At 33.4% G+C, this 72,089-nt stretch overlaps 3 protein-coding genes and 1 pseudogene across 3 annotated transcripts; 1 reads left to right on the forward strand and 3 right to left on the reverse strand.

Moving 5' to 3' along the window:
• The first annotated feature begins 18,623 nt into the window (after nucleotides 1–18,623).
• On the forward strand, nucleotides 18,624–20,597 carry LOC128225156 (uncharacterized). The gene is made up of 3 exons (XM_052935204.1): nucleotides 18,624–19,216; nucleotides 19,882–20,080; nucleotides 20,532–20,597. The coding sequence occupies exons 1-3, from the start codon at nucleotides 18,624–18,626 to the stop codon at nucleotides 20,595–20,597; spliced, it is 858 nt and encodes a 285-aa protein (XP_052791164.1).
• A 1,603-nt stretch (nucleotides 20,598–22,200) lies between these two features.
• Nucleotides 22,201–23,942, reverse strand: LOC128225164 (uncharacterized; annotated as a pseudogene).
• Nucleotides 23,943–35,631: 11,689 nt separating this feature from the next.
• LOC128243035 (perlucin-like protein) lies at nucleotides 35,632–40,806 on the reverse strand. Its single transcript, XM_052960544.1, has 5 exons — nucleotides 40,744–40,806; nucleotides 39,024–39,118; nucleotides 38,672–38,762; nucleotides 36,876–37,095; nucleotides 35,632–35,749 (listed from the first exon to the last, which is right to left on the reverse strand). Exons 1-5 carry the CDS (start codon nucleotides 40,784–40,786, stop codon nucleotides 35,716–35,718), a joined length of 483 nt encoding a protein of 160 aa, XP_052816504.1. The 5' UTR covers nucleotides 40,787–40,806; the 3' UTR covers nucleotides 35,632–35,715.
• An 8,433-nt stretch (nucleotides 40,807–49,239) lies between these two features.
• Nucleotides 49,240–55,874, reverse strand: LOC128225173 (proprotein convertase subtilisin/kexin type 5-like). Its single transcript, XM_052935228.1, has 7 exons — nucleotides 55,772–55,874; nucleotides 55,560–55,688; nucleotides 54,476–54,604; nucleotides 51,693–52,391; nucleotides 50,759–50,906; nucleotides 50,219–50,346; nucleotides 49,240–49,910 (listed from the first exon to the last, which is right to left on the reverse strand). Exons 1-7 carry the CDS (start codon nucleotides 55,872–55,874, stop codon nucleotides 49,240–49,242), a joined length of 2,007 nt encoding a protein of 668 aa, XP_052791188.1.
• Nucleotides 55,875–72,089: the final 16,215 nt, after the last annotated feature.

Raw genomic sequence — 72,089 nt, forward strand, 5'->3', positions numbered from 1 at the left:
TGTGTTAACCCAAAACTGCCAAAGAAAGTTTCGTGATAATAGATATACATTAAAATATGTAAAAGTAGGGGCACGAATAATACTCTAGTTAAAATAACTCTTACAACTGTTTAATATTTAAGATAAACTGTGTTCTTGGTTCTCAAACACGCATTGTTTTTTCAATAATTTAGATTTAAATAGCATTTGCCATTACCATACCGTATATTCAAAGATAAATCCCCAAATCCACTGGTATCTTGCGTTACCCTAAAACATTCATAACAAATATTAAAAACAATAAAATACATAGAAGTTCAACTGATTCGGAAGAAAAATACCCTTAACCCTATGAATGTCTCAGATTTTCATGCAGATTGGCTTCAGGAAGTACCCTTCGTTAACTAATTTCGTTTACCGATTTGCTTGCTTGTAAGCTATGGTACATGTAGTTTCATTTCAGTTGTGAATGTAATTGAAAGCAGCAAATTGAACATTATAATGAATTATTATTTTGTTATGGAACATCTTACACTGCCATCAGGGTTGTACTTGTTAACGTTTTAAATGGGAAGATAATTGTCCAATGCCTGTTGGGCAAGATACATGGTCATTGAAATAATTATTTCTCATGGACTAATCGTTATTAAACCTGCATTCTCACAAATTGATGGTCATGTCAATTTCTTTTATTTTTTGTCTTTGAATTAGCCACTTTTGCGTTATTGTTTGGAAATGAGTAATTTCAGATTACTCACAAAATATCAGATCGCAATTTATAATATTTAATTTCGAAAAATCATGTTTTATGAAATATCTAATGCGAATTAAAGGCATTGATGTCCAAATCGGCCGATTCTGGGACAACCTTTTTAAGAGTGTCAAAACTGACAATCTATGAGAGTGCAGCATAAACAAACACATTCCTAATGGACTTGTAGTAGACCTACATATTCCTGGTTGGCTGGTCATTGACCGATTTATTCCTTTTGGACTTATCGTTGACCGGCAATTCCCTCGTGGACAGGTCGTTCATCGACATATTCCTCTTTGACTTGTCTTAAGATATATTCTTCATGGGCCGGCCGACATATGTTATCATTGAATGGTCAGTTTTTGTGACACAACGTCAGGTAATAGGAAGTGTATCAAAAATGTTGTAAAATGCTAACTATTTGCGTTTTACCAAATTATTGAGGTTATTATCAATCAAGTTGTTTATAGATGAATTATCTCATACCACATTGAAAAATCGACATTTTCAAATAATTTATGTAAAGTATCAATCTACCGAAGACGTCGCTAAGATTAAACGTATTTTCTTTCCGTAAAATAAAAGATCAGTTGTCTTTGACAGCAGCAGACTATTGGGAATTTGACAGAGACATGAATATATCTGAGCAACAGAACGTCTTTGTGTCTGTTTTGGTTATTCAGAGCTATACCAGAGCATACATTTGGCGATTTTGGGAATCGGATCTAGAACGGAAGCGCTACGGTTTTAAATCCAGTAGAATGTTGTAACATCGTCAGGACATCGGCAAAACACATTGCATCGACCTTTGACGATACATTTATTGTTAGGCGCTCAAACAGGTCTGCCGCTGCGTTTCTGGAACCTAAGCTGCGCAAGTTTTTGCAACTATAAGGCTATTCTGGATACAAGGTTCATTCAACACTCGATCATATCACAACATGTATATATCTGAAATGACAAAAAATTACTGCATTAGGAACATCACAAAATTTGCAATAGTTTTAATGTGTATAGGAACGGCTACAGTAAAAGACCGAACTACTTGGTATTATTGTAGTACCAAACATACCAGTTTTACTTAATCTGCCATTCTGTAATTAATTACTGTCTGAAATCTCAGAGTTTCCACGATTACCAACTATATATTTGTTTTCCTTTAGGTGCATACGTTTGGTATTGAAAAAAAAAATAACGCCAACAAAGAAATCATATTATTTCTTTTATATTATAGTTTTATACCACAAGGATAATGGTCGAACAAATTGTAATTATTTTGTACGAACTTCAAGGGCCTTTATTATTCGCCTTTTCAAACATTACAGTCTCAAAAAAGATACCTAGCTTTACATTTTGAGAAGATAAAGCACTTTCTTTCAGGTGGACAAGTACAAATAAAAGGTGAAACGGACTCCCCCTTAATCAAAATATTTCTAACTATTGTCTCGATTTCAATGTCCGGTGGACATTAACTTTACACTTGATTACCCGAACAAGGCTTTTATCAATTACATTTGCCCTAATAGGCAATTATTTTATGTGTGGTTTCCAATCTCATATCAATAAAATTGCAACATAATGTTTAAGGACGAATATTTTTATAGCTATGCCTCATGCAAATTAACTCAGTGCAAGAAAATGGCTATTATTATTTAATGTATGATTACTTTCAAATGAAACCACTGGGACAAATATATTTCATATAACTATTCATGTACTTGAAGTACAATTACACTATTCTTATAAGGATTTCTTAACACTTCGCCAGCTCAAAGGAAAATTGATTTGTCTCTGCCTAGTTCCTAACAACTATAAACTAACAATAACATACCATGAAAACATATTTTGAAGTACCGTTTGATGATAAACGGGCATACTAAAAATGAATCGGCTTTAAATACAATACATTAATTGTAGTTCAAAATACACCTGCAGCTAATTGTATAAAAGTTGGTTAAATTTAACCGCTGGTTTAAGTTGTCCAGCGGTTAACTTTAACCAAGTTGGCCATTTTATCCAAACCGTTTATCCATTTGTATAAACGCAGAAAATGCAGTGGCTAAGTTAACCAACATGGACAACTTTAACCTTACCAAAACTTCCTAAAAATGCACACAATGCACTGATAAACATGGTTCCGGTCAGTGCGTGTTTACCGCATTTTTCTGTTTGCATCGTTGACTTTTGGGGCAAATACAATCTCATTAAAATCAGATCCCCAATACACGCTTCACGACGTTACGCTATGTGGATCTGAGGACTTCGCGTAAGGGGTCACCTTAGATTGACCTCTCCACTAGCCAATGAAATTGCTCGTTACGTCGAAGGCAGACACGAAGCTGACGTTTTCTTCAAACGTCATGGCCGAATTAAGCTGTGAGTATATGGCATTTTTACAAAAAAATAGCAAATTTGTATGCTCATAATGGTGTCGTTTTGATGAAACTTTCAGGGTTTATTCCGAAACTATTTTTCTCTCTGTATACCAAATGCCATTAAAAGGACACTATTTTAAGATGCTGCAATAGCCGTTTATTTACGAGGTAAACACCGGCATCCGTCGCTTGTAGATGTAAACCGATTGCTACTGGATTAAGTTTATAATAAATATTCCTTTCCATCCTGTATTTTCTTACGTGTCATTGATTACTGAAGTATTCCCGTAATTAACACTACCAAAAAACAAAATGGCGTCTTAGAAAATTGAACTTGTTTGTTAGTAAAACAATTCCAGTATGATCATAATATTACGAACTTTTGACCTATTATAAACGATGCGGATACATAAGCTTGAGTAAAATATTAAATATGAATAGTTTAATACCATAATATTATACTTGCTGTTTGTCCAGTTGACTGACACTTTCATTTTCACCAAAAATATTACATTATTTATTCATTTCGTATGTACAAATGTTATGACTCTGCTGCAGCATTAGATACTCTATAAGGCCTGCTTGGAAATAATTATTGGAATGAACAGTTTGATAAGAACACCGGATTATGAAACGTTAATACAAAATCGTAAATTATGTGGGTAAGAACCAGCCGCCCGGTTAGCTCAGTTGTGTAGAGCGTCGTGCTAGCGTTCCGGCGGTCGTGGGTTCGAGCCTCACCCCGGCATACTTAACCTCGCAGGTTACTTTAATATTGTAAGTTATTGTAGATCATCATAGTTGATGTGTGAACCAGGCCCTGGCGGAGACCACGTGTTTATTTCGCCAATATATTGTAATAATAATGTAAATTATAATAATTTATGACAGTCATAGATGAAAACTATTGAATAAATGAGATGAAATTGATTAATAACCATGTAATTTTTTTTTACAGTTTAAATATGAGCCTTTGAGTTCTCTTCCCCAACCGGATATCCTACAATACAGATATCATAAAGGATTTGAAACCAGATGACCCCCATCCAGGATACAAGCAGAGTTTATTGATATGTACTAGCAGTTGTAGATTAATTTAAAAATTCCTCAGATTGAAGCTTGTACACTGTTATTTCATAGAGTTTGAAACAAATATGATCTGAGCTATCTTCCTTGGTTGAGTTAACATTTGAATATTTTTATAATGTTTAGATTATTTAAACAGTTGTTGTGATCACATGACTAAAACGTGATCACAGAATGAGAGGGCGCTGCAAGCAGTGCCCTGATTGGCTGGCTAGAGAAAAACTGTGGGTTACAACATACAGAACCAGACAGAACAGACGTATATCTTAGCAGTAACTGTATCAGGTATCATGGGTGGTAAGTGCTGCTTAACCTGTGTGTAACTGTTCATTGTATTTGTACTTTAATAAATGCAATACAGTACTCTCCAAGTGTATTTAATCTTTCCCATGGATGAATGTTACTGATGTACTTGTCCACAATAATACATTCTTAAAAAATAGACCTACACTATTATTAAAACAAATAATTATAATTTCACTGCTTATTTAAAGAATACATTTTTTATGTACATGTTCTTGTTTGCAGAATAAGTTACTAACTAATGTTACATTGACATGAAGTGAAATGAATGTGTGTGTTTTTTGACAACTTATTGCTTTTAGTTGAACAATTCAGGAAGTCCAGCTGTCTGAAAGTCTGAGAAGAAGGTGTTCCTGTATTAACCATATCCATATGGTAATCCTTAGACATAAACAGAACAGGTGAATACATATTCAATTAAAATTTTCATCAATTTTTTTTATTTTATTTAAGGAATAGAAAATAGGTAGATATAATACTACTTGAAGTTAATGATTAAAGCATCTTTGGATTCCATGTGTTTGAAATATTTGTGTAAAGATAAAAAAAAACTTTTTTGTAAAAATTTGAATGATATTACATTTCAAGGCAGGAAATATACTTGTAAAGTATTATTCTTTCACTCTGTCAAAGAGGGAAATCAGTGAAGAAATTTAAAGTAAATCATATTAGATGACTTAACATTTTTTATTACTTAGAATCCAAAACACAACATTGTTGTAGCTAAGCATTTATCAAGAATTTATTTATTCAACTATTCTTTCAATTCATTATTAAGGTACACTATGGAAGTGCAAGACAACTGGGACTCTGGCTGCATCATAACAGCAACCAGTATGTAAACCAATATGTTAAGAAAAAAGAAAACAGGAGTCAAAATATTTGATGTTCACATTAAACATGATCAGCTATGATGAATTTGATAATTTATACAGATCAGTGACATTCACTTCATTAGCTATATATACTGCACTTGAATACAGTTTGTCACCAATCATTAACTATTTTATTTGTTAATTGTTGTATTAAATGTGTCTCTTTATGTTATGTTTATGTTATGGTTAAAGTTTATTAGTTTGAATTTACTAAAATAAAATGTCTTAATGTGACAGACACACCATTTAGCAGCTTAGTGTTTGAGATGATATTTTGTCAACTGACCCAGGTTCTGTTCAAACCTACTGATTCACTTCATTAAATCAATAACTACTGAATGCTGATTTACCTTAATAAACGAATACCAGAGTTGAAAAGTACTGCCATCCCAATGGACAAAATATAGTTTTGAACACTAAGGCTACATATATCGGGTATCTATTTTATTCAATAAACTGCTTCCAGAATACGATGATCTCATTTATTTTTCCTGTATATTTGAAGTATAATTAATCAAATCACCGAGTTAGATACAGATGTTTGAGAATAATTAAGTCACTTCAACCTCCCTCTATTTTTGCTGAAAGAGAATCTATGTTTTCTTTACAGATTGTCCATTACATGTATAAACTATAAAAGAAATCGAAATATGATAGAAATTGCTCTGAAGTGAAATATAATGCCTCAATTAATTTAGTACAAAAAGTTTAGGTGGTGAAAGCATCTAAACACCCAACTGTTGACTGCTTTTAACCAGTTTATCAGATGTGTACAAAAGAAGGTTGTTGTTTTTTTGTAACAAAAGAAGGTTGTTGTTTTTTGTAAAAAGCTTTTCCGACTGCTATGTGCGCTCAGTATTTTATCAATATCGCGAGAATACTCCGCTTGAATGATGTGATTACTGAATTATAGTGAATATGATGATGAAGTAGATTTTAAAATCTTCCATTTTATCAGTCGAAACACTTCCCAAATATCAAAACCTGATGTCGGGTTGGCAAAGGCGAAACCAATTATGTCCAATGTAATTATTAATATTTAGAATGATAATCATAAACAATAACACCCTAATTCACATTTCTAAGTATAACTTAAATGAAATACCCCACAAAATATTCATATTATTCACCTGATTCAGTCTTTACTCTTAAATCAAAATATTTTTGGGCATTCTCTGAAAAATAGAAGAATTTTTTACTCCAATGCAGAGGGTCCCAGCCTCTTGGGTTTTTCATATTATCTTAAAACCTGTTTGATGATACATCCTTCTCCTAATAAAAGATAATATAAAAAAAATCTTATTATTTATTAAATGAACCTCACTCTTCTAAGTTCCAAAATAGTGCAGGGGTTTCCCTTAGTCCACCTAAATGGATGTCAATTAGTCTTTTGACGATTTTTTTAATATGGCAGACTCGTGAACCCGACTGAGCCTTACACAATTAAATACAAGTCAAGTTAAAACTTACCTGGCTTACAGTAACATTTACTGTGCAACATGATTAGCATAGATGATAGTTTACACATGCTATACTTAGGTGTTTACATATAACATTAACAATGTATCAATATGAACACTTGTAAGCATAGATATGTGCAAATAATGACTAACTTTCAGCATTTAATTGGTCAATCACCGTGATTAATGTTTAAGAACGAAGTTCAGGTCCAGGAATCTAGACAATGATGTTGCTTGTGCTCGCGAATTTGTATTACATTGTCAAATTCAAAACATCACATCTGGTTTGTAGTGGTGTATCATCTATAGGTCTAATGAATAATGTTATTCATCCATTTACACGATATGCTCTCGTTTAAAAGCATTATATAACTATCTTTAATCCAGTTAAGTTTATATTGTCGTTTTCCGATTCAATTGAACTGTCATCCTTGACCTTGTTATTTATTTCACGCTTCGTTAATTTATCAAAGGCTAACAGTCACTGATTTTCGGAAAGAAATTGTTAAAGCGGGCAGGGAGATCCCGGGTCAGCATCGTCACCAACGACGCCATTTAAAGTTTCAACCAAACCTGATACGTTACGAACGTTATCATTGGTCATGATTTAGTGCATCTGCTTATGCATATTCAAGTTATAAAGGTTAACTTGAGGTGACAGATCGTACATAGCGTAATGAAATGAAGTGAACGTCACGATATGATTTTAATGAGATTGGGGCAAATATCACGACTTCACGAAAAGGTCTTTGATTTTCAGTGAAAAAATAACGAACAAAGCCATTACCGCTTTAAACACCACATTAGTGTTAACATGTACCAATTATTTTAATATACACCAATATATAGGGCTTATGGGATACCTTTGAAAATGAAATATGACAAAGGAAAAGCGAATATATCATGGTATCTGTTTAATAAAATTGCACTTACCTGTTTCAAGTGCGTATATCCTCTTTATAGAATTATTTGCATCGGCAGAGTTAATGATAAACTTCATTAATCTGCCCAACATATTAAAATGGTAAATATTCAACCAAATACCTGAAAAAAACTGTCAACAAGGTACATAGCTCCTTCTGTCAATGATAGTTTGATAAATATTATACATACAACATCTCAATGGATTAGCTCATTCCGGAAATAGAGGTGTTGAACTTTTACTTTGCACAGTAGGGTTGATATCGCAGCAACTAATAATGCATGAACATGCAAACATCATTGATATAATCTTCTTCAATATACCTTAATAAGTTTAAAGTGAATACCAGCTACCAATACATTGTATTTGCTAACCCGAAATAAAAAGTATCACTTTGATTAAAATGCAATGGCATCGTCCATTCAACTGTATTTTTTTCTGATGATGCCATCTAAGGAATGTATAGTCAGTTTCAACTTTGTCCTTAAAAAAATCAAATTAGTTTTGTATGGGGCCAATTCTATTGATAATTATTTAATATAATTTCCATGTTTTTTTCTATGTTGACATTAAAACTTTTAATTTTATATGTTATTCAAAATGGTAACTTTGACTGTAATAGTATGTGGGTATTATTATTTCATTTTAAACTCAGTAGTATTATAGTTGTCTTTTGGTATCAGTACAAATTATCAGTTATATTATATTTAACCCTCTCAGCATAATATCATATCACACTTAACTTATTCATTATATGGCCTTAGATAAACCATTATGTAATTCCATTATTACTATATAATATGTAAATCAATTCAAAGTCAATGAGTAACAACATACACATGTATTTAAGATTACATTAATCTTTATTCTTTAATGTTATTGTTGAAGTGACATGCAAATTTATTAAAATAACAACAAGTCAACAAAACTACACACAATCTGGTAGTAATATATTTTATTTTATCATATTTATTATAAGAAAACTCTGTTTTTCAACCAACCATTCATCATTAAGGCAAAATGTTCTTTATTAAAACTATTTTTACAGTAAATGCAGTCAATTTAAAAAAAAAAATGTCAAATGCTATTGTTTATATTCCAATCGAGCATTTAACTGCCATTGAATAGTTTACAGAGAAACTATTAATAGTGAAATTTAAATTTAAAATGACTATTTTGGTACATTCCAATTATATACAATAAACGAACTAAACATTGTTTCAACATGATAAGTCGTATGTATTATTTCTTTAATATTACACTGTTGGTACCACTCATTATTGTGCTAATTTAAATGCAAGAAAAATATAACATAACAAATCTAATGAAAATATAATAATTAACAATAAACATTTATAATTTATTCCTGTCAATACAAGATAGGACGTTGACAATTAAGCCCTCTTGGAGCAGCAATTTTAAATGTCTCCTTTTCCTCTCATGAACTTCTAAGTTCTATTTTGAGGTACTTCCTAAAACATGAGTCTGTCAGATGAACTTGTTCCTCCAGTGGCTGCAATCTGAAGAATACAAAAATGAATATTTTAAATCATAATAATCATGTATGTGTGTTTAGGCATTTGAACATATATATAAAGGTAGATGAATGATATTGTTGCCAATGAAGGGAATGCCTCTTTAAAACATCATGAAAACTTACCTATATAAATTACAAGAAATGGACTGTCAAAACATGTATTATATGCAACAGAATGCAATTTGGTCTCTATAATACTTCAATGTTCAAATACTCCAATGTTCAACTTCAAAATTATTCAATAAGCAATAAAGCAGAAGTATGGAAATCCATGCTTTACATTTGAATGTTCCTGAACAGCTCCATTAAAAATGATCCCAATTCCCTTAAGGGGAGAATTCAAGACAAAGTATTTTATATCAGGCAGTCAGACAGACAAACATACAGATATTCAACATCCTACCCATAACATGTGGTAGGGTAGTCGTTCTTAATAATTCCTATAGATTATTGCTCTCTCTTTATTACTTGATATATTTGTTCATTGTCATTAATTAAAGTTGAATTATGAAGTAGCCAAATATTATATATAAATATATATGTTTGCTTTTATTCAAATGACTGTCATGAGTATACTGCTATATGTTTTTGAATATGTTTTCAATTTCACAATATAATTTTGTTAACAAACTTACCTGATAATAATATGTATTATCCCACTGCTATTGGTGTATTAGATCTGGTGTCGGATCCATTCCCTAGCAGACTTCTGTAGATCTTAACAACACTAGTTCTTTCGACTTTGGCTGGTAAAATCACTCAACTGAAACATAAATATATTATATACAATATGTGATAAATCATATATCTATCTTTTTTATCAATGGCATGTTATTCGGAGGTTACAGTAAGGACTCAAATCACAAGTATGCTTACATTTACTCCTTTAAGTTACACACACACACACATTTTATGTGTTTTCAATATAATAACATACTACTAAACAGTAGCAATAATCATCCTGGGTGCCTCGACCAGGTTGTATTAAGAGAAAGTTGAAATAGACTTTAGAATGGGTAAGATTCCTTGAAAATGACGTCATTGCTGTCAACTTTTCTCAATGTTTACACACGGTTTATTTTGATTGTAAATATGTGCAAATGAAACAAAATATGTTTAAAGCGAGGGTATTTCTAAACACAGTAAGGGCGAGACCTGCAAGCAATTGTTGGACTCGACCCAGAGTCGTAACTTGTGTAAGATTTTGAAATAATATGCACACAATAACCAGGTAAATATCGTTCTCAAAATGCAGCTTGTTGTCACTGTTTTTGTTTAATGGTTCCGTGGAAAAGTTTCATGCATAAATTAGGTCACAAATAAGAAATGGACTTTTTCTTACCTCTAAATTCATGACTATCATGGATATCGATGTTATACAATTGTTGTCTATTTAGGCAGGGTCGTCGAAAGTAGTTTGGAATCGAGCTTTTAGATATGTCTGGTCCGCCATCTTTGTTTTGGATAAGTCAGTTAACCATACTCCCAGACGTCGGTTAAATTTTGTCCAAAAGTTAGCCAAATCACGCGCTGGTTAGGATAACTTAATTTTTATACAGTCGGTTTTCTGATAACTTGACCAAACCAGGGAGATAACCAAAAGATAACCGCTCGTTAGGACTTATCCACGTTTATACAATGGCTGCAGATATATAGTGCTTTATGAATATGTTGTGTTAACTTTCAATATATATGTATCATAATTCACTCTTGTTCGTGTGTTTGCTTATTGGATGCCATGGACTTAGAAAAAATATACACATTATGATGACATCAATCTTTCCACTTAAAGACTATTATATGGCTTTACGATATAAACTTTCGTCACTGTATCATCCCGTTGCAAAATCATTATACAATGAGAACTACAGGGACAAACAGCTTTGTAATTCAGCTAAACCATTGCTTACACTGTTAGACAGTACAGTGAGTTTGAAAGGTTGATAAAGAATGTTAAAAACTGCACTGTTTACAAACTGAACTTGTAGTCCCTCTACTTTGTACATATATGTTTCATACCAATCAAATGATCATTATGACCGCCTGCCATTGCTAAGTTAACAATAAAAGTGAAAAATGCACCACATATTTGCAGGAAATAACTTTTAACGCGAGGAAAAACTAATCTTCCGACGGACATAACCAGTTTCAATTCTGTAAATATTAAACTCGTAGACGTAACATTGTGAAAAGGATGGTAGGAGTAACTGAAACACAACTTGTCATTAGAAACTATGAATAAATCAGGAGAATCTCATAAATGTTGGGTTACAATGCATTCGTAGGACAGTATCGCATCAATCCATTCCATGTGTCAATACATGTTTTTTAAGCATTTTTGCACACACGGATTGTCGAGAAATGACTATATTGCGTGTTCCAACAGTTTGTTTAGAGGGACAAATGATCGATAATTATGGTTAAAAGCAACTATTACTGCGTTTATATATCTATCATTTGCCCAACTGGTAAATATGCTTCTGGCGTAATACTTGAGTGCGTCTTTACGGTAAATGAGTGTACTCTTTTTTACTATAAAGCCAAATGTTGTGTTTTAAAGTGCACTGAACATAATAATGCTGCTACTACAACTTATATAATACAATAGTCATATCTATATAGTCTATGTCAAGCGAGTGTCATAAAACGTTTCATCTGCACGTGACCATGATAGTTTAATTCTAACCACAAAATAAGAATCAAGTTTGTGTTAAAAAGAATAATATTCGAAGCATCGACTGAAGTTGATTGGTATTCGATTTTAACTTAGAGCAGTTTGGGAAAAAACACTTTAGTTGATTCGATTATGATTATTAAAGAAAAAGGCAAAACTTAACACAAAATATGTCAATCAGAAACATTCATGGTATATAGATGATGACAAATCTTTTTTCAAATAGTTCGCCGATAAATGATGGTGTCTTTCATTTCAAAAGTTACTTCTCTTGAAATTGTTTTTATTGTCAAATATGTATTGTAAAGTCATGGTTTTAATCAATACGCCGATATATATCGTTGTTTTTTTCATATCAAAAGTTACTTCTCTTGTTATTGTTTTATTTGTAAATATTGATTGTAAAACCATGGTAAATTCGGTGTACTATGGATATAAAACAAGTTGATATTAAGTTTACAAGTAATAACAAGCTTAAGCAGACAATCCTTTGAACAAAAGAAGCAAAATTACTGATGGTTTCCTATGTAGTTCCTTATGAATTGAAATATAATGTTATAAAATGAAATGTATAGCTTTGAATAAATGAGTATGTTTTTTTCTCTAACGATAATAAAAACGTGATATAGTGGTATCACTCATTGTTTAATCGACAAAACAAGCTAATGTATAGGGTTTCTTTAGACTTTTCACATTTAAAGGAACAATTGTGACCTTTAAACACAGGAAGAAAATACTGTTAAATAACAATCATATATCAGATACAACTTATTCAAATTTATTCGTCGCATATTCTATTAGAAAAACAATTCACAATGTGAGTTTTATCATGTCGCGCACGTTCTGTGAAATAATGATTTATAGTGTGACATTAAATAGCGAATTACAATTTACTTTATATCCTTGGGGAAATCATTTGTGAAAAAATGCGTTTCATCTGGTTTTAACAGTTGAATGGTGATTTGCACTTATATCAGTATGTGGCTAAACTAGTCTAGCTCTCTACGAAGTGAAAAATCATTAATATAATTTACCTTTGTTAATTATCGCTACCGATTAAGAATACGTCCTTAACCTTGATTACGAAAACCATAATTTGAAAAAATTGATGTTAAATGTTTTGTTTTCCACACGTGTGTAACTGCAGCTGAAACAAGTTATTATTATTATTATTTTTATTATTTTATACGAAACTTATATAGCGCCCTTTTCATATACACGTTCAAATGCGCTTTACAACGATATAATCTGATAGCTAACTACAAGCAATATCATTAAAATACTAGACAGCTTTTGAACAATAAATGTACAACATATCAAAAAATATGAACACAATAAAATGAAATGTGGTATTTAACTGGTCGTCTGAAATAAAAACCATAAATATCAATATCATACGAAAAAAAAATAGTCTAGCGAAACTTTCAAAAAAAAAAAATGATATTAATATAATTTACGCACGACATCTAAATTGCAATTATATATTGTATCAATAGTCTAAAACAGCTTACATAGGATATGTAACTGTACTAAAAGATCATTGTAGAATTAAAACAGGTTGTAAAATTATGTTTAAAATCACATAATGGTCACACAGTCTTCGTGAATCACCGTCACAGATCATCTGTCACAGATCATTCCTGGTAAAAATGCTACTCATACGCCTGTTTGAAATACTCCATACAGTAGTGCATTGCAGTAATCTAGGCGCGAGATAACCAATGAAGTCACAAGTTGTTTAGATGCATCAATTGTCAGATATTTCGGAATTCTGCCTTTTTGTCTAAGATGTAACTAACATGATCTGCATATTGAATTAACGTGATCTTCCATGTTCATGTTTGAATCAAAGATGGCACCTAAATTTTTAACATGTACATACTGTTAACACCTTTCGAGTCACCGACGGTTACCGCGAGATCTTCAATGTGTTTGGAGTTATTAGGAGATGAGAACATGATGACTTCTGTTTTATCAGTGTTAAGTTTGAGCATGTTTATATTCATCCATGATATTATGTCTCGAAGGCACGATTGAATGCATTGTAATGTTTCTTCCTTAGAAATGTCATCTAATGGTTTGAAAGATAAATACTGCTGTGAATCATCGGCGTAGAGATGGTATTGCAGCCCATGCTCTTTGCAAATGGCACCAAAGGGTTTAGTGTACATTGTATAAACTTTCGGCCCTAATACGGACCCCTGTGGAACACTAAAGTTTAGTGTGACCGGGTTTGACAGCACCCCATCAATGTATACTGTCTGTTTTCTATCTTGAAGGTATGATGTTATCCATTCCGGTGGTTTTCAGCGATTCCGAACACATTTTCAAGTCTTTGTAACAAAGTTTTGTGATCGATTGTGTCAAAAGATGCCGATAGATCTAGCATTAATAAGATGGTTGCATTACCATGGTCAAGGGATTTAAGAACATCATTTTGGACTTTAATAAGTGCAGTTTCTGTCGATTGGAATTTACGAAAGGCTGACTGATGTTTTTTCTTAAAGTTGATTTTCTGTCAAGTGTTCATCAATGCGAGAACTCACTACTTTTTCTAGTGTCTTTGATACAAATGATAGATTTGAAACAGGTCTATAATTTTTTTCAATGTTTTGATCCAGTGTTTGTTTTTTTCAAAAGAGGTCGAACATAAGATCCTTTAAACTCTGATGGAACGTTTCCTGTGCTGAGCGAAATGTTGATAATGTTTGAAAGAAATGGTAAAAGTACATCGACGCATGATTTTAATAGCCATGTTGGAATCGGATCCAGTTCACATGATTTATTAGAAGATTTATATATTATTTTCTTAACTTCTTCTGCTAATGCTGTTTCAATGTGAGTCAGACTATTTTTAACACTCAATTGTTCTGTTTCTGACTCGACTGGGTTAAGAACTAATTTTGATTTTATCTCATCTCTGATGGTTTCTATATTCTTAACAAAAAGTCACTAAACTCTTGTGGCAATTTATGAGTTTTTATGTGTGTAGGTAAAGATGTCCCAGTTGGACCGTTCAGTAGATCTTTTGTGATTTGAAACAATGGTTTTGATCTCGACCACAAGCTGCTACCTTATCCAAATAATGCTTCGCATTAGCCTCTTGCAGCATATTATTTACTTTTGCACATTGATTTCGGTAAATTTCGTGATCAACAGTCAGTTTAGATGATTGCCACTTTCTTTCTAACTTACGCTGCAGATGTTTTGCGTCATGTAACTCCTGAGTATACCAAGTTATCAAGTTATCACTAAATGGGGGTGTAGGAATGTCAGCATTTAACACGTCTTAATTCGTTTGTTTCTCTTCATTTGTTTGTGGTCTTTGCTTGTGCCTTTAAAAAAGCAAATGCTTTTAGTTTTCGAATACCGGTCTTGTCCGTGTAGTATTTATATTAATTTGTAGTTGTCGGTAATCATTTGATCAATTTGCTTCTTTTTTAAAGATGTTCAGCTATAAGTAAATATAGAGGGATCGGAACCTAATATCGACTTGTATTTATTGCGATTATTTTGTTTTTATCTCATTCGTTTTGAATACACAAATTCCGACTCATGCGCAATGTGCCAATTAAATGAATACATATAATAGATTAATCTATTTGAAATATGTAATAAGGATGAAGAGGACAGTATACCAAAATTTGTTCTTATTCTTATTCTCATGGAAGTATATTAAAATAATGCTATCGTGTAACTTTACTTTTATCTTCGTGCAAATCACAATGACATTTTCAGTTATTTACATACTAAATTAAGGCTACTATTCTTAAAAAACAACATAGCGTTGATGTATAGATTACTGCGCTGGAAACAATAAACTTTAAGTAGTTTATATTTAATCGATGACATGAGTTTCTTTATCGACGTAAACATTGAATAAGTTAATACAAATATCATATAAATTACGGTTTTCTGTACATCACCTTCTTGTCTTAAATCTTATTGTTTTATATCTAAATTACTATTACTAGTGTCTTCTCTGTAAGATTGCAAGCATGTCCTACTGGGGATTTGTCAATACAACAGACGGTAAGAGACTTCAAAGTAAGACATGAACAGTCTCAGTAATAACGTTATAAAACAATTGACAACAATTTGCGCGCTTCTTGGAATTTATTCGCATGCCTTACTGCGGTCATACAGCATAAACGCAAAAAACTATAAATCCTTTAGTAAATACGATTGACTCTAGTATTGGTTAAGAATTTCAAAACAAGTGTTCGAGTTTGAAGACTGCATTTAATATTGTTCACCATCATTTTAAAACAATTCTTACTATTATAATATTACAAGTCGATCATAATTCTGTGTAGTGTAATGCAATCTTATTTAAGAAAAGCATACAAAACATTGGGTTTTCATGTTTTAATGATTTATTTTATGAAAACACATGATGATCATTTATTCAACAATAGTTTATTTGTATACTCCCATGATATATTACAGCTTTAATAACAACTCCTGCAAATAGCAACTAGCGCTTTAGCTCTTTAACACCAAGTAATGCCAGAATTATATCACTACAATTAACAAACAATACAGATTGAACAGTTTCAGCTCTCTTACTTTGAATGTACACCAATCATCACTTCACGTGGTCATGTTAATGAGTAAAACCTTTCGTACTAGTGTGAACTCACTAGTTGCAAAGTACAAGTCACTCGAGAGTTTTTGCTCTTAATTGAGCAAATAGGATACATATTTTACAGCGTTCGCTCTCTGACACTGGCAATGAAAATGCCCACTCTCTTAAGGTCGAAAATACACATCAATCTCGGTAATCCTGTGTAATGGCTAAATGTTTTTGTTTTATTTTGTAAACGAGCCCGAATGTTTAAGTCACTACAGAGGTATATCCATTGAATTGGCAAATAAATTCATTGGCAGTATCCGTTTTCTTTCTTTGGAAAATATACACTTACAGGATTAGAGTACATTGGCTTGATAAGCGTTCATTTATGTTGATCAATTCCAATTTGCACATGTTATCTTTGCCTTGTTAACATATGGCAGATATTCAGCTGGAAAAATACTATGTTTTTCTTTACGTTTATACTCCATTTGTCACCTGCAATACATTTGATATCAAGCACAACGATTAGAAATTTATCGAATATTATCGAAAATAACTGGATTGTTTGACTGCAAAGACAAATGATTACTTTTTTTGTTTGAGATGATGATGAAACTAATAAAATTGGACATCGGTTATGTTCTCATATCAACCTCTTACGCAATGACTCCCCTAACACACAGTTACGGTTTTTGCCAGCACATTCGAAAACAGTTGGATTTTAGGGTGTTATATTGAACAATGTTTGATATATTTGCAAACGCAAACATTAATGCAATATTTCACATGCGAAATCCATTAATTCCCTTTATACTGTTCTTCATTTTAAAAGTGTGTAGATGGTATTTGTAGCTGTAAACTATTGTCACTTAAATTTGTTAAGAGAAAAAAATCCCCTTAACGAATAGGCGGTAAAGGCCACAATTGTTCCTCGTTTCCAGTCCGTTTTGCTTCTTAAGGAAAGAAATGATTTCGCCTAAGCCAAATATGCAATATTTCAAGACTAATATGATTATATTATATATTACACTCACTTTCCAAATATCCCGAGCACTGCCAAACGTGAATTAAAATTGGCATTGAAATCTATATCAAGAGAGACATAAGGCTCTGTGAAGCGACACAAATGTCTGAGAAATCCAACAGGAAGGAATATTAAATTGCCAAAAGTGGCATTCAAATGGAAATCTACACCAAAATCAAGACATTAATTCGGATCGATTTCAGTCAGCATGATGAAAATCTTACAGTTACAGAGAATTGGTTCCCAAAAGGAATATCAAATGTAAAAACATCTTCAAAATACATTTAATGGTTTTATTCACAACGCATTCTATATGAGCATTGATCGGACCTGGATGTCAATTCCATTCCAATTCTGATTAGCAAAATAAGTCTCGGCAAAAGAGTGATCAAATTTTGCAAAATGGATTTTATCGAGAAAAATTATTTATCAACACATTAGTCAATTATTTTTCTCTGGTATCTGAATTCGGTTAGAGCAAAATAATCGTTGTTGAAAACATTTCTCGAGCGAATTTAGATAATCAAAGTATTTTACTCAATATTAAATATCATGCTATAATTTTGATTCTTTTTCATTACATGTCGTGACATACTAAAACATCGCCTGGAAAACTTATAGTAGCGTGTCATTTGGTTTAAGATCAGTACTCTAGTTAAAATAACTGTCACCACGCTTTTTCAATTTTAGATAAACTGTGTTCTTGGTTCTCAAACATGAATGGGTTTCTTCAATTACTAAGATTTAAATAGCATTTGCCAACTATACCGCATTTCAGAGATTAATCCCAAATCCCCTGGTATCATGCATTACCCGGAACATTTATAACCAAGATCGAAACATATACGTCAACTGAATCGGAAGAAAACGATCCTTAAATCTATAAATCTCTCACATTTTCATTCAGAATGGCTTCAAGAAGTACCCTTCGTTAACGAAATTTTAGCGATGTGCTTGCTTGTAAGCTATAGTCCTGTTCAATAACCGTTGTTACCTCCCTTAGCAAATTGTCGTTCGTAGTTGACCTCAACTTCCGGTGAGTAACAATTGACAGGATAATGGCGTCGAATAAAGAGGTTGGTGATCCGTGTCAATTTGACAAATTATCAGTGCGTGAACTTAAGATGTATTTACGAGATAGAGGAGCACATGTGTCAGGAAATAGACCGGAGTTAATAAAACGTGCCCGAGGCCTTGTACAAATCGGAAAACGGACATTGAAAGAGATTAATATTCAGGACAATAACAACAAACTTGAACGACAGGAGGAATTATTTACCACGCCGCTAGGTGAAAAATTGCCAGAGCCAGGCAGTTTAAAAGGTTGTTGGGAGGACGATGTGTTAAAAATTCCCTTCTTCAGGACGCAGGATTTATACAATTACCTTGTGTTAAACCGTTCACGCACGTTTGACAATCAGAACATGAATGCAAGAAAACAATTAAAAGCCAAAGTGTTCTACGAAGATGGACATGTCCATAGTGTGAAATACAATCAGATATCACATAAATGTTCCCACTGCTACGTAAGAGCAAAGGTCATTCCGTCCTTACCAGGGTCTGATGTTCAAAAAAAGGATTATGAACCATGGGCCTGTCTGTCTAAAGTATCGGGAAAGGTTCATGCTGCTGGATGCAACTGTGCTGCTGGGTAAATTTACTATTCACATTTAGAATAAGATGTATACCTGCACTTTTAGATAATAACATCTCCTTTTGATGCAGGGTGTTGACATACTTGTTATTTTATGATGCATCATTATAATGATACCCCACCTGGCAATAATGTTGGTGTTCTAATAAAAGCTTAAGATGCACCAAAATTGCCAGTGATTATAAAAAAAAAATGACAGGGGCATAGCTGACTACGCAGCTGTGCAATGACATTTAGACTGGTCAAAGTTTTTGTAATAAAAAAAGCCTGAACTTGAAATACAAAACGAAGGGGCTAGGGGGAGTCCATCAAAATATAACTTGGATCTGCGTCATTCCAAAATAGCCCAAGCTACGTGCCTGGTTGTTTGAAAATACCCTGAATTTTAAATGCAAACCGAAGGAGGGGAAGGGGGTGTCGTTCAATGAACTCATTTCAATCAGCGTCATCCCAAAGTAGCAGTAGCTACGTGCCTAGTTGTTTGAAGGAGGTGTTGGTCAATAAATTTATTTAAATCATTGTTATCCAAAAGTGTTCCTAGCTCCCTGTTGTGCGTTCGTTCACTGTTTTGTCAGATTACAGGTTTCTGAATAATTTTAAATTGCAATGAATAATGCAGAATTTTTTATCATACTCATACAACTTTTCTTTTCATGTTTCAGGGAGGGGGAATCCTGCAACCATGTTGCTGCGTTGCTGTACGCCCTTGTTGATATCGGTTCCAAACAGAAGGATGGTTTGAATGCGCCAACTTCAACAAAATGTAAATGGAACCAGCCGAGGAAAAGAAAAATAAGCCCTCAAAGGTCTCAGCATCTTGTATTCAAAAAGCTGAAATTTGAAAATGACACTTTACAGAAAGTTAGCCCATCTATTAAATGTAAAGTTGACAACCTGCACAATGTTAAACCTCTGAATTCATTAGCATTTGGGGAAAAACTTAAAAAATGTGCTCCACATGCTGCTTTTTTGTTGAGTGATTCTGAACTTGTTGCACCAGAAGAGCCAATACCAGTGCTTCACAAACTTCATTCTGTGGATTTCTTTTACAAAGACAGTGTTGACTTAAAAAGTTCAATGTGTGAAAATAATTTCGAAACATATTTTAAATCATTGAACTGTAAGCAGGATGACTGTTTTCTTATTGAAAACTCAACAAAAGGACAACATAAAAGTTACCATTGGAAAAATGCAAGGGCTGGCAGGTTAACAAGTTCCAGTTTTGGAACTATTTGTAAGAAAAAACCTGAAACAAAACCTGATATATTGTTGCGATCCATTATGGGGTACAATGACGAATTTGATACTGCAGCTACTAGATGGGGCAGAAGTCATGAACCAGCTGCCAAGCGTGTGTACCAAAGGCGTATTCAAATAACTCACCCCGGGCTGAAACTCTTTTCATCTGGCCTTGTGGTAAAGCCAAGTCTACCACACTTGGGATCAAGCCCAGATGGAATAGTAGACTGTTGTAAGAAATGTGCTCACACCAAGGGGGTCTTAGAGATAAAATGCCCATATAAATTTAGAAACTGTTCACCAGAAGAGGCCTGTGTAGACAAAACATTTTGTTGTTCAATAGTGAATGGCAAAGTAACCTTGAAAAAAACAAAACACAGCTACTATTTCCAAGTTCAAGGTCAAATGGCCTTAACAGAAAGAAAATGGTGTGATTTTTTTGTGTGGACTTTGAAGGGTCATAGTGTGGAGAGATTACCCTTTGATAATGATTTTTGGGTTGACATGCTAGGTAAACTGAACAGTTTTTATGTAAAGGCTGTTATACCAGAATTGTTCACAGAGCGTGTCAAACGGGGCAAAGAACTAATGTAAAGAAACTTAATGTGTTTAAAGTGTAAATAGAAAAATCAAACAGTTCTTGTTCATTATGTGTAAATAGACAAAAAAAGAGTTTGTTAAAACAGAATTGGTGCTCGCATGTTGTTGTTACATTTAATAGTTTGCTTTAAAGATTCAGTTTTTTAGTGCGAGTCTAAAACTCATACTTAAAATGACTCGCTTATGTTTTGAACAAAAACAGTTTTCCCAGTAAAGCAACTGAAAGCACTTATTGATCATTAGTTTACTCTATGATATATAAATTGCACAAAAAATACAGTTTATAGCATAAAAAGTATTTTGATTTTGTGGGTTTTGGATTCAGACCACACTTCTCAAGTATAGAAAAAAAAATGAAAACAACCAGCTAGTCCACACGGCCACCGATACTATATATCACATAAACATTTTTGTGTCGATGATTAATTCTTTGATTTATACCTGTGTTTTTATGATCTTATTAAATGTATCATCATGAACTGCTCTTTTTCATTGACAACAATACTTGAATTGAATAAAATGCTTGGAATGAAAATAATTAGTTTCTTTTTCTTCTTTTATTGAAAAACAGTGTTTGTGTTCAGACGCAAGAGTCAAGTGGGTAACCAAGTAAATCTAAATGTACAGATGTCACTTGCCGGCTATGGTTTTTAGAGTGTTGAATCAGTTCTTTGATTGTTAACTGGTATTACATAACTTCATTTAACTGGAATGACAAATGCTATGATAAAGTCTTTAACGAGAGTGGTTGTTTTGTCTTAATGAATAAGGCCTAAAAAAAAAATACATTTGGTTCGGGTTACCCGACCCTACCTACGGCATAGGCGCCGACCCTACCGTTTTTATAGTCAGTTTGAAAAAAAAAAATGAAAAACTAAAAAAAATAAAAAAATAATATTTCGTTTTTGTTTTAATTGCTTTTTAATATTAAGTTTAAACCTTAAATGCTTGTACAGAAGATAGCTTTAACACCATTCTCCAATGATGAAAATTATATTCTTATTTAAAACCTAATAAAAAAAATAAAGAAAAAGAATAAAAAGCCTACCTACCCTACCTATTTTTTTTTAAGAATGTAACCCTAACCAAACAATTTTTTTTAGGCCTAATGAGTGTAAGTCGGTGGAGGTTAGATTCAATCGTTAGATGCCGCGTGGTGTTGTCAAATCCGATATTAGAAAACCCTTATCAGCCATTATCCCATCACCAGCTTCACACAAATCAAGGAGTCCTGACTTAATTGTCAACTGTTTATCGCTAATGCTTCCACTCCATAGGTCCGAAACGAAAGTTATAATTCCAGATGGACTTATTCCTAAAAGTGCCTTCCAAGTCATATGTGACTTGTAGTGTGAGTACATCATTGATTTGTTAGCAAGTGATTGTGGTGTTTCTGTGTAGAACTCAGTGCAGTCAATTATTATGCGGCAGTTCGGGTATTTCCGTTTGAACTTCTGTGGCATTGTAACTTTTAATGTCTTTCTGGATGGCCAAGCAACTAATGTTGACAGTTTCACACTCATGTATGAAATCCACTGGTTTGTTATGTTTGAACATGTTGATTTTGACACATGGAATCTCCTTGCTAAGTCCTCAAGAAGAAGCCCTAATCTTAAACGCATCAACACTAAAAAAATTCATCAATAAGTCGTAGCGCTCTTGGCCGGCCCTTGTTTTCTCCATTTCCGCATCTATTTGTGTGACTCTCTACATCATCCATTTCATCAAAAAGTAAATGAAAAGTTTCCACATTAGGTAGACCTGTGTAAAACATACACATCTCATTACTTTTAATGTCTTCCACAGTCAGGTCAGGTTTGTTAACTTGTACTCCAACTTCAGAAGTTGTTTATGACATACATTTACATAATGGAGTTTCAAAGTCTGTTTGTGTTGAAACACTACACTTAGTAACTGAAACTGAACTAGTCCCTTCCGTCTGAGTAGAAAAGGACACTCCTACTTTGTCAGCCTGTGTGTCTTTATTCAGCGTTTTCGGTACAGTAAATTCAATCTGGCCAGCATAGTCATGGAACTTGATTGAAGCATACTCGGATACACTGCTTGTAGTTAACGTACAGTCTGGCCCATCATACTCTTCATTCTCCGCCTCTTGGTCTTCGTCATTACATTTGTATGCCGGTTCTGAACTTTCCACCTGAAAATACATAAATAAACAGGATTTTTAGTATTTCTTATGGTTCTTATTTTGTGAGTATTATTTTCGATATTTCACAGAAACGAACAAAAATCCTTGATATGATATTCATGATGCTACGTTGCTTATATGCTGAAAGGCCCTGCAACATACCATCCAGATCCAGAACAATATATTGTACGTTAACTGATTATGCAGGTAAAAAGTCCCCCTTGTTTTAGCAAACTATAAACATGTAACATAACAGAACCAAATCTTTTGTTTGACAATTTCCAATAGTGTTGGTAAACAGTGAAATACATTCATATAAAGTTTAGATAAACATGTTCATGATGTTGTTCAATATATTTAAAATAAAGTAGCTAGTGATTCACAAAGAATGATAAACAAGATGAAACTAGTTTCACAACGACAAACTCAGCTTACCTTTGATAATTTAAATATCTTTTCCTTGTTGTTTATGATAAACACACACGGAACGGGGTTTTCCTTTGTGTATTTGCCGTTGGCGAAGTGAACAGAACAAAGGCGATCGTTTTTCAAACTTGACACAAAGTTTGGACTGACAGCTTTCAGACGTTTAATCCAGAGTTTTCTGAGCTTATCGTCCGTTGGGAATCTGTGCAACGTTACACAAAGTTCATTCACAACTTTCCCCCTGTAGTTACTGCAAATGCAACAATAATGTCGCTTTTTAACTGTCGATTTTGGTGTAGATTCGCTCATTTTCGCACAAGTTTACTTTGCTCTCCACCGGAAGTCAAGATAAGTTCTCCACACGGAAGAGCGTTCAGGGGAGGTAATATATCAAGGGAGATAACAACAGTTATTGAACAGGACTATAGTTATTGCATTTTAGCTATGAATGTAATTGAATACAGCAAAATGACCAAAATAAATTCTTTTGTTATGGAAGATCTTACACTGTCATCAGGGTTGTACTTGTTAACGTTTTAAATAATAAGATAATTTTCTTATTATTTCATATGAAACATATTTCTTGTGAATTAGTCGTTACAAACATTTTCTCCGACTGGTCATTGAAATAAATATTTTTCATGGACTAATCGTTATAAGACCTGCACTCTCACATATTGATGGTCATGTCAGTTTGTATTTATTTTTGTCTTTGAATTAGCCACTGTTGTCTTAGTGTTTGGAAACCAGTAATACTCACAAAATATCAGATCGTACTTTATAATTATATTAAATTTTGAAAAATGATGATTTAATGCTGTAAGCGTTACTAACGCTGTAAGAAAAATGAATTTTTCGGGAGTTTGACCAAACATTTGAGATTTGTTCTATTGTGAATTACAATATGATGTCAAAAAACTGGATCAAAAATTGATGTCAAAACCGGCCGATTCTGAGACAACCAACCTAACTTTTGGGCCTGTCGTTGACCGACAAATTTTATCACTGAATGGTCAGTTTTTGTGGCACAACGTCAGGTAATAAGAACCTTGGTCTTTAGTTATACACCTCCATCGTGTATCAAGAATGTTATAAAATGCTAACTATTTGCGTTTTACCAAAATATTGAGGTTATTATCGATCAAACTGTCCATAGATGAATTATCAAATACCACATTGAAAAAATCGACATTTTCAAATAATTTATCAATCTTCCGAGGACGTCGCTAAGATTAAACTTATTTTCTTTCCGGAAAATAAAAGATCAGTTGTCTTTGACAGCAGCTGACTATTGGGAATTTGACAGAGACATGAATATATCTTAGCAACAGAACGTCTTTGTGTCTGATTTGGTTATTCGGAGCTTTTCCAGAGCACAAATTTGGCGATTTTGGGAATCGGAACTAGAACGGAAGCGCAACGGTATTTCATCGTGAAGAATGTTGTAACATCGTCAGGACATCGGCAAAAGACCTTGCATCGGCCTTTGACGATATATATATATTGTTAGATGCTCTAAAAGGTATGCCGCTGCGCTGCTGGAACTTTAGTTGCGCGAGTTATTGCATCCAAAAGGATATCTGGATACAAGGTTCAACACAGCCTGGCGACTGCTATTAACGTGACAATGTTTATTATTTTTGAAACTTTTGAACCATTATGAACTTACCGCATTAAATAGTTTAAAAAAAAAAGTCCTTAAATTGCCCAAACATTCGATCATATCACAACATGTATATATCTGAAATGACAAAAAATTACTGCATTAGGAACATCACAAAATTTGCAATAGTTTTAATGTGTATAGGAACGGCTACAGTAAAAGACCGAACTACTTGGTATTATTGTAGTACTAAACATTTTAGTTTTACTAAATCTTCCATTCTGTAATTAATTTCTGTCTGAATTCTCAGAGTTTCCACGATTACCAACTGTTTTCCTTTAGGTGCATACGTTTGGTATTAAAAAAATAGAAATTAAAAGTAACGCCAAACAAAGAAATAATATTATATCTTTTATATTATATTTTTATACCACAAGGATAATGGTCGAACAAATTGTACGAAGGGCCTTTATTATTCGTCTTTCCAAACATGACAGTTTAAAATAAGAAACCTAGCTTTACATTTTGAAAAGATAAAGCACTTTCTATCAGGTGAACAAGTACACATAAAAGGTGCAACGAACTCCCCCTTAACCAAAATATTTCTAACTATTGTATCGATTTTAATGTCTGGTGGACATTAACTTTACACTTGATTACCCGAACAACGCTTTTATCAATTACATTTGCCCTAAAAGGCAATTATTTTATGTGTGGTTTCCAATCTCATATCAATAAAATTGCAACATAATGTTTAAGGACGAATTTTATAGCTATGCCTAATGCAAATTAACAAGAAAACGGCTGACATTATTCATTATATGATAATGGGCTTAGCTTTCTTAATGCATTCCTATCCTTCTCATTGTAAACACATGTTACATTTCGCATCGACTAATGTACCGATTTGCTTTATGTTTATGTTGCAAAGCGATCACAAAATGTGTTTTAAATGGCGTAACGAGCTAAACTATATTTTGTTCCTGTGTCAATCTTTTGCAGAAACACCACACACTTTGGCCAGACCATAACCCGGTAATGAAATCAGTCCCGCAATTCAATCCTTAAATAAACTGAACTGAAGACACGAACTGCACTTTAAAAGGAAGCATGGTTTGTACCTCTAGTTTTCCATTTATGTTTTAGACCAAATTAGGGATCATTTTGACCGTATGCCATTAATTACCATTTAAAGTGATAACTGTACCACAAAATTGCAGGAAATTAGTTTTTACGCGTGGCAAGTCTAATCTTCCGACAATCATAACCAATTTTAGTTCTGTAACCATTCTTCAGAGGAATTCAGTTTTCAATGAGCATTCACCCTTATATATAATTAATAAAAACAACAACATATCCTTGTCAAGTAAAAATAAAATAATATTGTTATATTTTATCGCATAAATAATTCCATATCATAGTGTTATCAAAAGTTTCAATGTATTACCTATTGTTAAAATAAATAAGTTAAAAACAGCAAACTCATACACATATTTTTAAACAAAGTCTTGTTTTTACACTTCTTTTTTATGACAGAATAACGTATGATATGATATGATGCACTTTATCGATGTATACGTTGATACCATACGGAAAAAAATACAACAGTTTATATAACAGTATTAAGAATGTAAAAATACGCTATTGACAGATATAACATCATGGATATAATTTTTGCATGACTAATCAAAACAATTCAAATACACGTTCTTGTCCCTGAAGGTTCCAATGTACTATGGATATAACACAAGATGATATTAAGTTCACAAGTAATAACAAGACATTCCTTTGAAAAAAATGATGGTTTCCTATGTAGTTCCTCATCAATTAAAATATTATGTTATAAAATGAAATGTATAGCTATGAATCATTGAGTACTGTTTTTCCTAACGATGATAAAAATGAGGAAATAATAGTATCACTCAATTTTTAAACGACAAAACAAGCTAATGTAAAAGGTTCCTTTGAACTTCTCACATTTAAAGGAAAAACTTAACACAGGGAGAAAAAACTGTTAAGTTACAATCATATATCAGATACAATTTGAGAATAAATTCGTCGCATATTCTATTAGAAGAAAAAGATTCTCTGTGTGGCTTTTATCATGTCGCGCACGTTTTATGAAACAATGATTTAAAATGTGACGTTGACTAGCGAACGACAATTTACTGTATTGCCTTGGGGAAATCATTTGTGGTGAAATGTGTTTCATCTCGTTTTAGCAGTTGAATGGTGATTTGCACTAATATCATTATGTGGTTAAATAAGTCTTGCTGTCTCTGAAATGAAAACTCATGAATATAAAATATCTTTGTTAATTATCGCTACCGGTTTAGATTGATTCTTGAGAAAATTGATTACGAATACGATAATTTGAGAATTTTTTTTAAAATGTTTTGTCTTCTACGCGTCTGTTAATGCAGCTGAAACAAATTATAACTAGGCGGAGGGGGGGGGGGTGAATTTCACCATTAATTTGTAGGAATTTTACCGTTATACACGTTAAAAACAATCTCGAAGAAAATCTTAAATATTTTGCACTGCTCTTATTGTTTATAAAGCAATTGCAATAATTGTTTTTTTTGGATCTCATTAGTTTTGTATACACATACCGCCTGACTGCGCAAGGTGCTGATTAAATGAATGAATATATCTATCTATTATAAATATGTTAATGAGATGAAGCGAAAACTAAACCAAATTTTTGTACTTATTTATTTTTACTGCTAGTATGTTAAACATGATATCGTAAAACTTCACTTTTATCGTCATGCACATCAAAATGACATTCTTACGGAATGACGTAAGGGTCATCGCTTGTGAATGTGTTGATTTCATACGCGATACTCGATAGTACGATGATGAAAACGCAAAATCACGAAACTTATATGGTGTTAACGCGACAGTACGATGATGAAAACGCGATAGTATGTACATAAAAACTCGAAAATACGATGATGATAATAAGATAAACTATCGTGTTTTCACCATCGTACTGTCGCATTTTCGCCATCGTAGTTTCGTGATTGCGCGTTTTCATCATCCTACTATCGCGTTTTCACCATCGTACTATCGCGTTTTCATCATCGTACTGTCGTGTTTTCATCATCGTACTATCGTGTTTTTATCATCGTACTATCGCGTTTTCATTATCGTACTGTCGTGTTTCCATTATCGCAATATAGACATATCTGAAATGACAAGAAATTACTGCATGATAAACATTACACAAGTCTGCAATAAACTTCCTGTCTGAAATCCAAGATATTCCATATTACCAACAATATCCTTGTTTATCTTCAGGTGAATGTGTATGGTATTGAAAATGAAAAAGCCAACAAAGAAATCATATTTATATTCGTATACGAACAATAACACATTTTTATACGGATTTCTTAACACTTCGCCTACTCGAAGGAAAATCGATTTGTCTTTCCCAAGTTCACAAGCACCAACGAATTTCACGCTTTCGAAACAATGTTTTAAATATGGCGTTTACCACGTCGCGCAAATATTATGAAGTAACGATTGACAATAAAACGGACATCCTGAAAATTAATCGACTTAGAAATAAAATTAATTGATAGTCATTAGTTTAAAATACACTTGCCATATCAGTGCTTTATTTATGTGTTGTGTGAGTTTTTATGTCTTTATGCATTCTCCTCCTCGTGTTTTAATGGATGCCATGTACGCAAGAAATATATACACATTATAATGACATATACTTTTCCAATAAAAGACTATTAGCCAAATAAGCTTTTGATAGACTATATAGTTAACAAAATGCTTACTTAAGAAGTTCTCTATATTCAAGAAATAAGTTTTATAATTGCAATATAATATTATTCGTCAACATAAATAGCTACGATGTTATTAATGTCTTCATTTTTCTGTTTAATATTTAAATTATGATTGAATGTCGACACTTTTCACGGGGATCTTGGCCTTATTTCGGAATACATCATACCTAAAAAAATGAGTGAAACCCATCCACTAAGTGATACAAGCAATTAGTGTTTAATCTATCAGTTTCAACATCAATTAAATGAGAGATCATCTTAGTTTTCTAAAAGCTTTGCTATGCTTTCGATGTAAACAACTTTGAAAGTTACACTTGTTTAAGAATGCAATAACTGCACTGAAGACAAGAACTTAACTTATATACGAAACTCTTTTTGTTCCTCTAGCATTTGAATATATGTTTCAGACAGTTCAAGAGATAATAATGACCGCCTGCCTTTGATGAAGTTACGAATAAAAGTGATAATTGCACCAACCATTTGCAGGAAATTACTTTTGAAGCGTGGCAAAAATTAATCTTCCGACGGACATAACCAAATTTAGTTCTTGAAATAATCTTCCGAGCAATTCAGTTTTTAATTAGTATCCACCCTTATAGATGTAATTACATGACAAAGAGGCAGACGAAACATTGTGAAATGATAGAAAGAGTAACTGAAACTCCTCCTGCCATATGCAAATATGAATAAAGCAGAAACACTTCATAAATGGTGGTTTACAATGCATTCGTTGGAAAGTATCGCATCTATCAATGTCATGTGTCTATAACTGTTTTGTCAAGCAATTTGCACACACCAACTGTCGAGAAATGACTGTATTGCGTGTTCAATAGTTTGTTTAAAAGGACAAATGATCGATCATTATGGTTACACGCAACTATTACTTCGTTTAAATGTCTATCATTTGCCCATGGGGTAAATATTCCAACGTGGGTAAATACGCTTTTGGGGCAATACTTTGGTGCGTCTTTGTGGTTATTGAGTGGATACCTATAAATATAATGCTTAAAGCTTCAGTTTAAAAGTACACTTACATTATTATTCTGCAGCTATAACTTATATGCAATAAATATATCTACATAATCTGATTCTAGCGAGAATGATCAAACGTTTCATCTGCACGTGTTCATGAAAGATTAATTGTAAACACAAAATTAGAATCAAGTATAGGTTTAAACATTTTAACTTCAAAGGATCAATTGAAGTAGATTGGCATTCGATTTTAACTTAGTGCAGTTTAAAAAGAATGCGCTCAAGTTGCTTAGAATAGGATTATCAAAGTAATAGACAAAACTTTACACAAAATATGTCAATCAGAAATATCCATGGTGTTTGGATAATTACTTTTCTTTTATACAGTTCGCTTATAGATAATGTATTTCATATTAAAAGTGACGTCTCTTATTATTGTTTTATTTGTTAAATATTAACTTTAAAATCACGGGGAATTCGCTGTTGTGTTTATATGACTGAAACTCCAACAGGGGAAAATGCACCCTACGTACATACATGGGTCATATTCCTACCCGAGTGTAAATTTTCACTGCGAATATAATTGCTTTTAAATGCTCATCTTTCTGGGAAGAGGTTGCTACAAGGCAAAATGTAGTCATTTTAACGCGAATCATGATTCGGACAGTAATGGTAAAAAAATTGTATCCTTCATGTTTGCAACATCCACGTTTTAAAACAAAAACATTACAGATTTTGATTGTATCAGTGAATTTGTTCAGTCACGCCAAAGTAAAGTTATAGTCTAGTCACCGATAAAATAATTAAAAATTACTTCTTCGCAGATGAATTTAGAAAAATATTTACAATGTGGGTTTTAGTGTGACGTTAAATAGATAGTGTCGATTTGTTGTATTGTATAATCCTTTGTGAAGAAATAAATTTAAGAGTAAAATGATGGTACTTATATCAATATCTGGCCAAATTAGTTGTGTTGTCTTCGAAATGAAAATTCATTACACCTTTGTTGGTGATAGCTACCCATTTGGAATGCTTCTCTAGAACATTACTAACGAATACCATAAAGCATAATGCAATTATACTGATGAGTTCCTATATATTGTTTTCTAAATTAAAGGTATTACTGTTATAGAATCACATTCATAGCCATGATCTATTGAAAGTTTTTTTTTTCATAACGATGATGAAAATGAGGAAAATAAGTCAACGTATTACCCAATGTATGCTAGACTGAACAAGCCAATGTATAGGTGTATTTTAAAAACTCCGCACGTATCAAGGAATATTTGTGACTTTTAATCACTGTGAGAAAAATTTCTTACATTACAAACATAAATCAGATACAATAAAATGAAAATTACTTCCTCGCTTATTCTATAAGGAATATATTCACAATGTGGGTGTTAACATGTTCTGCGCACGTTCTTTGAAATAATGATGTATAATGTGACGTTGAATAAAGAATGACATTTTGTTGTATTGCCTTTGGGAAATCATTTGTGAAGATATACGTTTCGTCTGGATTTAAGAGTTAAATGGTGTTTGGCACTTATATCATTATGTGGCTAAATTAGTCTTGCTGTCTGCGAAATGAAGATTACAGCGTCCGATTTGAAAGGCTTCTTTAGAACGAATATCATCTGAGAAAATGCAATCTAAATGTTTTGCTTGTCCCGCGTTTGTTAATGCAGTTGAAACAAATGTTCACTATGACCACCTGTAATTGTTGATTTCGTCAGTAAGGGGTGTGATTTTCACCATAAATTCGCAGGAAATACTTAGTTGCACATGGCTTGGTACGTTTTTGCCCATTGTGCATTGTCGTTTGAGGTTTTCCCTGTGCCTCTAATCATTTGTTTTAAGTTTTCGACTCCTGGGCTTTTTCCTGTAGTTTTAGTTAAAGTTTAGAAACGAATGTTTACTATTTTAAGTGCCTCCGGTAATATTCAAACATCAATCAACTTTTGTATTAAGTTTGACAAATATCACGAGCAATTACTAATGCAGTGCTATTAACTTTATGTTCGTGGTTTATTTATTTTCATCCAAGTGCCTGCAGACAGGATCTTCATTAACTTTAAGATTATCGGGTTCTCCCTATAGTTTCTGGCCTTGAATGCAAATTAACAACATCACCCAATGGTGGTTTAGCCTGTTATTGTAAGACACGAAACGCGGCATGATGAAACGCGGTGATCCCCGAGCCCCGTACCAATCTCAGTACATAATGCTTTATCAGATATCTGCATAATGTGTAAAATATACAGTCAATTCAACTACGTCCATTGGACCACCCTTTTAGGTAACAAGTACTCCTAAAAGAGTCGTGGAATACTTTGTACCAAAATGTTATGAAGCCTTATTTCGTACCGTTATAACTTCAACCAATTTTTTCCAAACAAATAGATAAAGGTGAAAAATCACATGATTGATATGGTTAGAATTCATTAGTTAATATTCATCTAAGCCCTAATGGCTCAACCATTTCATCATGTGAAAATTAATTATTTGCCAGTGATCGAGCGAATGACTGCTTTGCGTGTTTCTTTATGATATAATGCTAAAAGCGATACATAAAGTCATAACTCGGAAAAACGTGTTATGCAATTTCTGTCATTCGTTGCTGCGCCTTTTAAAAGTTCCAAAAAGACGCATATATCTGGAAAGGTGTGTTTGTAAGACACTTTTATCACCGACTTGTTACACATCAAAACTCAAAAAGCACTTATTTATATCATAATACTACTAAAAATAATTATAAAAAACTAGAAACCAGCCAAGAGGTCAAACATCTAAAGAAGACCTTTTTAGAGTCCCAATAAAAGGCCTATAATACACTGAACGAGGTACACACAACATTTCAAAGCCACTTAGACAGACAACGTATATAACAAAATATAGTCATAAATAAGTGTTATTTTTGCACAAACGATATGCCTTTCCGTTAGAACTAGCAAAACTAGAAACTTCCATCACACACCACTTGTCAGATAGGTCACGCGCTTCATAGAGTCGCTACTTATTTTTTTCATTGAATGGTTTATGAAAATTATTTTATTTTCAATAAATTGCAATTCAATAAATAAGAATGGAAGACTAAACCCACTTACTGGTGAGATGAACAAACGTGCGGTTTCAAATTTAGTTTCTTTATAGATTAATTTATCTAACGCATGCAGGAATCAAATAGCAATCAGATGTTTCCGGTTCGAACTGCTTAATCAGGACCTCGGGCTCACTGCGTTAAGTATGCGCCCTCGGATTCGGACCGTAAACACATGATACACATAACAAATCATGACTCGAACCATTGCGTCTGACATGGTGTATATGTTTATGCTTGCCTACATATATCATATATGTTAAACTTTTCAACCAGTATCTCAACGATGTCTGCTCGTCATCGTCATCGTCTAATTGGATGTTTTCGATCAGTAGAATTGTCGTATAGTGAAACAACTTGGAGTGTAGCAAGGTGAAGGCAGTGAAGTATATTGGTATTGTGTTTTTGTCACTGTTACTAAAATATAAAATAAAAACGTATTCCACTCAAAAAATATTTTTGAAATGTTAATATAGAGACAAAGGTTTAAATTTATTATGTAAATCTAGGTTAAGGTCAAGGTTACCTATTAATTAAATAGACAAAAGTCATCAGTTGAATAACATCGGTGACGTATGGTGATAAAGCTATGTAGTTAGAATTGAGGTTTACTTATTGAACTTGCTATGTAGCAAGGTCAGATGAAGATGTACCTTATGCTTGCATTAGGCGTATTTGGTGTCAAGGTCAATGTTTCTAACAAAAAAAAAAAGGTGTCCCTTCTGATGATCGTGTTATGAGAGATGTATGGTGATGCAACTTGTTATGCAGCATGCTCATATGCGTGCCTTTGGATGGCATTTTGACTATGTGGTTTCAATGTGACTGGTTATCAAAATAGAGCAACGATTCCTGCTTTGAGCTAGGAGTGACGGGCAGGGGTAAAATTGGTATGTTAAAACATAACATTTTTTTTCTTAAATGCATACACCCCGGTGCGATTACATTTAAGGTATATTTTCAACCATCCTACCGTTCACATATCCTTGATAGCGCTAACATTGTCAGAATGCATTAAGTATTTCGCGAAGACTGTCGGCGAAAAATAATTGTGATTAAACAATACTTGTTTGTGTTTGTAAGCCTAGACATAGTCCACTTTCTCTATCAGAAAATGTTATGTCCTATATGGAGTTATTCTTCCTAAGAGCAATACCTTATTTTTTAAATTGACTCTTCTATTTCATTTAAGTGTTTCCCTTAGTCATTCATTGTCACTGCTGAATTATAAACATAGCCTTAAAATGCATTTGCGTTAATACGAAACTAGTTTCAGGTTTGTTTACATGGGTATCGGCGGAACCTGTTTCAAAAGTTTTGTTTGAAGTTATGAATGCATGGTTTTGTGAACGGCTTCAACAATATAATGGACCTTCTGCATGTAGTCGTTATTGCTAAATTTCAACAATGATGCCGTAGATGGAAGCTTGCCTTTTTTACTAAATGGATTTTCAACACGCGTGTTGGATCACTATCTGCTGTGTTGTTATTTAAAAGTGGGCTAGTTTTCGGATAGAACAAACCGACGAAACAACATCCAGAGGGGGTTTTGAAATATAGATAGTGAACAAATATTAAACCAAATCTAGTTCATTACCAACAAAACGCCCCCAGTTTCTCATTTGCTTTAGTTCTTTCTTGTTCTCAATATCTTTTGAATGTTTAAATCTATAAAACACATATGGTAATTTTCTTTTCCTTAGGAATTAAAAATAACATGGAGGCCACTTTAACATCAGTAGCATCACTCAATGAGTCTTATTTATCCGAAACATAACGGAGCGATCATCGTCAGTCTGTTGTGTATAATTGGTAAGCCAACTGCTTTTGGCTATAAAGGTTCCAGCAGTTGATCTTTTTCCGATGACCCGCGCTGTTGAAAGGTGGGCAATTAACAATTAAAATCGTTAGTTCTGATGATTAACACAGAGCAATTCTAGGAATTAGACACCAGATATCTCCAAATCGACAACTATAGTATTTTCAAAAATCAAGCCTTGATTTGACCTAGTACGAGGCCAATAATACATTACTTCACATGATCAATGTAATATTTTGTCGTTATTTTCAACCCGTTTGAAAAAAAACGCATATTGGTTTCCTATTTTTAGTATGTATATTTAGCATGTGAAAGTGAAAGAACCGACGCTGTTTTTAGATATACTGGTATCTACGTGGTGGGCATACCCAGTAAATTTCGAAATTTGTAAAAAACTGCGAACGATGCTTGTGTCGTAAGCCACGTGATACATCAGGAAGTAAGATTTAATGCCTTATACACTGCGATATAAATTGTATATATTATAAAGATTTTATTTTTTCTTGTTATTCTATCATCTGGTGTTTTGTTTCTTTACAATCCCTGATAAAATCGTGTGATCAATGTCTGCATCAATGTCTATATCATTGTTAATAAGAAATTGAAAATCGAAACTTGCGTAAGCGGCGTAGAATGGGTTCGAAACAGTTTTCCACTAACAACTTTATATGCAACTTGGTTGAACTATAAAAACTGAATTCGACGATTGGTTTTGTTATTTGATTGAAAAAAATCAGTATACATTTCAATAAACCTGGTACAGCAGTTCACTGTCGCCATGTCTACTTTCCGATAACCTCTGACCCGTGCTCAAACCTGTTTACACATAATACAAAAACATTGCAGTAAATGATGTTATAACGTAAACCTCTTCCAGTGCTCCAGCCAGAGTCTACAGCATGACATCAGCATACATGCATTAGTGGAAATTTTAATCGGAACTCCTCGGCCATTTGTATCGCAAACGTCCTCGGATGTATGCCGGTACATCAGTTGAAGTACTTCATTTTTTATTTTTTTATTTTACCAATAATTAAGTGTAGTGTTTAAGAGTTGAATTTATTGATATAAGTTTAAATTGATTGTCAGTGAAGTGTATCATTGCAAACATAGTTAAGATTCCCAAGAGTTCAGTCATAAAGTTTAACTACTAAATAAAATTACTACGCGATCTACTTGCAGCGGACTTAAACATACCACTGATTGAGTATGTAAACCGTCCAAATACATCAGAGGTTGTTTTCGATAAAAAATGACCGAGAAGCTCCGAATGGTGGAAATTTAAGCCAGACTAAATGCCAAAAAGTAAAGATCAGTTTTGCTCAAAGCCACTGAAATGGAAGATACCACTAACTGAACTTATAAATCCCATATTATGTGCAATTCAAAAAACAAAAGTAATGCCTTCAATAAAAATGCTTAAATATTAGATTTACGTACAAATTTTTACGCAAACAATAGGTTTCACGTCATAATACAATATTTTGTGAATTGTGATACATCAATAGTCGAGTTGTTATTCGTGTAAATATTGGACGATATAGTACGATGAATTGCTAATAAATATACATTTAACTAATCCTTCCGAAATAGTTTATTTACGAGTCCATTTATCAGAAAATTTAATTGTTACACATTTATTTTCAGGTTATCCTTCATACCGCGACCTAAAAGGATGGACTCATAGTGGGGTTACAATCGATTTTGAAACTAAACACACTGTCAGGACAATTCTAAAGCCATCTAAGCCTTTATTTATAAAACACTGCAGTCATTTTCATTATTTAAGTATCAGGCTACTATATATATCATATTTACACATGATTATACCTGAACTATGTATATGCTCATTATAAAATATATCCGTAGGGGATGATTGATACTTAAGATGCAAATAATACATTTTAAGTATACTAAACACAATGGCAATAAGAATACTCACCCTATTTCACAAATGGCTCTATACGCTCTATTTGTGCATGGTTCATCAGCCCAGTGATAATTATAGGCGTCATATATCACAACACAGTTGGCTCCTGTAGCTTGGTTTGGCTCATTGCCGTTAGGAGCCCAGTCCGTAAAGGCGGTGGTCACCTCAGACGGGTACCATTTCCAAACACCCTCAACAACTTCATCCGTTAAACCAATCCAGTGTATGTGGGCTGTCAACAAAAAAAAACCATACATTTTCATGCTTGAATATATATTTTCCACCATATACTTTTGGCGTCAAATGGAAATGTATCTCATCGGGTGGCTTTTCACCGAAATTCATTTTGGTGAGTGGTATTTCACCAAAATCAATTTTTCAAATATACAAACATAATTGGATTTCAAAATATATCTGACTGTAAACGGACTTCAATTTCCTAAGCTATGGTTGGAATAATAGTTGTAGAGCATGCAAAGTATGTGAAATAATTTTAGGAATACATATCTAACATTATAAATGTAAAAAGCCAGAACTATATTTGAAAGTCTGTTATTCTTTTACAGAATAATCATCCCTTAATAATTATATACTTTTGTCGAGCTCGCAAGTGGTGACCGAGAAATAATTGGCACAAGGTTGAGGTTCAGTGTAACTACGTGTGTGTGTGTGCGTGCGTCCGTCCGAACTGAACTTTGTCCGGGCTGAACTTTATATATGCATTATAGGATTGAAGGTTAACCACGAAATAACTCGACCACACTATCCTAAAATTCATGTTAGAACTGGACGCTTACCGTTCTCATGACGAAGTGTATTTGGGAGAGTTTCTTCTCTTGTCAATTATATAACCCTAGGCGAGTGGATTTTTTTATTTTATAGAAAGTTGAAATATCGTCGACAAATCATGATTAATAGTTGTATTGTGTCCCATGACGTGATAAGCAGCCCATAAAATGTTGTATTTTTTCATTTTCAGGATCAAGACTGATTTTACCCAGCTGAGGCCACAGGCAACTATTAAAAGTAAGCCAGGGGCAGCTGTTGGGATCTGCATCATACAGTCAAGTCTCTGTGGACATGATGAGGTTGTGTGCGCATAAAAACCAGGTATGTACTTCAAAGGTCTAGGTCAAAAAGAGGATCAAAGGTTGTAATCATAGGTTTTTGAAAATAACTTGCCATGCAGGTTAACCACGATAAGGTCGGTAGTGGCGTACAGATCTGCTCTACAAAGGTCAATGTCACGGTTAGAGGTCAAAATTTGAAATGATCATTTTACGGGCTGTATCTTGACCGTGCATCAGAGGAGTTCAAAAACAAATTTCCATAGAGGTTTCTCACGATGTCGCGTACAAGTCAGGTCTGTACCACAATTATCAAAGTCACACTCAGGGTTTTAATGTCAAAATGAGTTCTATGTATATGCCTGGGCTGGACTAAGCCTTACACGGGCTGTATCTTCACCATGCGTTAAAGGATTTTCCAAAAACTATGCCATGGAGGTTCAACATGCGGAGGCGTAGTTTCGTCGGTACACGTATTGTTCAACTCTATCTTTTGGAGTTGAAATTGCATGGAAGAGCATTTGACTGTGTTAAGCTCTTTCAACGGGCTAGACATGTCGCCTTTTGGTGTCTAGAGTTTTAAAACATGCATATTTGATATAAAACAAATATGTTATAGGATAACGAGATTAGCAGTTAGGTCCCGTAGATATGGAAGGTTTATCGGCGTCAACATTTATCGAATTATTATATTTTTTAACTGTTAAGTATTCTTCTAGTATAGTTAACTGAATGACGCACATTTAATGTCGCTCAGAAATCCTCTAATGAACGTATTTTCCTCGGCAGTCTCGATGTTTACTAAATTACCACCAAAATGCTCGCAGAATTTCTGAAAAGACAGGTATTATCAAAAACGGCAAAGGATGTGTTAGTCGTTTTTTTTCATGTTTAAAACACATTCAGATATTAATCTGAATGGTAAAAAATAATATGATGCAAAAAAGCAAACATCAAATAAACAAACGCAATATGCAAACTAAAATCAAACAATGTGTTGAGATATATTTTGTATTTTTAGGTCAACGACAAAAAAGCTAGTTCAATGAACTATTGCAAATAGTGTCTACAAATAGCATTAAAAAGACGGAACCTGCGCGGCATTGAAGTCGACATCTTCATGAGCAAACAGGTAACAGGATTGTCCGTAATGCGTCCACCCATCTGGGCACTGGGCCACTACACAACCTATTTATAGGAACACATTTACTATGAAAGCGTACCGTTAATTTGTCTCACGTCTCTAACAAAACGGAATATTATTAGAAAACACGTGATTTGTTTGCCTGATGTGGCGCTATCACATGAATGGACGCATTTGCTTTTGTCTGACATTTGGCTATAATATTATTAGCATTCTGATACATTTGATCAAAATAAAACGTTTTAAGAGTATGAACCGAACTTAAATGTGTGTTGAATAATCAAATTGGTCGCCTGGTTAAATATGAAATATTGATTTTGTCTGTTTTACTAGCATACATAACCTAATGCATTGCATTCCATTACAGTAAAGCCATACTAAACAGAAAATGCAAAACAACACAAACATATCACAAACATAGCACATACAACATGTCACTTGATATGTGAAATAAATTAAATGTATTGCTTTCAATGATATCATTTATATATTCATTTTAGGTAAGGTCATACCAAATCGTTTCTGTGTTTTGCGTCCGTGAACAGATAGATTCAGGGTCTCGTAGACAAAAAAAACAAAAAACATTTCATATGATAAACAATCTTGGCGAATGTTTTCGATTACCTTTTACTATGATTCCACTTACAGAATACAACTGTAAACAACATGTTTCATTCTTTAGTATTAGTATTCTTTGCATTTGATATTAGAAAATGAGGCAATCTGTGTGATTCCCATTTTCAACAGACTTAAATACAGGTTTTATTTGAACACATTTTACAGTGAAACCCCATCTACAGTTGAAAATGGTCACGAATGGACTCAGGAGGCTCTGGTGTCTTTAGTCTTAATGGGATGTCACTCGTTTGATATTCTCTTTTTTCGGGGGTCGTTTTTTATGATAGTTAGATTGGTCTGTGTTCCAATGATTAACACAACACATAAAAACGAGTTGGTATTACGTAAAATATATGCCACAAGCTTAATATCTATTGCATTTGGTCGTAAATAGATGTTACGTAAATTGAGCCAATATATGTGATTGGCTGCATGAATGCTATTTATGGTATGCATTCCAGTATATAGTAAATTCTTGGTACACCGTTGCTCCTTTCCATTGTATATTGACGCCATCCCCTTTTGAAAATACAGGTAAATATAAATAAATCCCTTGAAATAACAATTAGTATCTCATTGGAAACACAGTTAAATGTAGGTACAACCCTTTAAGTAAACATTTTTACGTCATTGTAAATACAGTTAAGTGGGGATAAAATCCTTGAACTAAACATTGATAAGTACCTCATTGGAAGAACAGTGAAGTGTAGGTATAACCCATTCAGTAAAAGTAATACCCTGAGTGGGAACACAGTTAAGTTTGGGCAAAACCCTTGAAGTAACCATAAGTACCTCATTGAAAACACAGTTAAGAGTAGGTAAACCCCTTTAAGTATCCATAAATAACGCATTGGAATCTGCATGACAACATTAATGGAAACGCTAGTGTAACTTTCCACAATCGAGTAGCAGTAGGTTAACTATTTCAAAATATTTTCTACAAATGTGATATTTTATATCACCCCGTCAGAAGTTACTGATATTGTAATGGTTTTGAAAAACATACACAAAGCATACATTTATGTTTAACTAAAATGTAAATAAACTTTACCTACTAGTGACCAGAGCACTAGATGCTTCATTATATCCGTCATTATAACAGGTCTACTTAAAGCAAAACTAGGTCCGTTAATGAAGATAAGACAAATATATACATCAAGAATGACATAAATACATGACACTCTTATCTAATAGTAACCATGACGTTTTTGTACGGACGAAATACAAATTGTTCGAGGCCTAGCATACAAGCATATTGTTACACAACTGGATTGTCACTCATTGGGGATACTCACATATTGATGCATAACTGTATCGTCTCTCATTTGGTCCATGTATCCTTGCCAGTTAGATAATGGTCACATAGGCATTCCTAAAACTGTGTACTTCCCTGCGATTCCATTATAGAACGAGGCTGTGTGAGCTATCAAACTGACCAGCAAAATGGAATTTGGTACCTTTTAACGAAATCCAAAGTAACAGGATGTGGTCCAGGATGACATGCCTGGATTTCATTTCTAATTGATATTTTGTTTATTATTGAGTGATGCAAATACTTGATATTTGTTATTCTCAAAATTCAGTCCAAAACCTGCTCTCAGAAAGAAAGTACGTAAGTAACTAAAAGTGTTTGTTTTTTGCTGGAGCAAGAACTGACCGTCTTCGGGCTGATGCATCAGGGATTCCCTGAAAAATAAACGACTATGGGCTTTTAAATGAGAGAATTGTCTTCGAAGATACGCGTCATACCTTTTTAATTGTAAAAATCAATTGCATTTGAAGAGAATTTGAATTATGTGAATTGTTCTTATAAACTTTAATTCTAAAAAAGGCATTTTATTCTAAAATACAATATGATTGCATTGAATGTATAGAGAAAAATAATAGTAGTGTACAACATTCTGGTAATGCTTGAGTTTGTTTAGGTCTAATGTGTGGATATGGTCCAATATACTGAAAAACAAATATATTGATTAACATTATGGAAACCAATGGCTTATATAGATCAGAAGAGAGGAAGGTTCATTTTTGCACGTAATTTTTACAAATATATATTGTTGTGAAACCATACGTCAACTTGAAATAAAACGATGCAATTGCATAAATACAAATCTAACTGCATACTTAAGCTGGCATTGTATAACCATTTTTCCATATTTGTTGATTTTCCATAAGCAAGGAAATAGAAGATGTTTCATAACATGGAGAAAATAGCAAATAAGTGTTAGCTCAATTACGGGTTGTCCCTTTTAGAGCCGAAAATTGCACACTTTATTATTAAAAGGGTGCATGTAAAAGCATTTATTGCGTTTTATTCTGGCTTATATAAACTTTTAAACCCCACTCAAATCAGTATTTTGCATTTAACCCGTTTTAGGCATGCTATAAATGGGTGAAGTTAATTTTATACATGTTGTATGTTGATCATTCATTCTCGGGGAGATGCCTTGCAAAATGTTCAATGAATAATTTTGAAGAGTTTTATACAGCGTATTCGTTTTAGTTGTTTTATTGTAGACATTTTTTTCATTTTTGTCTAAGTATCAGCTGATTTTTGCACCAGTGTTTTAAAATAAGGCAAATGGGGTATAACACAACAGAACATATCTCAATTGTTTGGAAAGACTGTCTAATTTATCTTTAGTGCAGATTTAATGAAGGCAAAGCAATTGTTATGTTCATATAAAACATTTTCTTTAACAATGCCTACATAATTAAGACAAAGTATGAATTTCAATATTTTTTATATTGTCCACTTATTAAAAAAAAGATTGCCACCATTTCTTTGAATTTCGAACATACACGCAGTATAATTGACTCCTTAAACTGTATTAAGCACTTCATAACATACCCTTGAGCAAGGATGTCTAAATCAAAATGTCCTAAAGTGTGTTGCTTACTAGTCCTCATTATTTAAGTCGGAATCAATTGTTTAAAGCCTTTCCTTATCTCAAGAAAAGTAGTCCAAACATATGCAAAGAAATACAACTCAATAATAACGATTATTTGGCAAAACTAATCTTGGTTTCAGGTCATTTAGAAGAACAAATACACAATATATAGCATCACGTATTATTATGGTCTTATCAACAAATAGGTCATGTTTTAAAGGGACTCCTTCATATATGTTTTATTTGACGTTTTTTGATAGGGACTCTTTCACATATTTTATTTAGCATTGGTTTTAGTTTGTTCAAATTGAGTTATTGTAAAAATCAACTAACAGTTGCCCATTTGAAATACATTTTGTAAACCAACTTTTCTAAAGCGATACATAAGTTTTTCGACAAAACTAAACTATTTCTGATTTTTTTTTAATCCTTGTTAACAATAGATCTCCTTTTTAAAAATCGACGATGTTGTATCATTGTTTGAAGCATTTTTACAACATATCGCAAGAAAAAAACTATGAGAAAAGGTTAAGTCAATGTCTTGGGCAATATTAATATTCTAATTTTATGAAATTTAAAACAGTATTTTGCTTTAATAACGTTTGACTTTATGCCATGCAGAAGTTGCGTTTATGAATTAAAATGCATTTAATTTTATCAAATATACACACATGTATATGAAAATGTCAAGTACGGAAAGTATGTAGTAAGGTGGTTTTGATCCTCACAAGGAGTTCATCAAGACTTTACAAATAAAACACGAACACATTCTGCTGAAACAATTATTTGTATATCCATGAACTATTTGGTCAATAACGAATGGTGTTTGTATATAATTGCTTTAAATCATTTGAAACTGTTCCTTTGTGCATTTATACATTGATACGTTAACCAGTAAAAGGAAATTACCGTTTTAAAAGTAGCATGCATCTATAGAAATATCATTGTGATGTATGTATATGCAAGATACTTATTGAAAGGTCTATTGTCAACTGCTTTACTGTATTTCTTTTAAGCCCGGTGGTGTATTTTGAACGTGTAGGTTTAAAAACATGGTAAAAAAGATAACTCACGTTGGTAATTTACTATCTGATGTCAAAGTTGTCTGAAAATAACAGGGAATATGAGACACAGATGGTTTTTCCATATCTAATGTTAACGGTGTCTGATACTAACAGGCAATAGGAGACCTAGATATACTAATGTTGATTATTAATAAGCTTTTATTAACGTTGTCTGAAACTAACAGGCAAAAGGAGACCCAGATACTCTAACGTTGATTAATTAATTAGCTTTTATCAACTTTTCAGTATCAGGCAATAGGTGACCCAGATAGACTCAGTTTGATTATTTATTAGCTTTTATCAACGTTGTTAGTATCAGGCAATAGGTGACCCAGATAGACTCAGTTTGATTATTAATTAGCTTTTATCAACGTAGTCTGAAACTAACAGGCAATAGGTGACCAAGAAACACTCACGATGATTATTAATTAGCTTTTATCAACGTTGGCTGAAACTAACAGGCAATATGAGACCCAGATAGACACATGTTGGTTACGAATTAGCTTTTATCAACGTTGTCAGTATCAGGCAATAAGTGACTTAGATAGACTCAGTTTGATTAGTAATTAGCTTTTATCAATGCAGTCTGATACTAACAGGCAATAGGTGACCCAGAAACACTCACGTTGATTACTAATTAGCTTTATCAACGTTGTGTAAAATTAACAGGAACTAGGAGACCCAGATAGACACATGTTGATTGTAATTAAGCTTTTATCAACGTTGTCTGATGTTATATCAAATTATAAGAGATCCAGATTAACTCATAATTATTATTAATTAGCTTTTATCCACGTTGTTCGATATTATCAAGCAAAAGGTGACCGAGTTAGACTCATGTTGGTTATTCCCTAGCTTTTGTTAACGTTATCAGATACTGACAGGCAACAAGAGACCGAGATAGACTCAGGTTGATTTTTGTTGTATGATACTTACAGGCAATAGACGGAAATCAGAGTTTAAAATACACGCGCCACCTGTCGTTACTAAAACATATGTTGAGGTGGTGTATAATCGGCCAAGTGGCTTAGCCGGTAGAGCACTCGCCCTGTTATCGAGAGGTTCTTGGTTCGAACCCCGCCTAGCTGGACATTCTTCTCACCCTGTGACAAATGAGGCTTTACATGGGATCATGTCGGTGTATGTAGTATGTACTCATTATCATACCCGTGATTTCGTCGGGATCATGTCCACCTTGTTAACCATCCTGGAAACTTAGAGACAAATTCCAACTTGGCAGGGATAGTTTGTCACGATATCTTCACATGTGCAGGTTTTGAAAGGCTTATAAGTGGCCTGGTAATCTGATAAAGTACTTGCCCTGTTAGCGATGGGTCCCAGTTTCGAGCCCGGGTCTAGTAGCACATTTGGCTCATCCTGTGGCACTTTTTCAAAACTTAAAAGTACCTGTTTGCTTGACCTTAACACTTATTGGAGTTTCAAAATCAATATCATTTAAGTAGCATTTGTCAATGTCATACCTGATTACCAAAGATTGACTTCGGGTTTTTTTAGGTGAATTATTCTTAAATCTAAGAATGTCTCACATTTCCAAGTGCTCGTATTTAAGACAAATAACCCCTGCAGGGGGAAAATAACGAAAATTACCAGCTAGTCGGTAAGATGAAACACTTCCCTTGCTGGATAACAAAGGTTACAAATCAATGACAAATATATACTTTGGAACAATTAAAAAGAGCTGCAATATTATATCATTGTGAGAGCACTTTTAAAATATTCAATAGAAACAAATCTTGAAAGTTGTAGAACAAGATCCTAACAGTTTGCTAAATATGGCATATGGCTGCATGAACCCGTCACACACATAGCATATCAATGAATTTCAGAGTGTATTTAAACAGTTGTAAATTTAAAGATTCATTACAAGATGCTTTTCTCACTGAATATTAAAGTTTATTTCCATTAAATTCAAATATATTTGTTGAACGTATTCTTTATTTTCATGTATAAAGATCGACAACTTTAATATATATGGTATCAATATGCGGGATACCAGATATCAGTGGTCGTTTATTAAAAGATACTCTAAATAAAAGCAAAAGCAAGCGCCTAGAATATTGTATTTTCGTTTTTGATTTCCTTTGGTTTTCTTCCAAAAATACCAAGTCGAATACCATTGATGTATAAAACAACAGACAATAACACCAACAGGGTAGAATCCGCAGACGAACGCTATCTATATTCATCATAACGCCCAAATACCAACAGGCCAACCATATCTACATATTTTACATTACTTCAATGTGTCCCTTCTGTGTACATATAAAGTTTACTGGTCCGTGTATCACTGCATGCCAATGAACATCCAGTATTATTACGTCAGCCTTCTTTATTAAATATTTGGACGGTCCGGACCACGCCTAATTATACTATGGACCGCTAACGTCATATTAAATGGACATTTGACGTTAATAAACTGGTGAGTGTAGCTGGCGATTTTGATATTGGCGAAAATTTGTTGCAATAAACAATATTTGCTTTGTTCAATTAAGAACATTAAAAGCGCTTAAAATATAATGAATGGTTATATAAAATTGTCGATATAATATAAGAAATATAACACACCACATTGGGCCATATGGCATGGTATCGACTCGGTTATGGCCTCGGTTCATATGCACTTTATGTGGCTGACTGACCGGTCCTTATGATGTCATATGACCCTCAGTACCGTGTAATATTTCTTAAATTCATAATAAAACCCACAAGAAGAAACCAACAGGCCAACTATGTCTATATTCATAATAACACCCACAGAGTTGCCCCAACATGAAAACTGCATTTATGTTCATTGCAAGTTGTAATTCCGCTTTATTTGGAAATACCTATTAACAATTAATGAGAGCTTACATTTATATGAACTGGGAATTGTATAAACCAGTCACATTGAAAATGCCTTACATTGAGCCTTGTCAGACGGTTGTTATTATTAGAGTACAATACTTGTAAACATGTATAATCCTTCAACCAGCGCCCGACCTGTAATCATCAGCGGGATTTTTTTTCTGCAGCAAATGATAAATATTACACTTAACGCTTTTTTCAAAGTAACTTTACAACCATTGATGATAATAATTGTGAACTTTCACTTATTTTTTTCCAAATGTAGGTGGAATTTCCTATAATAATTGTTGGGCTTATTTCCCAATTGATATTAACAACAATGGGATTCCTGGGTTCCTATTGAATTCCAATTAGAAAAGATGACTTTAAATATAAATTTATCAAATTTTTAATTCAATTATCAGAAATTTAAAAATATAATTCATTTGTATTACCGAACCCATTTAGATGGAATGCACATAAAAGACATTGGATGGAAAACAAAGATAAAAAGTAGCAAATATTAGAGCACGAGACTAGTGATACTTGTAAAATCGGCATACTTTTTCCAAATTTGCAACCTTTATTATTTTCCTGTTTCTTCTAATTTCACTACTGCAAAATATCCGTTGGCCGAATAATATTCCGTTTTTTTTTTCTCGGGGTTTCAGACAAATGCAGTTTATCAAATGCTTGCAATTTTTAAACATAGTCATGCATTGAACATCCCGATTTGTCATGCATTCCTCTACAACAAATACACATCTTATCCGTTGTTATTTAACATGTGTCATGGCATCCGTGTTGTGGTGGTTTAATTTTTATATATTTTCTTGATTATGGCAATTGTGACATGCATCCCGCCAATGGCTACAAGAGCAATCAAGTCAGTAAAATGAACTTTATTCCTCGTTGGTAACATAATTCAGTGGTCATCTTCATTGACAATATAAACATCGACAATTTCCATATCTTGGCGCGTGCTTATGCATACGCACGTACGCATGTGCGTACACTTCGTTGGAAAAAGCGAAAAAAAAACGTATCAAAAACTGAAGCCTTACAAAGGTAAGGTCTCCTAGTGAAAAAAATATCCCATCGTTCATTTCTGTAAATCAAAAATATTTAGAATAACGATAATCTAATCGATATACAGAGTTATCATGTGAACGGCTACAGTACACTGAGTAGATGTTTGTTTCCTTGTCAGTTTCAGCAAATGTTCGATTGTATCCCCTTTTTTAATAAATGACATTACGATACTGTATGATATTGATATACGTCTGCAAGCATTGTTGTTGACCCTCCTTACAAGTACGTAGTAGTTTTATATGAATGCATTTATGTCTTAGATATGACAGCTATCGATGTACGTCCGTTGTAATGTACTGTATATTTGTAGCACATTTTATCCAAGGTCATTGGGGAATTCTCATTTTTATTATGAAGGGAGAGAACTGCTATAAAGTCGCTCTTGTGTGGTACATGGATGACGTCTATTAATAAGTTAATATTGAACCATGTGTATAAAGCTTCGATTCGAGAATCAGAGGATATTGCTTGTGTGAATTAAATTTGTTCAAAGTAACACTTTTTTTTCAAATCTATGCATTTGCTTATGTTTTATGAACAAATTGGAAATCCGAAGTTAAAGCTTTGAAAATACATTCGCATTAATTAAACACTATAGTACTGTTATGTTCATCGCAGAAAAAAAATAGTATTTTGCATATTTTTTGTCATATATATGTAACACGAGAGCTTAATTTTGAATGTTTAATAACGTTTTATCAGTGTTTGTCTGAGTAAAAAAGCACTTTAATCATCAGCAGAAAACAAATGTTCATTTGCCACAAACCATAAAATTGAAAGTTGTTCCTTTGATAAACTTTAACTGGTTTACGATCATTCAATCAAAAGAGGCAAATACATAATTTCTCTGCTTAATATATACTTTTTTCAATAGAGTAATTTGTTTCAATTGATAGCAAAATAATATGAGTCACCAAGCCTTGCAGACAACATACATGTTGATAATATTCGGTGACGCGGCAAATATTTGAATCCATCACCTAACGAACCAAAACAAACTACTTTTGGTGCTGTCTATCTTGGCAATGCTGTTTTAATATTTTCTTTATGTCAGATAGGTACAAGACAATTAATACAGTATAAAGCAAAAATAAAGCCATTGAACAGAATTTAATATGAAAACAAATATATGTACATGAGCACTAAACTAACGATACAGCCTTTGTTGGTTAAGCAATTCGATTATATATTTCTATCTAACAATTCTTAAAACTATTCTGTCCGACTGCTCTCTCATTCATCACCAAAATGTCTAACATCTGCTGTAGAAAAAAATGCCTAGGAGAAAGTCTTGTTAGACGGATAGCCATTTCAAAATAACATATGGTTTTTAACTCAGTTTTAGTTTGACCTTAATCTGAAGTGTTCAAATATTATGTACGATACATCTTTCCAAAATTTTCTAACATTCTGCTACATTTGAGTATAAATGTATCCATACAAATTGTACTGTTTGTCTTGAATATCAAGCGACGTTGACATGAAAGCGTAATTTTAACCCTAGATATTATACAGGGTACAATCTTACATAAACCTCTTCAACAACCATATATATATTAACATATATCTATCTTTCTGGAACATAGTAAGAACATTAAAAAAACAGATTGATTCTTTCATCATCTTTATGAGAGTGAATAGGTTTGTTTTATGTTATCACTTTGTCGTTTGCAATGGACTTTTAATGTTTATTTCATCGTCCATATTTGCTTCAGGATGCGATTGAGCAGGCTGTTCGGAAGTACTACTATTTCGATCATCTAAACAGAAGTTTTCGTCGACTTGTGCTGTATGACTTAATAAAAGGGAATACTCTATATTCTGTTTTATATCTTGATGTTCTACTTCATCAGATTCAGATTCAGATTCTTCCCTCTCAATAGCATGAATATAATCCACCTGAAATTGTCCTAAATCACCAAATATGTCTTTCTCCTCTTCGCAATATTTAGCAGCTAGCATTCGTCTATTTTCGGCCTTGGTTGTTTGACTCCAAGTGTCAAGGTCAAAATATTCGTTCGTGCACACAGATTCATTGCTTCTACTGGAGTTTACGAAACTACGTCGGCGATCAATTCCGTTCGTATTTTCTACTTGATCAAGACCACCCTCCGATTGTGTGACACTCTGCCGGGATTTTGTTTCGTCAGTACTGTCAAGTTCATTTTTGCCTTCAGATTGTGTGATGCTCCGTCGGGAATTACTAGTGACCGTAAATTCTTTTAAATGCACGATCTCGGTATTACCGTCATATTTTGTGACGCTGATTTCTTCAAAGTGATCTGGTACATTTTGCTCACAGATGTAATGATAAAGTTCCATGGATTCTATAATTTTTGAACAAAGGCAGAAATAGTTTAACCATTCGTATAACAGTTGTACCTAGCTCAAATTTGTAGTTAGCATCGTAAAATCACAAACATACATTTTTTCATATTCATCTATTCCTAACAGAAAACAGTCTATACGACAACAAAATAATATAAATAGGTTATTTAAAATGATTATTCTTGTTATTTTTCAGTTTCGTCCCAATGCAAACGTTCTAAGATTCAAAATTTAATGAGTGATAAACACTTTTACATAAATGTTGTCTAATGTAAAATTTAATGAAATAGATTTCCTAAATATGTACCTTCGTTGATATCTGCATACAGACTAGAACTTTCCCGTGTGGGAGACCCAGATGGTTCTTGTTCTGGTGGATCGCCAACTGGAAAATTTTGGCGGAGCTCCTTGCGTTCATTCATCTGACGGTTCAATCTGCATATTAAAACAACAAGAACTTTGCTGAACCCTTAAATCAGAACAATACTCCCGTGATCCATATTAAGGACAGTGTTTCTTCCATGGTGCAAATGACTTGCAATATGATGTTCTGATGATATTTAACTTACCCCATTTAATAAAACTCAAGAATAAAGCAATTATTACATACTTGTTCGTTCAGTGCTAATTATATCCTAACAGTAACAAAGAAAAGCGAGATAAATTATTATCCTGCAATAGATAAATATATATATTGACGTATCAATAACGTCATTTTAAATTACCTATTCAATCTGAACGTGTGTATTTCGAACATGCCTTTTTTTCTTAATATGTTCGTACAAATCAAAATCATATATAGAAGCAAAAAAGCGTATTTTGATAATGCGTTACCCTCCAACCCTACCTTTTTTGACCCCAAAAGTAGCAGATAATACCGGCAACAACGAGAACCACAATGAAGCAAGCTGATATGACTATCAAAGTTGTCTTTAAGGAGTTGACGTTCTCTTTTTCGGTCGATTCAGAGGTCGTAGATTGCACACTGCTCACATCTGATAAAATTTAATAATATAAGAGAGTGTTATAATAAATTAGAAATTGCTTGGCAAACTCACTAACTTAAACTTTAAATCACCACATAACTTCGGACAATCATAACATATCCCACTCACAAACATGTGAATTCTACATGCCAGGAGACCCCATTCTATTTTGTTATCATTTGAAAGGGTTTTGCGTGTGGAATAAAATGTAATTCATTTACCAAAAGTAAAAATAATTTGGCCTTTCAAACATTGTGAAATACATCATTCACGTCTGTTTTAGTTAAACTTAAGAGAAAAATAAATAAACTGAGACTTCCCTATGTACGTTGTGCAGTCCGTCAGTTATAGTACATACTGTACTGTAAGCTAATACATTTCGAATTATATCGGAAATACCTATGTTGCGTATTGGGTCGTCAACAAGAATCAACATTTAACATAACGGTTAATGGAGGTAACAGAGGCTGGATATCTTTAAGTACCTTTTAACATAATCAGCACACTAATTGAGTTATACGATGAACAAAATAATTGACCCTAAGTTATTTTTTTTAAATCTACCAAAATTTAGATAGGGAGATGAAATGGGACATAATTTATACGACAATTTTACATACTCTTTTAAAAAAACAAATTATAAAATATATATTGTTATGGTTGATGCCTTTCGAAATACCACAATGTTACGTTAGTAAATGTATTTTTTTCTAAAACCTTTGAAACATATGTATTCATAATTCATCGCTCTTCCTTTATTTAAAAGACGTTTGATATCTTGAACACTTATCTTACCCTCACATGATCTACCACTCCATCCAAGAGTACAGCCGTATAAACATTCCCCAGTGGACGCATTACACCTGTTCCCATGTTCGTCACCTTGGCAGTTGGCATTGCATTTAGTGTTGCAATTCTTGTCCCAATAGTCGTTCTTACATCCAAAGTAGCATACACCGTTTATACCGCATGGATCATTGGAGGAATCTCCTTTGCAGTTTCTACATGTTTTGTTGCAATTGTGTCCGAAGTAATAAAGATTGCAGCCATGCAAGCAATTTCCACTTTGTCTGTCACATTGCGGGAAACCGTCTCTTTCGCGACATTCCTGACCACATTCTAGCGAACAGTTTTCATAATACGTTCGAATACAGTCCTTACAAATTCCGCTTGAGCTATTACATATTCCATTAAGACATTCATTTGAACAGGTTTCCTCACAATACTTGCCAAAATAACCAGGTATACAGTCCTTACAAATTCCACTTTTGCTGTTGCATATCCCATTCACACATTCTTTTGAACAATTTTGCTCGCAATACTCGCCAAAATAACCAGGTGTACAGTCCAGACAAATTCCAGTTTGTTTCTCACATTTCCCATTCAAACATTTGTCTACACAACTTTGGCAATATTTGCCAAAATATCCAGGTTTACATCGAATAAAGCAGCCTTCGCTTAAGGACCAGTTTGATTCACACTGCTGTTTAAGAGCTGCAATGAAAACAGTTTTTGCAAAATTCTGTTTTAAACTAATCAAACTAAAAACGAAAGACTGTTCAATCTATTCAATTGTTATTCTTTAATGATTTTTTTAAGTAAATTAATTCTTATTTGTCACGAGCTCCATGCAAAAATACATGCTTGATTAACAATTGAATAAGACCGGAACTTCTTCACATATTGATAATAATGTATACCATGTATTAGAGGGATATCTCTAATATTGAGGGAGTAGTTGTTTCGATAAACTCTTATATAGGCAATGTTTAAAACAGCGCTTGGTCTGGGACTACTAAAATTATGCTAGTTACAGAGCGAAACTCCTGAATACAGAAAGATAGCCAAAACAAAGCTTATTGCATTTTTCGAGAACAAAATAACTGACAATTAAAAAATAAGAAAATTTAGTAGCTGCAAAATGGACACATCAGAGTTTTTCTACAGGCATGTTTAAATAATCTCGCTAATTTCAAACATCCGAATAAAGAGTTCACACCCCCAAAAACAAACTAATACAGAAAATGTGTGAGTAATACAAAAACATTTTAAATCAATTAATTTTGATTTCTTAACGCGGAAATAAATGGCACTATCATATCATGTAAAGCTATTGGCTCTGTCGTTTTAGTTGGCGTCAATAGGTCGCCAACAAAATTTTCGATTCTTCTTTTAATAAGGAAATTATACAATACACTCAATTTAATTTCATAGCTTGAGATGAATAATAATATGACACTTATGAGGAAAAAATACGGCGCCAATGACTTTTGATCAACCCATTGAAACGGTACGTGTTTTCATCTTGACCTAATTAAAACACTCATAAACCGTATTAACCCTATAAATGCAATATTCATGTTGCGTGATAATGTCTTTATTACTAAGCCTTGATTTTGACTCCCTAATATAATCGTCAAATGTAACAGTTATTGGGACAAAACAAAACCTTTTTTCAAGTAATATGCAAGTGCATGTCAATAAAATAAATTCTCCAAAATGTATGTGCAAGCGAAATAAATAATTATCAAAACTGTTGTCGTTGTACTCGGAATCATCATCATCACCATTATAATCATCACAATCATCATCATCATCATCATCATCATCATCATCATCATCATCATCATCTGTACCGCAAGTTTGAAAATCTTACGCCGCTAGAGAAAAAAATCTTAAACACCATGGGAAATACGTTGATTTCATGGTAAAATCCTGGATTTAGGTCTGTATTTAATGAAACACTCAAATGTATTAGTTACACTTTGTTCTATGGAAACCTTAATCCCACTGCTACAATTCATTAAAAGGTCATGCATTCGCAAGGCCCCGTACTATATGCCACTAGGTCCATAATCTCGAAATTCCAGCCCACTAGGCCGCACATTTCACGCCGCAAAGCTGTAAGCCATTTTTATCACATAAACTTAAGCTTTGCCTACTGGCTGCAGCTCCGATATGCGAGATATTGTGTAGACAAAAATAAGTTACACCCTCAAACATGGTAAACATAAACTTTCTTGTATTTTTTGCAATAAGCTTATTACCATTTGTACATTGACAATGATATATATGGTCTATATACCTTAATCGGTTCAGATTGACTTCTTTACCTTTAAACCATTTCCCACCATTAAAACACATATGTGTTGTCACAGTTACGGTTATTATGATTATAGATATAATTATATATGCTATATAACAATAGTATTTTGTATATAATCGGTATCGCTTAATGTATTTGTATCAGTAATGTTATGGCTACACCGACAGCCATGACAAAAATGTTTTATTTTGAGATTAAAAGTCTGTCTTATCAAAAAAGAAACCTTCTTAAACGTTAATGAGATGCAGTCTAAAAATAAAATTTGGAAATGAAAATGACGTCATAAAGCGAGAGGGAAACAGTCCATGCTGTTAACCGTTGAATAGCTCAATCCAAGACCAATTGATAGCGTTCATGATAAACAGCAAAACATCGCAAGTTTGTATTTGTATAACAAATCCTGTTATAACATAAACTGTTCACTGCATGATCATTATGAACGAATGAAAGATATTGAACATAGATGGCCTACCGCACGCAGTAGGAGTTTCATCTTCACCGTAACCACAATCTTCAACTCCATTACATACGAGATACCTGCCAATGCACTGCATAGACACGTTACAGAAAATTATATCCTTTTGACGGCAAACATCCATGTCTGTAATAACAAAACAAAGGGCACCAGCAAATTTCACAAATGTCTGAAATGAAATATGTATTTTAAAAACGCATAGTGGACTTACTACATGCGGGAGGAGTCTTATCTTTACCATAAAAACAGTATTTTATTCCGTCACACAGAAAATTCTTGTTGATGCACTTCTGTGAAACATTACAGAATAACCAGTCCCTTTGTTGGCATATATCCAAGTCTGTAATAATGAGGTAAATTCAGGGTGTAATACACATCACTGTAACATTATGTTTATCATTTTTCTTGCTAAGTACATTTAAGTAAGCTTTCAACGTGTGCTGTATGCTCAAAATTATTACATATTATGCATGTTACTATGTAAAGTTACAATTTACCATGAAATTCCGTTCATGCCAAAAGTAACATCCTTTATTAACTTAAGGGTGATGATGGGTCATGGCATATTGCTCGAGAAAAGATAGGCAAAAACTTTAGGCAATTTAAGCCCTTGAATGGAGTTAAACAGAAGTATCGATTTAAAAATTGAAACTACTTATACTTTTTATGACACACTCCTTTGTGCTATCGGGAGCCGGTTTTGACATATTCACCGGAAGTTTACAAAAGCAGTGACAGGGCATTATACAATTGAACATTTTTGTTTAAAATATTCCGTTAGGATATGTAAAATATTCAAGTGAAATGGTGACAGGCATTCAAAGATTCTTTTGTAACTGTTCCTTGGTCGATACTGGTTGGGCTCACATATGAAATTGAAAGTAAAAACTATCCGATATAAACAAGAACTATTTGACAAATTTAAACCACTGGCGTCATTATACGTAATTAAAACGTTCACAATGTCATTTCATACAATGTTGCATTTTTCCTCTTTTAAGAGGACCCATGGATGTACAAAAAGCCAAAGTCCACAATATGATAATTTACAGATGAGTAAAAGTTGACAAAGATGACATACTGCATGCAGGATGAGCCTCATCTTCACCGTCTGGACATTCTGTATCACTGTTACATACAAAATACTTGTCGATGCACTGCTGGGAATCCTGACAGAAAAAACTGTCTAGTTGACGGCATACATCTATGGCTGTAAAAAAGGTAAACGGCTGCATCGTTTTTTGAATGAGTTAATTGAACGTATTTGTAAGAATAAACTACAGTTTAACTTACTACATGCAGGAGGAGACTCATCTTCTCCGTCACGACAGTTTGTAAATCCATCACATACTGAATCATTGCCGATGCACTGCCCGGAATCGATACAGAAAAACATGTCTTTTTGTCTGCAATTTTCCATGACTGTTATAATGAAAAGAAATGGCAATATTTTTAGTCAGCACCAAAACCAGTGTTTAATTAAAAGTTTTAACCAGGTCAAATAAATTGCGATCGTACACTCAAAACAACACTTTTGATTCGTATCGTGTTACTCAAACGATTAAAAACTGAGTTTTAAGGCTTGCATTTTGTCATCAAAGCGCGCAAAATATTATGCAAATATTTTGTCATTTCAAAAATTTAATAGTTCTAATTTTGCCCAAGCCATGTTTGAAACGAAATATTATACAATCATAAATATCTAACGTTTTGCTGACCTGTCATGTTCATGTTTAAGAGGTTGCTAAGGTCATTCGCGGTTGCTTTGAAAATAAGGCGATTAAACGACATATGTAAAGGACCAATCGACGAAACTCCTTAGTACATATGTCAGCTGTGGGCACAGTGTTCGAGAAAATGGTATCCAAATACTTTTATAGAAGTCCAAGAGAAAAAAGGTGACCAAAGGCGCTTGATTTGAACCAATTTGGCAAAGGACTACTAGAGAATAACGAAGCTATTGGCCTTGCCGGTTTGGAGAAATTACTGAATCTTATCCCATGCCGGCCAAGACTTTAAACAAATTTACACAACTGGAATGAAGAGGGTAGCACACGGAACGTTTTGGTGATGTTTGTTTTATAATTATGTGTAAGAAGTTTGACAGGATGGATTTCAAATTTTTTATCGATACTAGCATATTGTGATGACTAGGTATCCGCTAACAGCCATACCTTTTACACGAATTAAAAAATTGGAAAGGGTCACCGAAGGAATATTTATGTTAATACATTTTATAATTTGGCCTGCTAACCCTTGAGCAATTCGTGTTTATATGAACTAAAAAAGGTTAGTTATGCATCTAATTTCCTGAATCAGAGTCTAATGTTTGCAATATCCACAGAAGTAGAAATGCCTAAAACAGAAAATAACGTTAATGTATCAATTATGAACACCGAAAACTCACTAATACAGCGATACCATAATCGATGTACTTAACAATGGTATTGATACCGTTATGTATGATTCATGCATATACTTACTATATAGACAAACACGTATTATGGATCGCAAGAGCAGCAAGATACTTTTGGACATAACTACACATATGTGACTGTATTCTATATCATATCGAAGTGTATTACCATTATCATTTTTGGGAAGCTTTTCCATTATGTAGCCGACATATTGTATATTACAATTCATACGAATAATAAGATCAATAACATAGCACGTAAGGTTCAATATACGTTTATAAACACTTCATATGATAAATCAGGCTCAAATTACGTAAAGAGTTTACACTATGTTTTGTCAGACAATGTCAAAATATTTCAGTATGCATATTTACCGTTATCGCTTATGTTTGGTAATGATGCATTGCGGAGTAATTTATTCATAAAGGTGGTTGTCCTTTATATCGACTATGAACAGTCTGTCAGGCGACAAGCGTTGATACAAAGTATATGTTAGTTTCAGGATTAAAATTCAGTTTGACTGTGTCGCTGGAGAATAATAGATCATGCGTTATATAGTGTTGTAAATTTAAAATATACTGAAAATAACTTACAATGAGACAAAACTGTATCCAAGCCATGACGAATGCACGTTCACTTGTATGACCAAATTTTAACCCGTGTCATATTTTAACTCTATTTTTGCAATTTGCAACGCGCAGATTTACTGAAAAGCTGATTTCCGCCATTTATTAAACATGACAATGCAACAATGGCATTTAAAGGATGGTGTAGTCTAGCTTTTCCGTCCGTATTTGAAGGCAGAACATAAAATGTATGCACTATTTGATATGGACAAATATACTCAAAAGTGTACAAACTAACAATTTTAGCTTTATTCAATTTCGTAATCAGGGCCGTTGTCTCGCATTTTTTTTACTCTCAATTTCTGATTGAACTTTAACCTACGCAAATTATTTACAGTGACATTAATTGAAGATTTATTTGATTCACACGGTAACAAAGCAAGAATTTAAGTTTTCGCAGGGTAAAAGCCAAAGACATAAAATACAATAAAAATCATAAACAAGAAACATGGAACAACAAAACAAAACTCCACAAATAACACAGTGCATCTATACTATATAAAAAACAAGTCATGTTCATCGAGGATTGTTAGGTACTGCCTTAGAAGAAGCTTGTCAGGCACTAACTTTTGTTACTAATCAATCAAATTAATAATGATATATTTATCTTGACAATTTGTGTATTCCGTGCTTCCTAAGGCACTTTTCAAAAACTGACAAACAGCTGTGTTGGAAGATGTTTCGATTATTTCTCTATGCAAAACAGTGTAGCAAAGCAGTTAAAAATCATACTGAATGGCATGTAATAGAACTTAAATAAAAGCTAGCTTATCCCATGGCTAACCCGCTAAACTGACCTTGTAGCCCAAATGCCATCAACTTCTCTCTATATGCTTGCATGAACATTAATAGCTGGGAGAAAACCAAAAAAACTCGATAAGGCAGGAGCAGTGAGGTGCCAGCGTTCGTTTAAGAAAGTTTTAAAATTGTATCCAGGCCATAGAACGAAATACATTTTACTGTTCCTGTCAGGTTTAACTCATTTTTGCATTCAACTAAATATGACAATACAATATAAATATTAAAAGAAGGCTCTGATCTACCTTTGGGTCCGTGTTTAATTTTATAACATAATCCTGGTATTGTCATTACGCTTGCATTTTCATGGACGTCATCGTCGGCGTGCAAAACCACATTTAATTAAGCAATTATAAAGACAACTATGCTTAAAGGTGTACAACGGCGGATATTAACACATCTTTTATAATTAGACTTAAATACTTATTAATAAATTGTTTCACGCACAGATGCTATTTTTGCACTGAGTTTCTGACAAAAGTAATAACATCCACAGTTTGTTTAGGTTTACATTACTAAAGGCTTAATAAGTTTCACAAATATAATTAAGCAAAAGCATAACTTTTTTGGAGTATCGAAATCAGTTTAACAGTCAATATTGACCCATTAACAGCGAACGTTTGCTCATTTAATAGCACAACTGCACAGCTGTAGAATGCTGTTGATTTAAAAGTGGCTTGACTTGAATTTTTACCTTCACCCTCGATGAGGCAGGTCTGTTTGATATTGTATATTGTTTTCTGATGCATTAATACGGTTTTGGTTTCAGAAAGTTTTTTAAAAAAAGAGATAATTACCCGATAAGAAGATTTTTACTTTACCGGTGTCAGTGACAACGCGTCAATGCAACGCTTAAAGGTTCAAATACTGTAACATATACACAGATTCATTCTCAATAAAACGAACCATTTAAAGTTGAACGGGTTGACTATTATTACGGGGGTAAGAGTCATAAAACAAACATTTATGACAGTAATGATGTAAAAAGTTAAGTCGAAGTTAAAGAAAATAATAAACAAAACCATTATAAGTAGTAATAATGGCCATGGAGTGTTTACAGGTAATTGACAGTAGCATACGTAATGCAAGTGTAACTCTATGGTGATTATGATGACAAATCATGATTAATTCTGTCGGATTCTATACATATTTTAGAACTTATTTGAAATATGTTTTTCTATGTATAGTATACCAAATGCCACACAAAAAATAACGATATCAAACTTTTTTACCAAACGCCAAACATAAAACACCTTGGTATAGATGTTCACCAAATGCGACGTTCTGTTGGTGGAAATGAGGTTGAATGGAGTGAAGTAAATAAAAGTAAGCTTATATACATCAATTTTTATATGTTATTATCTCCACTTCATGGTAAGCTCACTGTTTTACTTAAATTATTCAGTAAAAGGTAAGAGAACACCCCCTTAATGCCAGTACATTTAAAAACTTCTTTTTACTTGTTTAAACTCCAAATTGAATAAAGAAAGTAATTTGTATACTTGATGAGTGTGTGTGTGTGTGTTTTAGTAGTTGACTTGGTATAGCATTCACTATGTACCACCTGGGCTGGTATTCAATATTGGATCTTTGAACGATGTAGCTAATCGGATGATTCGTTATTAATAACTGACCAATAGAGTTAATGAATACAATTATGTATGACCGTAATATTAACTTACGCATATTGAATGGCACCACTGAGGTATATTGCTTTCTAATTTATGAATCTACGGTACAAATGTGTATTCACTTAATACCCATGTTCACAAGAATGCTGAAATATTCTACCGTATAATATTATAAGACATCTCAAAATTACAAATCATTCTGTTTTAGGATCGGATATGAAAAGGGGGATCCTATTTTAGCATATTCATTTATATACACTGTCAGTGATAATCGTTCAAATTTATATTGTAAAAAACTGTTGATCAAAAGTTTGACGAGGATTTGATGATGACAGATATCTCCAATATATGCTAGACGGGTTAGGGTGATTTCGACATTGACTATCTCAAGTAAGGTGTCCCTTTTGGCTACTATAATGCTTCGGTAGATAGATAGATAGGAAGCAAAACTACGTGTTCACTTAAAAGAAAATCCCAACGCGGACGAAGAACAACCTATTTAATGTGTCCTTGACAGAGGCATTAGGATTAAACTTCCCGTGATACGGTTTCGTCTTGATTGTCTTATTGTTTATTGTTCTTGGGGTTTCATTTATCAAACAATAAAACAGTAGTTTTCCATGTACCGTGGACTTTTGGTTTCAGAAATATATTACCTCATTCAATTCAAAGATCAAACTAATTATCATATTCTTTTTTGAAACCAGATCATAACCGTGCTAATAACGTGAGACACATAAAAACATGCTTTAAAACTGCATTTGTGTCAGTGGTTTTAAGTTCATTGTTAGTATTATAGGTAACAGTTTATTCAAAACAAAATAGTTTAAGCTCAATAAATAAGTTAACTTGCACGTTAAGAAACATGGCCTATATTAATCTTATGTGACGCTTTTAACTTAGATCTTAAATACAGTTTTAAATGGTTTTCATACACAGAATCCATCACACACTTAGTTAACATAACTTCATATATTAAACTGAAAATACAAATTAGACATTTACCTTTTTAACAAAACTACTGTTGTGGTAGGCACATGTTGATATGTTTTAGGTTTTCACAAAGAACATTTTAGTTTTGTTTGAAATATAGTGACCAAACTTGGAATATTGGTAGAGTATATGGAGACCGTTCATGGGATTGCATATGGGAACTCTAGGGTCAAGGTCATGGTCACTGTTACATAAATATAGAAGAAGGGCTCATCCCGAATGACTTTCGTTATGCTTGACATAGTTCGACCTAACTTGTTAAATTTGAAGAGTTTATGGAGCAAATTCATTGGAATGCGTTTTGATTCCATAGAGTCATGGTCAAGGGCACTATAACTAAAATCGAATAAGTGTTGAAAAAGTGTGACCAAGAATGGTAAACAAGATTATTTAATTGATAGTTTTTATGAGTTATATTTTGGGTCCTGAAAGTCAGGGTCAAGTTCATTCTTACTAAAATAGGAAACCGTTAAGAACTGAATACATTGTGTTACAGGATAAACAGGTTGCAACCAAACTTAATATTTTGGAACAATTCCTTGCAATCGTTCATTAAATTGCGTTTGGGATTTCTAGGGTATAGGTGAAGGTCACTGTAATAGAAAATAGTAAAACGGTTGAAACTTAATAACTTTATTTTATGTTGACATTTATGACCAAACTTAATATGTAGGAAGGATTTATGGAAAACTTTCTTTGATTGCATTAAATAAAAGTACTTTGTTTGATTTACAAATCAAAATTAACATGAGGAAAGTAATAAATTCAGTAATTGTCTGTATAGAAAAATGTAAGCGAGCAAACTATATGTTTTTTGTTAGGGTGATAATAAACCTATACATCATGTACTTACAATTACTTACATATACCGAGCAGACATTAATGAAACATTCAGATACAATGTCTAATCAGTGTTTATGTACCATTGTTCTATAAAAGTACCAGTATGAACAGCAACAGATAAAAACATTAGTTTTTGCAAACACAACTGGCATGATGATTTAGAAAAAATATAAACAGCAATAAGATCACCAAAAAATACATGTGTAAGCATTATCAATCGTTCTATAATAAGTATTAAAATGGGACAATTAAGTTAAGCAATATTTGCCAGCACTATTGTTTATATGACAAAAATATCAACAAGAAGTATTAAATTGCAGTTCAGTCTGTAAAAATAGGAATATAGATATACATATTCTTACAAACCTTACTTTTAATATGTAATTTACATAGAAGTTTAAATGTTAAAATATTCCACAACAATACACTACAAAGTATGAAACGTGAATTTAAAAAGCAAAAAATGTATGTGAAAAAGTGACGTAATAAGAAACAAACTTTACAATGAGAATGTGGTAGTTATGATACAGGTAAACATATTTTCATAAAAGCCAAAACAACAAAGCTTCATATCCCAATATTGTTTTTTGGCTAATGCCAGTGTGAAATACATGACCTTGTTTATGGCGTTCATGGGTGAAACTAGTATATTACTGAAGGCTACAGTAAACTGCTAGGGCAGACATTTTTGACTGACATTCAGTGTAATACGGATTGGCAATGTTAGTAAAAACAAACAAACAGAACTCGACCATTCAGGACAGAATTCTACAGCTTTTGCACAATAAAGTAAATTCTGTCACTTCTGACTTCGTTTCGCTCTGGTCTAAGCCTCCCTTGACTTCATTAATCAAAATTATGTAACACATTCGAATTCATACGCGCATTTGACAGAATGCGGTAAAATTAAATCAAACTAAAACCGAAAAATAAAAAAGGAATAATTAAATAGGCAGGTTTATAATTAATGGATTATTACGATAAAACGATTTTCTGGTGACCTGCACCACGTCTCGTTCAGTGAGTAATTATGTATCCGTCTCGACCGTCGGTCTCGACGGATACGTGTTTACATACCGAACTCGACGTGATACAGGTCACCAGAAAAGCGTCCTATCATAAAAAATATAGGTTAATAAAACAAATATGAAATACTATCGTTTTGGTATACTTTTATTAATAGTAGCCTAACATAGTCCTACTGTCAAGTGTATCGGCACCCGGCATAAAACATATCAGGATATAAGAATAAATAAAGATTATATATCTCAATGGATACATAAGAGTAAACAATAAATACAACATTTAAAACTGCCACGTATAACATAAAATACATATTGCCTGGTCATTCCAGCGACATTATAGCCGCGTAATCAAGAACAACATGGGATGAGGTACATCAAAATCAACAATACAGAGACAAACATTTGGTGGTCGGGTGACCCTGGGCACAGCGTTTCTGGGGCGTAGTTCAGTATTCGGGGTTCAAGATGTGCCTAAAAGGTTCAGGCTACTGTAATAGGGAGAATAAGTTTTGGTGTTCGGCTGACTCTGAGCACAAAGTATCAGGAGCGTAATTCAGTATTCGGGGTTCAAGATGTGCGTAAAAAGTTCAGGGTACAGTCCGCATCGCTTTTGATGCCACTCTGCTTGTTTTAGCACTGTAATACGGAGAAATACAAAATTGGTGGTCTGGCGACCCCGGGCACAGTGTATCTTGGGCGTAAATCAGTATTCGGGGTTCAAGATGTGCGTAAAAGTTTCAGGGTATTGTTCGCAACGCTTTAGATTGCCACTCTGCTTGTATAAGCACTGTACTACGGAGATGAAAAAATCGTGATCGGGTGAACCTTGGCACAGCATATCAGGGGCGTTATTCAGTATTCGGGGTTCAAGATGTGCGTAAGAGATTCAGGGTACTGTCCGCATCGCTTTAGATTGACACTCTGCTTGTTTAAGCACTGTAATACGAAAATAAATCGTCGTCGTTTGACCCTGGGCACAGTGTATCTGGGGCGCAATTCAGTATCGGGGTTCAAGATGTGCGTAAAAGGTTCAGGGTCCTCTCCGTATGGCTTTAGATTGCCAGTCTTATTGTATTAGCACTGTAATACGGTGAAAAGCATTTGGTGGTCGGATGACCCTGAGCTCAGCGTATCAGAGGCGCAATTCAGCATTCGGGTTTCAAGCTGTGCTTAAAAGGTTCAGGGTACTGTCCGCATAGCTTTAGATTGTCACTCTGCTTGTATAAGCACTGTAATACGAAGAAACAAAAATGGTGGTCTTGTGAGCCTGGGCACAGCGTATCTGTGGCGCAATTCAGTATTCGGGGTTCAAGATGTGAGTACAAAGTCCATGGTACTTTCCGCATCGTTTTAGATTGCCACTCTGCTTGTATAAGCACTGCAATACGGACAAAAAAATGTTGGTCGGGTAACCCTGGGCACAGCGTATCAGGGGCTAAATTAATATTCGGAGTTCAAGATGTGCGTAAAACGTTCAGGGTATTGTCCACATCGCTTTAGATTGCCACTTTGCTTGTATTAGCACTGTAAAACGGAGGGAAAAAATGGTGGTCTTGTGACCCTGGGCACAGCGTATCAGGGGAGTTATTCAGTATAAGGGGTTCAAGATGTGCGTAAAAGGTTTAGGGTACTGTCCGTATCGCTTTTGATTTCCACATTTCTTGTATAAGCACTGTTATACGAAAACAAATATTTGGTGGTCGGGTGACCCTGGTCATACAGGATCAGGGGCGTTTTTCAGTATTATGGGTTCAAGATGTGCGTAAAAGGTTCAGGGTACTGTCCGCATCGCTTAGGATTGCCACTCTGCTAGTAGTGGTCGCGTGAACCTGGTCACAGCGTATCAGGGGCGTAATTCAGTATTTGGAATTCAAGATGTTTGTAAAAGGTTCAATGTATTGTCCTCATCGCTTTAGATTGCCACTCTGCTTGTATTAGCAATGTAATACGGCGAAAAAAAAATTGTGGTCGGGTGACCCTGAGCACAGCGTAGTAGGGGAGTAATTATTTCTTTATGTAAAATTTAATTTGAAAATGTTCAGTATATCTCTAGTTATTTATCCAGTCTATTCCTGTAAATGCTCTTGTACTATTTTAAAAGCGCTATGCTCCGCCCATTTACCTACCTTATTTGCACATAGTAAGTCAGTGATCAAGAAATTACACATTGTGTAGACCTCGGGATTTATCAGACATTATGTGAGACTCAATTATAGTTACATGCTCAATTTTATTTGTGTTATCTTATTATTTAATCTTAAGTGGCACTCAGGCTTTAATGAACGTTATTGCCTTGACAGGGTATACGTTTGGGTTCATATTGTCTTTTAATATCGTTATCATTGTTTTGCGTTAATTAAGACTGAAAAAAGTGTACACAAGTACATAATGTATTGCTATTTCGGAATTGATATATTTATTAGCATTTATCTCTGTATGCCGCAATTGTCACATTTGGTAATAAATATGTTTGTTTAAACAGTTGTATTCATTTGGCTATCGCTGTATGTAAATTCTCTGTTTACTGAGTCATAGTTTTATGTCTACAATTATTTTTCATTCAAAATGATTGCGTGCCCGTTTATCTTCGATAATTAATTATTTATCTCTTATATCAAAATAAGTATTTGTGTTTCTTAGATTAAAGTATTTATTATTGTCTCAACTAATGCTAATTCGTACCTTTTCCCAATATTACGAAAATAGCCAAGTCATTTCAATCTCAGCTCATTTTCTCGCTTCACGGTATGACATGATGAAAAAACTAATGTTTTAATTGAAAAGCACATTACCTTGTGCATTATGTTGATTCATAACATTACACAATGTTTATTGTAGTGTAAAGCCTTGCTCCTAAGATTTCTAGAGAATTCAACAATTGTAGTAAAAAGTTATTCAAATACACGCCATATAAATTATAAACACACATTGAATATATAGTAGTCCATTTAGTATATCAATAACTAATGCATTCACTAGGAATAACAAAATATTTACATATAAAGTTTTCAATAGAACAGTTGTAACCTGACAATAATTATATGAACAAGTGAAGAATATTGAATTTGTTTATCATGCATGTATGTTCGTATGATATCACTATACAATGGGCAGGTTTTAAAATAGTGGCCTTCATCTTGCATCAATTAGTCATGTCGCTATAAACAATAGGTCAAAAAACGTCCTCTATCAATTTTATCATATCGACCTTTATTAGTTTCAAAACATGGCTTAAACAATTGAAATACGAACACGATTTTTTAGCATGAATTGTAAGTTCATTGATTGATAAATCTCTGGGTTTAAATTCATTTTCGACTCAATCATTGCGCAAACTTTCGATGATCCCTGCATTTTATGTGTGTAAACAAGAGTATCAAGTTCGTCATGTTTTAAATCCCCGGCGATCAATGCATAACCAAAACCATGTTTGAAAAAAACACACAAGAAAAGCAAAGGTCGCTGGCATGTTTACATTAGTTTCAATTTTTCAGCAGCCTAAATTTTCCCAAGTAAATGAATTAAAGGTATATTCTTAATCCATTTTAGGAGGTATTACATACCCTTTTATTAAGAATACTTTTTCTTGGTACCCCCATACAGGGTATTTGTTAAATGCTTGACTGCAGGACATGCCCCTGTACATTTCATTATACTAATACATTTAAGAAACTATTCTCTTTTAAGATGTGGTACTCTTTACGAAAACATAATGCATACATAACTCATAATAAGCATTTTTTTGCACACATAATACCATTGGATCAAGATTCAGCGTCAAAATTTGGAAACAGTTGGGACAAATTGACTGTACGTTCGATACATATTTCACATATAATTATCATTATGTAGAAAAAATGTAATAATAATGTTAAAACGTCATTGAAATAATAAAAACAGATATGGTGTTTATTCTAACATTGCAATTTTAGTTCACAAGCGGTGTTAATGCACATCATATAAGAAAAAAAAATAGATAAAGGTATACACACAATACCATGGCAAAATGACAAAATTGTACTCACCGTATGCAGCTTTGGCAAACAAGAAATTTGTAAACAATTACAAATACGACATGTTGTGTAAACTATACTCTGCATGGTTTTCAGCCGATGATTGTCATGTGTTTAACGCACGTAGTAGTCGTACATTGTACGATAGAAACTGGTTCTAAACAGCAATATTGCAATGCGGATACAGATCAAAAGCTTGATGTCGACAAGAATAAACTTCCGTCAGATGCCTCAGATGGAAATCATATTACAAACGTGATCAAAAACAATGTTATAACGCATAATGCAGTTTCAAACAATGAAGAGTCATTTTTAGCTTTCTGGGTCTTATTAGGTTTCATTATTGCAGTTGTAGTGTTAACGATTAAAATTAAGAAAGAGACGTTATCCTCATTCCGATCATGCAGATCATGATAGTCCTATTTTAAATTATGAGAAAGAAAAGAAGAAGACCAAGACAATAATAAGTATGAACGTTTAGATGTAAAAATGTCAATTAAAAATCAACTGCGTGTCAGAAGTATTTGTTCAAATCATATCCTGGAACGTGTATGAAGTGAGTGAGCACGGCAACACAGCTTGGTTTACACACACGGTATTTCTACCTCATGAGACGATAGTTTATCACTGTATATATTTTAGGAATAACCAATATGTAAACGTTTACAGCTATTAAATACACGTTAAAAGTCGTGTTATCAGTTATTGATATATTTGCCATGAAAACATCATTTATTAAAATGTTAAAACTTTATCACTGAACATTTATATTTGTTATATATGTGTTTGTATTGATTTTAAATGCGATGTCACTTTATTCAAAAGTTACAAAGCGATGCATTGGCTTGCTTTATACATTATCTGAAGGGCATTTCATTAAAGTTGGCCTTCAATGTTAACGAATTTGTACGGCGAAATAACGTCAATATCAAGTTGTTTTACACTTTTTTAATATAATAGAATGTGAAATGGTTGTATTACAAACTTAATTTTTGTCGTTTGTTCAGCAGCTTGTGTCACTCCGGCTCATTTGTGTGTATTCCAAGAGGAAAACTAGATGCCCATACATAGTACGTCGCATGTATAATTGCATGATGCGTACTATTTATTTATGCCTCAAATTTCGTGGATGGGTTACAATATAATGAAATGAAACTTACCTCTGGAAATGATGCATGTATTAATTTTCATGTGACACAACCTTGGGTTTGCACATTTTGGCAAGCACAACTTAATGCCGATATTTTTTCCAATATGAAACATCCCCCCTTAACATTGTTGTCAGATTTCTATTACCGTCAATTCACGCTCTTCACGTCCCTTTGCTGGATGTGAGCCCTATACAAAGGTCATCTGTGCTTCTTCATATACTCCTTATCCTTATCCTGCTTATCAACTTAAAGGGGATAGACACCAGATGGTCATAATTTAAATACAAATACATATACTTTTCAGGTAACATGTACACAAGTTGCTGGATGCAACAATACCTGTTTCCCTACTAGTAGGTTAAGAACTACTGTAATTATGGTGCTTGTATCTGTGGTGCCTTATGTATAATTGATTATGGTGTTTGTTTCTGTGGTTCTTATTGTGTAATAGATTGTGGTGCTTGTTTTTGTGGTGCCTATTGTGCAATATATTTTTTGCGCTTGTATCTGTGATGCCTTGTGTAATAGATTATGACGCTAGTTTCTATTGTTCCTACTGAGATATACATTATGAGCTAGGCCTAAAAAAATTGGTTAGGGTATTACTAAAATCATTTTCAAAAATAGGTAGGGGAGGTAGGCCTTTTTTATTATTTCTTTTTATAAGGCTTTATAAAAGAATGTAATTTTCATTATTGGAGAATGGCGTTAAAGTAATCTTCTGTATAAGCATTTAAGATTTTAAACTACATATTGAAAGCAATTAAAATATATATATATATATATTATTTTTTTCTTTTTTTTCATCTTTTTTTTTCAAACTGACTATAAAAACGGAAAGATCGGCGCCTATTCCGTAGGTAGGGTCGGGTTACCCGAACCAAATGTATTTTTGTAGGACCTATAGATTATGGAGCTTGATTCTGTGGCTCCTTGTTTGAATAGATACTTGTGCTTGTTTCTATTGTTTCTATTGGGTAATAGATTATGGTGCTTGTTTCTGTGGAGCCCTTGTATAATAGATCATGTCTCTTGTTTCTTTTGTTCCTATGTTGTAATTTATATTATGGTGCTTGTTAAGTCAGATATTTTGGTGCTTGATTCTGTGTTGCTATTTTTATAGAAGATGGTGCTTGTTTATTTAGTTCATATTTGGTTACGGATTATGGCTTACAACGCTTGCGAAAAGTTCTCGGTTTGGTTTGTGTCCTTTTACAGGAACAATTTGAAAAGGGGAACATTTAATTTGCTCTGTTTTTGTCTTACAACATGGCAGATTTCGGCTGAAGTAATTTTGTGACATTTTTATTAAAGAATAAATAGTATGTTTCGTCGAATGTTAAACCTGTGTTCACACTTTACACTCTGAATGCCACATTACTGGTCCAGTCGGAATGAAGCTTAATGTCGCAATAATAGCTAAGGCAAGTCACTACTTTCTAAACTTCGATTTTTACGAGGTCAAACTATTGGTAAAAACATGTTTACCTTCTAATAATCCAATCGTTATGAAAATTGGTAAAATGTAGAAAGTTGGACAGTTGGATGCTTGGTTGGCGTGTTAAAATAAAATCATATCTAAGATTATTGAAACACTTTTTCACTGTTTTTGACAATATCTCTCAGTGCATCAAATTGATCCTTCATGTTAAACGTACCAGACAAATGTTGTGAACAATATTCAAAGAATTACCAGTTACACGATTGTTTTCATTATTATCTAATCCGTACACCAACGGTCGACAATTTTGATAACCTTGCTGTTATCGGCGTCAACGTCGAGCAAAAACGGTGTCCTTGGCCGTGGCTTAGTATCCGTTCAAGGTATTCAAATAATACTCGGCACACATGTTGCCAGAAACAATACGCACATTTTAGCCAGGAATTGAAAATAACGAGCTTTTTAGTTAGCTCAAAAAATATTTTAAGGCAAAGCCATCGACAAAATAGAAATTCACTATTACTCGTCGCTCGAGCCAATGTGGATCAGCTGGCACTTTGGAATACCACAGCATTATAGCACTGTATACCTCTAACTGATAAAGACTTCTTTTTATTACAATGATCCATGTTTTAAACTTTATGATGCGATAGAAATCAAGATAAATACACAGACGGGTGCAGTCTTATCAGAAAGTTAAAGTCGTGCATTTATAACATTTTAATCACACTATCATACTCAATACATAAACTGCCATCAAAACGTTTTTAATCTCAATAACTATCATCAGTTATGCGCAAAAGTAGAGTGGACATAAATGTTTAAAACAGTGTCATAATTGGTACCAGATTCTTCGTTACGCAATTCAGTAAAGGACATATTAAATAGACAGGAATAGTAAACCACTTTAATTATTAGATTATATTATAGTTTATAATACTAGTTAAAACTAATAACGCTGAGGAATAGCACCGCTCTTTGTGGACATGCGAAAATGGCGATGACGATTTACATTTTAACTTTAACATTTTTGTTTCTTGTTGTCGTAACAAAGCAAGAACCTGAATATGACAAGATCCGGATTGTTATTCGATCGAAAGAAATGTATTTACATGGTATAAAACAATCGTTGGGAAAGTATTTGTTCTTCTACGATAGTAAGGTAAGCTTATTGTTCATTATGCATTATAAACTATCCAACATTTTCTACGGGCCTCCTGAAGCAACTACTAACGTGCTCTAATAAAGGCCTTCAAATTAAAAAAAACATATTGTGTGGAGAAACATAGGTAGGGACCATCTTATTAACGATCGATTTGCAAATAATACCTTGGCTTGATATATCACTCTATGCTTATTTACAAATTCAATTTCAATCTTATTTCTTACTCCCGTTTAGTATTCAATTAAAAATCGTGATCTTACGACGTGTTGCCGTACGCTCGTAAATGACCCCTATATATATACTTTATATATTGGGCAATCTATATATATATTTATATATCACAAGTTATATAGAAATGAAAAATTTAACAAAATCACCTAAATATATGTACAACATAAAAATGCCAGAGGCCATAACTCAAGAGTGACTAATGCACGAATACACCTTCATGATTTAGCTTTGTTTTTATTAACATTTATATCTAACTCACGATTATAAGAATTGACAGCTTCCGTTTGAAATGTTATGAAAAGTTGTTTTGTGTAGCAGTGTTTGTCGTAAAACTGTTTATAATCTTCACAGTAATTATGGGTTAGTATTAGTTACTTATATAGTTTAAATAGATGGGTTGCCTATCTCCTAGCTAAGCGATACATTGTAAATAGTTCAATGAATGGTATCATGCCAAAGATAAAGAAATAAATGCAATTCGATAATACCTACTTTAGCAGATATCAAAAATGTGTTTTATGATTTCATTATAGGTGAACCTGCTACTTGCTTTGTCACAATGCAAACATTTCCCTTCATCACATTTCAGTTTCGAATGCCAAGTATGAGTTAATGATAACTTATTTCTAAATGCAACACTCCCTACTCATTTATTACAGTTATTAAAAAGATTTTTGCTTTTTACTTTATTTTCAGATAAATGACAACCTTTTTTTCTTCGTAAAGGAGTCATACATACCGAAACATCGACTGATGTCGTCTGACCTGGAAAAACTACAACGTTCAAACAGACACGTATTCAAATGTCTTTTAACTTTTGTTTACACTTTATAAAATGCGAACACTTTAGTATGTGTAACATAAAACGTTGATAGAGTAGCTAAGATATAATTCAACTAAGATTTCGCTACCCTTTTCCATGAAATCTGTACATTTGGTATAGCTGTAGTAATTGACATTACTTTTATAGTAAATTGTTCTTGCTGATAAAGAGTAACTATTAAATAAGGAATGACTGTTCATTAAGGAGTGGTCGTTATGTCAATTTCATACACCTCAGCGTTAAACATTCATTTACTTAGTAAACAATTAATCTTCTTTGCATCACGCATTTATAATATGTGTCTTTATTTTAAAAAGAGCGTTTGTCCCTATACTTTAAATCAATTTAAATTAATTTGGCAAACAATACAATGCTGATATTGTATACACTAAACAGTCACATAAAGAAGAAGTATAATGATGTAGACGGTTAGTGCAATACTTGAAAATCGAGT

The sequence above is a fragment of the Mya arenaria genome, chromosome 1 (genome assembly GCF_026914265.1).
Source record: "Mya arenaria isolate MELC-2E11 chromosome 1, ASM2691426v1".
In the NCBI taxonomy this organism is placed as follows: domain Eukaryota; kingdom Metazoa; phylum Mollusca; class Bivalvia; order Myida; family Myidae; genus Mya; species Mya arenaria.

Bases quoted from the DNA above. Each gene is read 5' to 3' on its own strand.
- LOC128225156 (XM_052935204.1), top strand. From the start codon at position 18,624: ATGGCGTCGAATAAAGAGGTTGGTGATCCGTGTCAATTTGACAAATTA. The intron at 19,217-19,881 runs GTAAATTTACTA...TTCATGTTTCAG, and splicing joins GGATGCAACTGTGCTGCTGG to GGAGGGGGAATCCTGCAACC. The intron at 20,081-20,531 runs GTTAGCCCATCT...TTGATACTGCAG, and splicing joins AAAATGACACTTTACAGAAA to CTACTAGATGGGGCAGAAGT.
- LOC128243035 (XM_052960544.1), bottom strand. From the start codon at position 40,786: ATGACGGATATAATGAAGCATCTAGTGCTCTGGTCACTAGTAG. The intron at 38,763-39,023 runs GTTCCGTCTTTT...CTGTCTTTTCAG, and splicing joins TCGACTTCAATGCCGCGCAG to AAATTCTGCGAGCATTTTGG. The intron at 37,096-38,671 runs GTGCGTCATTCA...TTTTGTTGACAG, and splicing joins ATTTCTGAGCGACATTAAAT to CCCACATACACTGGATTGGT.
- LOC128225173 (XM_052935228.1), bottom strand. From the start codon at position 55,874: ATGTTTTTCTGTATCGATTCCGGGCAGTGCATCGGCAATGATTCAGTA. The intron at 55,689-55,771 runs GTAAGTTAAACT...CCTTTTTTACAG, and splicing joins TGAGTCTCCTCCTGCATGTA to CCATAGATGTATGCCGTCAA. The intron at 54,605-55,559 runs GTATGTCATCTT...TTGTTATTACAG, and splicing joins TGAGGCTCATCCTGCATGCA to ACATGGATGTTTGCCGTCAA.